This window comes from Rhododendron vialii, chromosome 9a, assembly GCF_030253575.1.
Source record: "Rhododendron vialii isolate Sample 1 chromosome 9a, ASM3025357v1".
NCBI lineage: Eukaryota > Viridiplantae > Streptophyta > Magnoliopsida > Ericales > Ericaceae > Rhododendron > Rhododendron vialii.
The window spans coordinates 24295201-24354328 of record NC_080565.1 but is presented as its reverse complement, the minus strand read 5'-3'; the positions used below and the strand labels follow the sequence as shown (position 1 = coordinate 24354328).

General features: G+C 38.7%; 3 protein-coding genes, 2 long non-coding RNA genes and 2 other non-coding genes across 13 annotated transcripts; 2 read left to right on the top strand and 5 right to left on the bottom strand.

Moving 5' to 3' along the window:
- The first annotated feature begins 1903 nt into the window (after positions 1-1903).
- Positions 1904-8862, top strand: LOC131301686 (heat stress transcription factor A-8). Of its 2 annotated transcripts, XM_058328068.1 has the most exons (3): positions 1904-2342; positions 7192-8265; positions 8682-8862. In XM_058328068.1, the coding sequence occupies exons 1-2, from the start codon at positions 2127-2129 to the stop codon at positions 8227-8229; spliced, it is 1254 nt and encodes a 417-aa protein (XP_058184051.1). In that variant the 5' UTR covers positions 1904-2126; the 3' UTR covers positions 8230-8265; positions 8682-8862. The 2 variants fall into 2 exon arrangements, with proteins under 2 accessions (XP_058184051.1, XP_058184050.1); XM_058328067.1 differs by lacking the exon at positions 8682-8862 and having other exon boundaries at positions 7192-8537.
- Positions 8863-9225: 363 nt separating this feature from the next.
- On the bottom strand, positions 9226-11783 carry LOC131300867 (vacuolar iron transporter 1). Its single transcript, XM_058326876.1, has 4 exons — positions 11431-11783; positions 11119-11204; positions 10055-10169; positions 9226-9747 (listed from the first exon to the last, which is right to left on the bottom strand). Exons 1-4 carry the CDS (start codon positions 11670-11672, stop codon positions 9450-9452), a joined length of 741 nt encoding a protein of 246 aa, XP_058182859.1. The 5' UTR covers positions 11673-11783; the 3' UTR covers positions 9226-9449.
- Positions 11784-22252: 10469 nt separating this feature from the next.
- Positions 22253-23317, top strand: LOC131301017 (uncharacterized). Of its 2 annotated transcripts, none has more exons than XR_009191141.1 (2): positions 22253-22340; positions 22849-23317. It is a non-coding gene; the product is annotated as an uncharacterized LOC131301017 (long non-coding RNA). The 2 variants fall into 2 exon arrangements; XR_009191140.1 differs by lacking the exon at positions 22253-22340 and adding an exon at positions 22455-22594.
- A 2458-nt stretch (positions 23318-25775) lies between these two features.
- Positions 25776-25859, bottom strand: LOC131302222 (small nucleolar RNA Z159/U59). The gene has a single exon (XR_009191684.1). It is a non-coding gene; the product is annotated as a small nucleolar RNA Z159/U59 (small nucleolar RNA).
- Positions 25860-26021: 162 nt separating this feature from the next.
- LOC131302221 (small nucleolar RNA Z159/U59) lies at positions 26022-26109 on the bottom strand. The gene has a single exon (XR_009191683.1). It is a non-coding gene; the product is annotated as a small nucleolar RNA Z159/U59 (small nucleolar RNA).
- Positions 26110-27605: 1496 nt separating this feature from the next.
- On the bottom strand, positions 27606-44241 carry LOC131300623 (vacuolar fusion protein CCZ1 homolog B-like). 5 transcript variants are annotated; one of them, XM_058326552.1, is made up of 11 exons: positions 43708-44241; positions 41584-41785; positions 37592-37685; positions 34807-34990; positions 34671-34709; positions 34451-34560; positions 32462-32557; positions 31757-32215; positions 31369-31524; positions 28673-28902; positions 27606-27947 (listed from the first exon to the last, which is right to left on the bottom strand). In XM_058326552.1, exons 2-11 carry the CDS (start codon positions 41763-41765, stop codon positions 27917-27919), a joined length of 1581 nt encoding a protein of 526 aa, XP_058182535.1. In that variant the 5' UTR covers positions 41766-41785; positions 43708-44241; the 3' UTR covers positions 27606-27916. The 5 variants fall into 5 exon arrangements, with proteins under 5 accessions (XP_058182535.1, XP_058182536.1, XP_058182537.1 ...); XM_058326553.1 differs by lacking the exon at positions 43708-44241 and adding an exon at positions 43595-43704; XM_058326554.1 differs by lacking the exon at positions 43708-44241 and adding an exon at positions 42389-42510.
- LOC131300625 (uncharacterized) lies at positions 35121-37580 on the bottom strand. The gene is made up of 2 exons (XR_009191018.1): positions 36824-37580; positions 35121-35961 (listed from the first exon to the last, which is right to left on the bottom strand). It is a non-coding gene; the product is annotated as an uncharacterized LOC131300625 (long non-coding RNA).
- Positions 44242-59128: the final 14887 nt, after the last annotated feature.

Sequence of the window (59128 nt, the reverse complement as noted above, 5' to 3'; positions counted from 1 at the left end):
AAAAGGAAAAATAATCCACAAAGATTGTTAGGCCAAAACATTCCTTAATCTCAAGCCAGACTCGTTTTATAGAAGAAAATAGGGAAAATGATTGTCAATGACGTGTTTTGATAATTAATACTCGCTAAGAACAAACTGAGAACATTTGTTAATACTGAAAATATTTTTGAAGGTATTAATTATCAAAACACGTCCTGAGCCGTTATTTTCCCAAGAAAATATGCAGTTCGATTGCCCCCAATCCTCGCCTATCCTTGCCCCAAAAGCGACATACCCCTCGAGCTATGGACTTAACTTGGGCCTAGGGCTTTTGCAAACTGGCTGGCCTTCAAGAGAAGTTTTGCCCCATGGGCCCATACCCTCTTCTTCTTCTTCTTTTTTTTTTTTTGCTATACTTCAGGATTTTTAATTTTTTTTTTCCTTTTACACCAGAAGTTGTTAGATGTTAGTGTTAGTGCTAGCCTGCCAGGGGAGGGTGGGACTCGAACCCCACGCCTCACTATGAAGTTCATATAGCTTATTTGAAAGGAAATTGATTTTAGTACTCTAAAAATTGATGAAAGGGCTCCAAAACTACGTCGTTTTGTGTATTAACATAGTTTAGTTTTGGAGCCACTCCATCAATTTTTAAAGTGTCAAAATCACAATCCATTTAAAAAACTTGACCGATATGTAATCTTGCCATGTAGAGTGCCTCTAATTGTAGATGCAGAAATGATGTGTAAAAAAAAACCTCTAGATACCTTTGCCATAAAAGGCGTTTCGCTATATAAGGAACATCTCAAACCATACCACATTTGAGTCTTTAAAACTGGACTCATTTCTAATTAATTGGGCTAGCTCAGTTAATTAGAACTTTTGCTTCTCGGTAGAAGCTAAGGAGTGTGAATCTCTCCACCTACATATTGGTGTTTTTCCTTTAGAGAGGCTATTCCTTTCTTTTTTTGTTTCCTTCATATGATGAGCTTATTTTATATATTGATAAAATTGATGATTATCTCGACTCTTTCAATTGATGTAATGTTCCAAATTTGTTCTTTGTAATTTATATATGATGTAAATGATATCTCCCGTTAATTAAAAAAGAAGAAGAAGCTCTTTTCCCCTAATTAAATGAAGAGAACTCGGATCCCGTCAAAACTACCAACACGAGAATAAGACTATGCCAACAATGCAACTATTTTCCCATTAAAAAACCTCTTTATTGTTTCATTAACGCTTCTAAAGTTCAAAATCAGTGTAAAATTCATCACCAATTTGACAGATATAACAGCCAGGGGCCTAATTGAATAACGCTTCAATAGTTTTAGTATCTAATTAAAGTGGAAAAATTTTAAAATGGCACCTGAACTTTGCACTAAATGTCACAGAGACACCTGAACTTAAGTTTATTTCAATTAAACACCTGTACTAACAAAATTTTCAAATTTAGACCCCTGCCGTTATACTCCGTCCCTAAAATTGCTGACATGACATCTCCAACCAGTTTAAATTGCCCCATTACACATGTTTCCAATAAGTGACGATGCACTCAAACAAAACCCATATGCAGACTTTATCGTCCCCATGTGCAATGAGACAACTTAAACGGGTTGGAGATGTCATGTCAGCAATTTTTGGGAGGGAGTATAACGACGGGGTCTAAATTTGGAGATTTTGTTAGTATAAGTGTTTAATTGAAATAAACTTAAGTTTAGGTGTCTAAATTTGAGAATTTTATTAGTAAAGATGTGTAATTGAAATAAATTTAAGTTTAGATGTCTTTATGACATTTCGTGCAAAGTTCAGGTGCCATTTTAAAATTTTCCCAACAAGTTTAACGAACAAAAATCGCCACTAAATGTTTCAATTAAGGTAAAAGTTTAGGATATTTTGAAAATTTCCCGACGGAAAGCACAGATATTCTCTCTCTCTCTCTCTCTGATATTTTCTTTCCCCCCTCTTGAAACTTACCCAACAAGTCCCCCCTGCGAGACTTTCATGTCTCCTTCGTCCGCTCTTTCCTCCCCTTCTGCCTTTTAATTTCTTCCCCTTCTCTCTCTCTCTAGGCCTAATCACGCGCACAATCTCGCTGTTCTTGAATCGAATTCCTGTTCGGGCTTAGGTTTTTGATCAACCCGAAAATCATGGTGAAAGCCACCGAGAATGGCGCTTTGGTTGCGCCCTTCCTGTTGAAATGCTACGAGATGGTCGACGATCAGTCGACGGACGCTTCGATTTCGTGGAGTTCGACCGGCGACAGCTTCGTCATATTAGACGTCACGGGCTTCGAGACCGAATTGCTGCCCAAGTACTTCAAGCACAACAATTTCTCCAGCTTCGTTAGGCAACTCAATATCTATGTGAGCTTCTTTCTCTTGCTTCTAGTACCGTTTTCTCCCCCTCGTCAATCGGGCAATGTCGTTAAATATGATCATTCACTCGTATTGTTGAAGTTAAAATCCAATGACGATCCTTTTTCAATCGAATCCATTGGTATTTGTGTGATTATTGCATTATGATAAACAACATGTGATTGTATTGTATTAACCCCAATGGATTGGTCTGGTGGTCTTGACCTGAGATTTAGGTGTTTGCTCCATCTCCATCCTAAGATCTCAGGTTTGATTCTCTTTGTCAGAACTCTTCAGTTCACCTCACCCCTCACATAAGCGTGTGAAACTGTTGGGGGAGGGGCACGCAAGCTGGCCTGGGACACCGTGCATTACCCAAAAAAACATGTGATTGTATTTCAATTGAATATATCGGTGATCATTGTATTATGGTTATCGGTGTGAATGTGAAGACGTAGCCCATGTGGGATGTGGGAATATTTTAATACGATTAGAACTTTGATTCCTTGATATTTTTGTATTACGAGGAATTTTGTCATTGTTAAGAGTACAATTTGAAAAATTCACGCTGTAGATGGTCAGATCATGAATAAAGTTTTGTGTGGGTTGGAATGGGTTCTTGTGTTGTTTGTGTAATATCGCAACAGGCTAAAAGCCGAGACTATGGTTTTTGTGATACAAGATTTCTGTTTTGAGTAAGAAGTGCTTGCTTTAGCTCTTAGGTTGAAGATTTTTGCTTCTGACTTTTTGAGCAAGGTTGTGCTCTTTACGGTGATAATTATGAGACCGTTGTTTTTGCACAGAGCAAGTTTGGTCCTTCTGTTATGTTTTATCTCTGTTTCTTCTATCTCTAGTACCCCCAGGACATTGATCTTTTCGGACTACATGCATCCTTTGTTTGTTGTTAGTAAACTTGCATGGATCCGACTATGAACTTCTGTGAACATGCTATTTAGCAATTCTCTACGGGAGGTCGTTTTGCTTGTCTCTCAGTTTCAAAAGTCGCTTGATGATAAACTTAGATGTATTAATCGGAAAAGTCACAATGTGTCCAGCAGGAAAAAAGATTTTCTATTTGAAAGTTACTCTTCTAATTTTTCACAAAGCAGTTCGGGTTTTAGGTTGTTGATTTCAAATTGATTTTGGGCTGCTACAATAGACACAGTACAGGATGTATACTTAACCTAGCAGCCTTCTATGCTAGGTCTTTATGTCGCATCTGAACTAATAACTATATTACCCTAACCCCAACCTCAACCCCACGCAACCCAGCCCATGAACAAGAGTATCAACATCTCTCTCTAAAGGAGTTGAACTCGCCACTTCACTGGATTTAAGTACAACTACACAACCATTGGGCCAACTGCCCTGTTTATCCGAAATATGGTTGCCTCGTCGCTATTCTAGCTTCCTCTATATTGCAACTAAAGAATATGGATCACGCCCCAAGGAATGCACTAGACATGAATGGGAAAAGGAACTTTGTAAATGGAAATAAAATCTGAGACTCACGGTATCCAATTTATTGTGTTAGCTTCTGTTTTGCCAATGAATTTTCCTAGCTACTGTTTGGCGATAGTTTGTCTTATTTGTAATGAGCTACAATGCTATATTGTGGTTGTACTTTAACTCTCTTTACAGACATTCAAGGGTCTTAACAGTTGATTATATTATGCTTTTGATGATAACAATTTTTGTATTTCTCATCTATATTAAGACAGATATACATACATCTTTCCTTGCAAGGGGAAAAATAATATATGATACTGAATTAGTGTAATTGAAAATCTACGAAAATTTTGGCAAAAATGGGGTACATATACAGGTATAGTGTTAGACTTCCAATGGATGATTTCTTGTACGTTTATAATATAATCTCACTACAGAAACATATAATAATAAGGGTTTGTAATGCGTGGACAATAATAGTTTTTATTTTATTTGGACATTTTACATGTTTTTATTTAGACAAATGAAGCTTGTGTGATTCTTTGTGCAGAATAAATATTCTTTTTCTAAGATTTTTGTTTATCCCAATTGTTTTATATATTTTGGATTTGTTTCATTTTAGATAAGAACAATCTTTATATCATATGCATCCTGGAAAGTCTCTTTTTGGAGACATACTCAGCTAATATATTAAGGCTCCTAGTAGTGAAAAGGCTATTGGACTTGGGAAGGACAAATAGAAGTTCAGAAGGAAAAATGGTTGCTCCTAGTAGGTGTGTAGAAGTCACGTGGATAAAATTAAGTCGCTCCTAGTTTGAGACCACTGGCCACATGAAGAAAATGAACTGTTCCCAGTATGTGGAAAGACTATCGGCTATTTGGGATAAGCCATATGTGTTTAAGGATGCTAGAAAGACATAACTATGGGTATTGTCACACGGTCACACCTTGAATCTTATGAGATCACTTATTATCATTTGTTTCTATGGATGGAAATGCTCATATCCGTATGGTTGATGCAATTGATCGTGGAAATAGAATCTTCTACTTCTCCTTTTCTTCTTAGTGCTAACCAATCTGCTGCTTAGGTGACGAGAAGATGAAATGTCGAAAACTATATTGTCTTCGCATAAAATATGGAGTGTGACATGGCATGACTAGGAAATATACATCCTCCAGCTGATCCGTCTTGCTCCAGAACGTTGGTTGAACCCTAGTCTAGTAATTATAATTGTATTTGATTCGGTTGCAACTTGCAAATAATGAACAACAGACTCTTGTTGCAATCAAAATTGTTGAATAGCTTGATTTACATTCTTGAGTCCATTTCCTAATGGCTTAAACTTGGGGAAATTGGTCACTTAACATGGTATCGGAGCTCAAGTTGAGAGACATCTTAGGTTCTAGCCTCTCCGTTTGCATTTGTTCCCCATTTGCATTTTGCATTCTCACTTTCATACGAGTTTCACACTTTTGCATGGATATATGCATCTCTATGTGTAAGACGGGATTACTCATGAGGGGAGATGTTGAATAGCTTGTCCATTTCCTAACTGCTTAAGCTTTTGGGGACTATTGGTAATGTAATAGTAAGTTAACCATCAAAAAGCCATTCCTTGTTTCGATCCTTACAATTCCCTTTTCACGTTTTATCTCCTCATATAAGCTTTCTTGTATCCACGACAGAATGAGGTCACATCACATTGTATGTTGAACAGCATACATGAACTGCAATCGTTGCTGAATACTGGAAATCACTTGATTCGTATGCTTCCCCTTGCTTTAGTCAAAGATTACTATTGCGAACAATTTTCAATGTACGCTTCAGTACGCGTATAAATTTTCCTGTATGGTGTTTGATAAGCTCGTGAACAAAACCGTCCTAGGGACTTTTTACCAACAGTTTGAAGACGTGACTGCAGGACATACTTTAGTACCTAAATGTTTTGCCATTTAGAACAGAACAATAACCAAAGATTGATGGTATAAAAATCTCCCAAAACTAATTTAAACCAAAACGGGAAGAATAACAAATTTAATTTTGGCAGAAGAACTCCATGAAAACACATGCTTAGTTCCCTAGTAAATCCTTTGTTTAGAATAAACCTTTATTCGTTATTAAAGATTGGTGCTTGGAACGGTAAAGTTTTGCTTCCTTTTTGGTCACAAGCGAGAGTTTAGGCATTGAAATATTTAGCAAAACCATGTCTGGAAGGTGCACCTGCAAGTTATTTTTTGGCCAGTCGAGATGAAATTTTACGCAATTAAATTGTTCCAGACAAAATGAAACATGGGAAGTGCGAAACCTTGTACTGCAGAAATCTTTTCTGTCCGAAGAAAAAGTATGTTCACTTGATTAGTTAACCATTTGAAGGACTTGGCACGGAAGTAGAGGAAGAGCAAATAACCGGCTGGAGGAGTTGGAATTTTAATGGAAGGAAGAGCTTCGTCTACCCTCAAAACAATTAGAGTTTCTATTTTTTTTAAACATTCTATGATAGTGGCTCCTTCTCTACTTTTCCATTCTATACAGATTTTTTGTGAATGAAAATACTCCATCTAACGTGTAAATACAAGCATGTCACCACGTCGTCTCAATTTCACTCTTTGTGGCTTTTAAGGCTTTTGTCAGTTTATTGTACTATGTTATTTTGAGGCATTTAAGGCTTTTGTCAATTTACTGGAGGTATATCGTTAAAAATCTCTCGTTCTGAGAAAGGGGAACAAATGTCTTTGGTGGAGTCAAGGTTGGCAACCATCTATAATGACACAATCACACAAATGCCAGAGGATCAATTTTCAAAAAGGGGAGTTGAGAGCCTAAAATTGCTATGTTTGAATTATTTTATATGTATGATGAATGTACACGTCATTAAAGTTGGGATTTCTTATGTATGCTGATGAAAGAGGGAGGCTCAGGCATAAGGATGTTAGAGGGAGGCTCGGGCATAAGGATGTTTGTGATCATCAAGCTCTCCTAGGAAGCGGTGGTGAGAATTTGCTGGTGATAGGGAAAATTTTGTGGAGAAGGGTGGTGGCTTGTACCTGAAATCTTTATGCATAATACATCTCCTTGAGGACAGTACATAAATTTGTATTAAGATCTTCGCCTTGATTGGGCTTTTCTCTTTTCAGGGGAGTGAATAAATCGAAATATAAGTGTCCCCTAGCCCTAGGCATGGCCTGGGCCAAAGTTTTATTGGATTTCCGAGGTTATCAAATAGTATAATGAAGCTGTTCTAGTTTCCGACTTGACAGTTGTTTCTCAACTTGAGGTTGGTCATTTGATAAATGCACAGCGAGTATAGGTGTTATGCTGGTGAAATGAGTTATTTGTAAATTCATGGCTATAGTTAGAGCAAGCTTGACCTTTTTCATTCATACTTTAATTATATTCCTAAATATACAGGGTTTCAGAAAAATAGACACTGATCATTGGGAATTCTCAAACGACCAATTTATTAAAGGGCAAAAGCATCTGTTGAAGAATATCTGTAGAAGAAAACAGCCTCAGGTTGTGGTTCAGCGAAAATCTTCTCGGCAAAAGGACAAGGTTGTTGAAGCATTTGAAGAAGACGCTAATTCGAAGTTATGGGAAGATGTGGAGAGTCTCAAAACTGACAAGAATGCCCTCACACAGGAGCTGGTTAAGCTCCGGCAGCACCAGCAGACCTCACAGACTAATTTGGTAGTTCTCAAAGAACAACTCAAAGGTATGGAAAAAAATCAACAACAGTTGCTTTCCTTCATAGTAATGGCTATGCAAAGTCCTGGGTTTTTGGTTCAGTTACTCCAGCCAAAAGAAAATAACTGGCGAATGGCAGAAACAGGCAAGACTGTACTCAAACGAGTTATAGATGATATGGAACCAGTTCCCTCTGATGGAATGATTGTGAGGTATCAGCCGCCAATGGCTCAATCTCCTGATCCTTTAAGCCTGCCAACATTAGATTCTGAAAATTTGGAACTAGGCCTTTCTTCTGATGAAGTTAGGGATCTGCTTATGAACATTGATTACACGCCAGGACCAATGGATGAAAAATTACTTTCTCCGGAAAGTAATTGGCCGATGGTTATTCCGGAGCTACCAGATCATATTATGGACGGAGAAAGTAATTGGCCGATGGTTATTCCGGAGCTACCAGATCATATTATGGACCAGATGCTTCTGTCTAGTACATTATCAGAAAACAAGGAAGATGGTGATTGCGACACCGAGGAACTTCCAAACTATGGAATGGAAATTGAATCCACATCACCTGGAAGACAGCAATTATCAGGTGAGTTTGAACATAAAGCAAAAACAGTGGAGGATCCTCAGAATTTGAAGATGGATAGAGCGGCGTTTGGAAATCAGCTGGATGAAAATCAAGATATGGAAATTCTAACTGAAATGATTGGGCTTCTAGCTTCTGAATGCAACCTCAAGCATCAGAGCAACTTTTAGCCTTGATGGGGAAGAATACTACTAAATGTACTGAAGGTTTGAAACCTCTGTTCCTGTTACCCCTTTCTCAGAATACAGTAAGTTCACTTCTCTAAACTGGAGGGTATGCGAACTAGAAAGAAATGAAGGGAGAGTATACTTATAGTTCTATTTATGGAGCGAAACAATGTTTTATGTAATTTAGAGTGTCGAAGGCCTTTAGCTCTTTTGATAGCAATTTCATAACGATACATACAGTGGTAGACTGGTAGTGTCAAGTTACAATCACATAATAAGTATCCAATGGGACTTTTCAGATACATATTCCACACTTTTAACCTGGTGTCAAGTATTCGATGCTAATTCCTTATGTCCCAAGTGATTGGGACATAAGGCTCGGTTTAGTTTTGGTTTGGTTTAGTTGGTCGATTAATTGTTCGACTATACTGATGGTTTTTGCACATCACTTTCAGATATAAGAATGCGGCTGGATCTTCTCACTCACAATCATATTTGAGGAATAGCATGGTAGTATGTTTTCGTTGAATAGCATATTGAACTGTTTCCTATCCGTGTTTTTAATCCTGTCCTTTTGTAATCTCTTTACGGCTCTTTGAGAAAACTTGAAATACAGAAAATTACAATGCTCCTTGTGTGTGTGTTTTTTTTTCTCTCCTTGTTTTCATTATGACTCTTGCCATCTCAGTTGGAGAGGTCCTGAGAATCATGGATGTTTTATGGTGGCTTAGGCAGACCTTTAATGTTGAATTTGTTTGGGTAATCGTTAAAGCTCCATTACTGATCGTCGATCGAACAGAAGTTGCCTTACTGGACTACTTATATGGGGAATCCTTTTTGTTGGTTTTTTGCCCCAGCATTTTATATCACCCTACACAGAGAGAGAGAGAGAGAGAGAGAGAGAGAGAGAGAGAGAGAGAGAGAGAGAGAGAGAGAGAGAGAGAGAGAGAGAGAGAGAGAGAGAGAGAGAGAGAGTAATTTCAATTAAAACAAATCAAATATAGAGAAGAACAAGCACTGAAGCTATTTTCAAGCATGAAGTTGTACAAGCTAGAAAAACTCTGCTGACAGAGCTGTTTTATTCTCAGTAAAACCGTTACTACACCCTTTCCAATGAACCCAATCAGTTCCTTCATCTAGCAAGAAAGTTACCCTTGACCCGGCGGTTGAACATGAAAATGACCAGAAATCTACCCAACAAAATCCTTCAACCCTTTGGAGTTCTATCCTTGGACAGCCTTAGCCATGCCAAAAGCAGCTGCTGAAGCAATTGCTCCGATCAGAGCGGTTTGCAAAGCGCTTTTAATGGGTTGATTTCCAGTGAAGTGACCCTTAGCATACCCAAATATTAGCAAGGCGATTAAAGTTACGATAACTGATGCGACCACGGCTTTTGTTGCCTTTGGAATGAACATGTACGGAATAAGGGGGACTATTCCGCCGATGATGTATGCAAAGGCAATGGTGAGCGCGCTGTGAACTGCTCTCCTTGGATCGGGTTTCTCCAGACCCAGCTCAAACCTGCATTTTGCGAAGGAAACGTCGTGGGCTTTTTAGTTCGATGGTAGCATTTTGGAAGTATTGGAACTAGAACAAATAGAGTATGGATGGAAATTTTCTGATTCAAGTACTAGATGCGCAGAAGTATAAGCTTTTTTCGGAATGATTTGATGATTTTCTTATTGAACGTAATTTTTCAACAGCGACCTAAATTTATATCGGCTTCAGTAAAAAAAACCAACAACAGATGAAACAAGTTCGGCTCATAATAGTAGCAATTAACAAATTCTAAGTGACAAATGAACAATACAAATTCATGTAAACTTACTTCATCATAAAATCAAGCCATGCCTGTGGGTTCTTCCTCAGAGCATTCACCACCGGCCTATACTCATGCGGCTCTATCCCGTATTCCGACAGTATCTCTGCTACCTCCGCCGCCTCTGCATTTTGTCATTCACCGTCATTAAGGGTAATGATTTAGTGAATTTGCAACCCTTGGATGAAATTACATGACTAACTAGTCATTAATTAAGTCATTTTTATTGATTTATTTTCCGAGCATGTGAATTTCCACGATAAAGATAAAAATTGAAGTTTACTTGTACAAATGCTGTTGCTAACCATTATTCCCACCTCAGGTAAAAAAGAGTAGAACTTCATTATATTTTTTTGCGTAATATCAATACACAATACATCGGAATATTTGTGCACCTTTTTTGCAGGTGTTAGAATAATATTAGGAAATATTAATGATACACATCAATAGAAGCAAACTTCTTATCGATTTGTGAGAAAACACTCTTTTATTACAGCAGGGGTGGACCTATTGTGGGTCCAGCCACAAAATTTTCTTTTAGCGTAGTTTATATACTCCACTTCGTTATATAGAGTAGTACTTATATTCTAAACTCGTTTAATAAAAACTTGAAGGATTGGATTTAATTTTGGAAAACCCCCTTAAGAAAATTTGTCTCCCATACTTCAGCCCCTCGGTCTTGGCTCTGCCCCTAACCTTTTGGCACATTATTCGCAGTCACAAGAAAGGTGGTCTATTATCCTTTTACAAATAAGATAAGGAGTGTGAAGTCCCTTTGGGGACATCCGATAAAATTGAAACGAAGCAAAGATGACACGCACAAATTGAAAATTGTTTCAATTTTTTTTCACTTAGCCAAAAAAAATAGCGTCAAAATCAGTTCAAAGTAAAATTTGAATGTATATTTATCTCTTTGAAAGCCTCTACTAGACTAATACCATAATTCTATCTTCAAAATTTATGGCAAAATTATAGTATATAATTTGATACCCAAAATTTGAATCATGAATCCGTAAGTTTATGAATAATAATACATATACAGATGAATGATGATGTGTGAAAAGCACACGTACCAGTATCAGGGACGGCGATGATCTCTTCCTGCTCTCTCTTCAGTTCCCTCATGTAATGATCTGCTTCGCTCTTTGCCGCCAAATACCTCCACAACAAAAACATCTCCTTGCGTTAATCTAACCATTCTAATAATACTGACGTCCGGCATTGTCATCCGCCGATAAAAAAACCATCTCCGATACTCTTTATTACTAGTATTAAAAAGTGCAAGATCCCAAAAGCTAGCATGCTTCCACGCCCAAATTTTTTTATAAAAAAAAAAAAAAAAAAAAAAACAAAAAAAAAAACCGAAAAGTCCGATTGAAAAATACCCGCCGAGACCCATGGAGATGGCGCCGGCGGCGACTTCGGCGATGCCGGCGGTGAGGACGATGGAGGAGGGGGCATTGGCGCCAGAGAGTCCGGCGGCGAGGGCGAAGGGGACGGTGAGGCCGTCGGAGACGCCGATGATGATGTCGCGGACGATCTCGCCGGCGGTGAAGTGCTTCTCGGTGTGGTGGTTCAGAAGCAACTTTTCGGATTCTGTTGTGGTACTGCTCCCGTTTTCCGCCATTACGATTAGCAACCGTTCAAAGTGTAAATACTTATTAATCTCTAAAGCGGTAGTGCCTCTCTCTTTCTTTCTCTCTCTCTCTCTCAAATGGAATGGATGGATGTATATATAAAGACGAGGAGTTGTCACGAGAGCGGTTATAAAGAGGGATGGCTGGATATGTATTAGAGTGGCGTGTGGAGTGTGGCCGCCGCGTGCCTCTCATATTCCAAACTACAATTTTCAAATAAACAAACAAAGATTCTGTCAACGGGTTTATAACCCAATGACCACTTCCTTCCACGTGGAAAGTAACGGTTTGATTTTTACAAAGAGCGTGAGTGTTTAATGCAGTGGTTAATGCCTTTTGAGATTGTCCCACTGTATGCTGCTATCTCCATTCCTGTAGGAGTAGACTTGACATTTATTGAGTAAAAAAACAAAGAAAGATTCCAAAATACTACGTATACAATTAATTGAACGAAATAAACAAAGAAAGCAGTAGCAACTTCCAATTTCTCTTGTGGCATAAACTCTTTCACTCATGTTGTCTTTATCACAAGGAGTATTTTACTGCTAGTAAAAACCGACTATGACTCAGTTGCACTTTCCCGGCCTCCCATACTATCAAATTAATTAGGTACTACTAATTACGGGATATACGGTTCGGTTTTTGCTTCTTTTTTTTTTATTTTTATTTTTATAAAATCAAACCAGACACTTTGGTTTGTTAACGGATCGGTTTGTTACTCATGCCCAACGCCGCTCAATCAAAAGATTCTTCATTTTATAAATAACTTGCATGTTTCTATTGAACTAGCAGAAAAAACAGTTGCTAAAGTTATAGCAACAATAACGAAACTTTTTGGCAAAAAAACAAACAGAAGCAAAACACTAAAACGTCTATGTGCATGGTGGTAGAACTACTCACTAGAGACAACATCAGAGCAATTTTTGGAGGAATACACAAGATAACAACAAGACGTACATTTAAAAAATTTAAATGCTCAAGTGGTCATTAATTGCTACATGAATTTTAAATATATAGATTCCTCATTTCTAACTTTAATTTCAAAAAGGCTCAAGAGTCAAGAGGTCGGAAATTTTTTCAGTGCCGAGTGGGTACCACGTGGTGCACGCTCAACGCATCCGAGCCGTTCATTGCATTTTTGGACAGCTCGGATTCGGAGAGAGAAAGTGTTGGGATAAGAGGAGAGAGAGAATTTCAATTTGAGCCGTCCAAAAGTGTATTGAACGGCCCAGCATGTGCCTAGCGGGTACCACGTGAAATATACCCACCCGGCACCAAAAAAATTCCTCCAATAGCCACTAGGCCCACCATTACTGGTCCATTAGTCCCCTCTCCCTTCGTCCTAATATCCAACTGCAAGAAAAAACCAACAAATTAAATGAAGGAACAAGAACTCATAATAGGAAATGAATCCTCCCCGGTCCAAATCATTTGGACTGGGCGAGATAGTCCACATTACGATCGTCTATTTGCTGCAATGAATAGTTGGGGTTTGTTAAAACTTTCTGGGAAAATGACGGCCAATGACGTGTTTTGATAATTACTATATCTGCTAAGGATATTTTCAGTATTAACAAATATTCTTAGCATGTCCTTGGCGGGTATTAATTATCAAAACACGTCCTAGGCCGTCATTTTCTCAAACTCTTTCAGGAAAGAGTTTTTGAACAAATCCGAACCACAGATTATACCAATAGATGATCGTGATGTGGACTGTGTCGTCCAGTCCAAACCTTTAGACTTGAGAGAATCCGGATCCCTATCCCTCATAGTAATTGTAAATTACCTATGGCGCCCCAATAATCACAAAGAAACCATAAGGCCCACGTTAAAAGAGACCTTGATTTGAACAGTTGGTCTGGATTTCTAGCTTGTTAGTAGTATTTTAACATTCAACACTTAAAAACCTGAAAATACTACTAGTACTATCACTTAAGCAACTTTCAACCTGAAACATAAGTAGATCATAATTCACACATATCACATACCCTCCATCATTAACATGAGAACTGCCTAGTGACCAGGCTCCACAATCTCCAAGTATTTATTTATCTTTGGTCAATCTCTGAGTACGATTTTAATTTTAAAGCCTTGTTGTCTCAAAATTATGAATTTAAAATTTTACTTTTAAGAAAAAAAAATAGCTGCCAAAATTGTCACATTTGAATCCTTTGACTTTGGTTTTTACATAATAAGCATCTATCGCAATTTACTAAATTGCTTGCAACAAACAATCTCTTAAGAAGACAAGAAGTGAAAAGGCAGAGATTATTTTTGGGTCCATCATCCACTCCATTCAGCCACTGCATATGCAAAAAGAAAGTGGGCATTGATTCTTTTTTGGTAAAAAGAAAGAAGAAGAAAGAAGGGAAAAATGAGTATAGGGTGGATCTAGGAGCACACGGTCAAGCATTATAGAAAGGGGACAAGTGTCGGAGCCAGAAAATGGAGACAAGAGGGGCACTATTAATCATAGGCTTGAAAATATTTCTTTCTAATCAAGCACAAAATGTATTCAACTCTAAGTTTTAGAGGCTTTAGAGATGAGTTTTCTGACAATATTGAAAATCACAAATTTTCCATGCAATCAACGCATAAATTTGAAGATATCAAACCATAAAATGAAATGCCTAGCAATTAAATTAGGAATCAAAGTTCTAAATCTCTCACAAACAAAATACAACCAATAGGTTTTGTATAAATAGAGCAATCAAACGAATTCGAAAAAAAAGAGAAGAATAAAAACTACCCAAGTAATGGAAAGTGAAAATCCCTATGATCTCACATAATGACAACAATAATTGAAGAAATCAGAATCATCATATGGAGTAAACTCTTCACAATCAAGATTCAAAGGCCCTAGTTTTCAGAACAAAACATATGCAGTACTTCTTATGGAGTAAACCCTTTCCAAAGAAAAAAGACACGTTTGTAGTTGATACGGAGTAGAATTTTAGGGGGGGACTGTGACCCCCCTAGGCCTTCATTCCCTCCGCTCTTGGGGACAAATATCTTATCTAGAGCAATGCTACAAAATGCAAACAAGTAAGAAAAAGTTCGAGAAAATAAGAGAAGAGAGAGGAAAAAGACTCGCTAACCCTCCCTCATGCTGTCTTCCCATCATTGTTTTTCACAATGCCAGTCGTCGTCGATTCTGCTTTCAAGCTGAGTGACCCCAGTCGATTTGACTTTCTAACGCTTTGGTTGTCGGTCTGTTATCCGCCATTCATTTGAGCCTTCATTGTTCGATCTCTATTATGGTTTGATCATCGCCAATCTTTCCCTTTCGTGTCACACCCCTGTTGCCTTTCCATAATGCTTGACTAATTGATCTATGTCGGTCATCGTTATTATGGGTTGAATTTGACTAGCGATCTAATCGCCTTTTTTTTCCTTCTCTTTTTCTTTTTCATGCATGCACACAAACACGCACACACTTTCCCACACAGGCACTGGTTGTTGGTTAATTGATCTGTGTCGGCCGTCGTTTCTATGGGCGCGATCCGGCCAGTGATTTATTCTCGAGATTTATGTTTGTTAGGTAGCATATTATTGGGTTCAGCATTTGTTTCGGCTGGGTTTGGCTCATCAGTTGGAATTTATTTTGCCAGGTTTCAACGTTTTTGGGTTGTATAAGGTTTGATTGGGTTCAGAGACTTTGGGTTGGGATGCGTATGGTTTGTTTCGTGGGCTATCGGCCGGCCTTGGTTAATGGTTGTGAAGAGGCGATTGGTGGTTTTAGCTTGTGGCAAAGCGTGCAGACTTCTTGGTTTTTTTTTTTTTTGTAGTTTCCGTTCCAATTAGCTAGGGGGAAAAACGACTCCTTTTAGTAGTAACGGGTTCACCGTCCTAGCAGTTTCAGTTTTTAGTTTTTTTTTTTTTTATATTCAATATTGCGTTTCTTCTCTGCATTTAGTCTACCGGTTTCTGCACTGTAGTTGTTCTTAGACCATCCAGTTGCATGATGTGTAACCATGAATGCAGTACTATATACCTGGGGTGCTAGAGTCATTTGGTTGGCACTCGGTTAAAATCTGTAATGAAACCTCATTGATAGTGGAACAGTCGATTTCTGTAAGAAAGCCTCGTCAATAGTAAAACTACCGAGACAATTTGCATTCCGATATGTAACCATTTTGATCAATTTATTGTTGGATGCCTTCATTTGACTTGAATGTGTTATTTTGTCGTTCTTATTTGTAATTAGTCTTTCCAGTTGTATTTAGTGCACACTCTAGATTGAAATATTTTTTATCAATGAAGTTCTTGCTCTCCACAAAAAAAGAGAGGTTATGTACTACCCCTCCATCCAAAATAGTTCAGTATTTCATTTAGTGCACTGTAGATTACAATCTAGCAAATTTTTTTACCCAAAGGTGTACTTTGTTGTCAACCTGAAACACCATGTTGCGAGTCTTGCGACAATCTACATACTCGGCTTCACCGACCACCAAGGAGCCTCTGTTTGTTCTTCAGAAAAAACACCCAAGGATGTCACCACACTGGGCAATTAGGCTCATGCGTCCTTGCTGGATTTCCGTACAAACACATTAGCCATTAGGCAACTTCGATAACAAAAATTAGAGGTGTAAAATGGGCCAGGTCGGCACGGGCACGGCACGGCACGTTTGAAGGCGGCACGGCCACGGAATAATCCTGGCACGGCACGGGAATGACACGGTCTTAGTGGGCACGCGGCATGGCACGGGCACGGAAGTGAGCAGGAACGACACGGGCACGGCACGACACGGTCTTAGACGGGCACGACATTGGCACGGCACAGAAGTGGGATGGGGCACGAGTCACGACATGGCATGACACGGTTCTAGCCAGACACGGTACGGGCACGGGCACGGGCACGGAAAGTTGACTTGGCACGGCACGACACGGTCTTAGACAGGCACGAAACTGGCACGGCACGGAAGTGGGATGGGGCACGAGTCACGACACGGCACGACACGGTTCTAGCAAGACACGGGGCACGGCATGGTACGGGCACGCAGGGCCGGCTCTGAGATTCTTAGGGCCTAAGTCGAACTTGTAAAATAGGGGTCCTATGTTTTCTTTTAAAAAAAAATAACCTCAAAAGGAAAACAAAATCATAAGAATGAAAAAAGGTAGTGAGCTGCTTGGGTTGAGAATCGAACCTTGCTTCTGATGTGTAGCAATACTTAGACTTACCACTTCGCCAACTACCTCCTTTGGTTGATGGAAGCACTAATTAAATATATATTACATACATAGGTATACATATTTGGGGCCCCAATTTTTAGCCAAATTTCGGGGGCTTAAGTCCGCTGCCTTGTCCGCCTTAGCTCAGGGCCGGCCCTGCGGGCACGGAAGTGAGGGGGAACGACACGGGCACGATACGGAAGTTGGCTTGGCACGGGACGGCACGACACGGTCTTAGATGGGCACGGCACGGAAGTGGGATGGGGCACGAGTCACGGCACGGCACGACACGGGCACGGGCACGCAGGGCAGATCTTGAGATTTTCGAGGCTTAAAGCGAATTTTAAAAATGAGGCTCTATATTTTTAACAAAAAAAATCAATGTATGTTAGTATGTGTCTAATATAAGGTTAAGAGATTAAACTTTTAGCTTCATAATTTAACTAAAATAAAATTTTAAAACGATTTATACCATTAGAAAAAAAATGAATCAAATGTATCGGTATCGCTCATACATTGTGTTTTTTTTTTACTAATTATATTATGAACTTTAATTGTAAGAATGTTATTTTTAATAATAAGAGAATTAATTATAATTTTGTTGAGTTCGAAGTAAATATTATGCTTTTATATAGTCAAAAGTATTTTTTTTTCCATGTGAACTAGATATTAAAAGTTAAAAATTAAATTAAAAAGAAAACTTATCCAAACATTTATAGTAGTGTGCAAAAAGATTTGAACCCTTAGAGTAACATTTAAAACAACTGAAGCATAACTAATACAAGAAAATCTGGCAAATGAGCCATGTGGGGCTCGAAACAGGGACCTCTCAGTTTAAGCAATATGGACAAACCACTAATACTTGAAGTCTGGAACTCTACTCGTGCTAGAATTCGGAATAACTTATATATAATATATTTTCGTCTTATGAAAAACAAGGCCCAGTTTTCGCCCGAATTTTGGAGGCCTAAAGCGGCTTCACCTCAGGGCGGGCCCTGCGGGCACGACACGAGTCACGAGGCATGGAAAAACCAAAAAAAATATGTTATTAAATAAACAAGAGTTTTAAGATTATAGTTTACTTTATTTGTGTGTATTTTTTGATAATCCAATAATTTATTAATCTTTTCCTTTTATTTAAGTAAAATAAGCTTTTAAAATATTTTATATGATTGAGAAATTTTGAATCAAATTCAAACATGATAATATATATTATATAATTCTATTTTTAAAAAACAGCCTCTTGTACTCTAGGTCGCCAGCCACACGATTGCAATACAAGTATGACGATCCATACCGTTCATTTCGTTGTTTTTGGTGTTTTAATCGCTCTCGCACATGTTCGGGTCTATCGGGTTTTTGAAACCCTTTTATCGGGACGTAGATTTATTGATAGGGGATTTTTTTTATGTGCGATCGAGTATATAATGATAACCAATTTACTTTATTTTTTGCACAAATGATATAAATAGTCCCACGTAACAGGTAGACGGTTCCGATTTTCAAAAAACAACTCGGGCGGCCCTAAAGTGGTGCATTATAGGACTTTTACATCTTTGGAAGCACCGAATGTGTTCTGATCACATGGTTTCCGATATCCGATTATCACCTATTTTGGGGAGGATGATAAATTTGATAAGATCTTAAATCGTAATGGTTTAGATCGAATATTTGAAAATGAGTCTGCAGCTACCGTTTAAATCTATACATCTAACTTATCTAGTTCTAAACTAATGTATTCCGCTATAGTCCAATGTACGCTAGCCACACGATTGCGACACAAGTATGACGATCCATACCGTTCATTTCGTTGTTCTTGGTGTTTTAATCACTCTCGCAAATTTTCGGGTCTATCGGGTTTTGGAAGCCCTTTCATCGGAATATAGATTCATTACTAGGAATTTTTTGTCATGTGCAATGTAGTGTATAACGATAGCCAATTTGCTTCATTTTTTGCATGAATGATATAGTCACTCTCACATAAAAGGTAGATGGTTCGGATTTTCAATAAACAGCTCAAGCGGCCCTCGAGTGATGCATTATTGGACTCTACGAGAATTTTCGATAAGTTGGTGCATATGGATTATGGTGTATCGTATGCACTCGATCTCTCACTCTCTCAGACTCCTCTCAAGTTCTCAACGTCTCTCTGTCTCTCTCAACGTCTCTCTGTCCTCTCACGATCTCACCTCTGACGACAAGCCTCAACGTTCGGATTCTGGCATGCCTTATTTCTTTGGATCCATTCACCGAGTGATTCACCTCTCTCTGTCTCGCTGCTCCTCTCTCTGTCTCGCTGCTCACGGTCACTTGACACCTCTCTCTCTCTCTCCGTTTTCGACTTTCTGGTGACACAACTCGCAATTTTGAAAGGGTGAGTCGGTGCGACGGTGACCATCAGTCTCTCAACGTCTGTCACTCCGACTCTCTCATTACCCCAGGCTCAGGTACTGAGCTCACCGACTCACTCACCAGTCAGCGTATCTCTCTGAGCACAGCTGCACAGGTACCTCTCTCACTTCCCTCTCCAGTCTCCACTTATCTACTGTAAATAGGGTTTTAACCTGGTTTTTGAAATTAGGGTTTTTGTTAATTGTTACTAATTTCTGAAATTAGGGTTATGAAATTAGGGCTCTTGTTAATTGTTACTAATTTTTGAAATTAGGGTTACGAAATTAGGGCTTTTGTTGCTAATTTCTGAAATTAGTAACAAGAAATTAGGGCTTTTCACTTTTGTTACTAACTTGAGTAATTTCGTATATTAGTATATTTTCGACAAATTTGTCGAAATTGATTTTGTACACACACACGGACACGGGACACACCTGCACTAATTTCGTATATTAGTACACACATGCACAGATGTACTGTTGATATTTTGTATATTCTAGAAATGACCAGATCTGATGATTTTGTTATAAATATGCACGCCTTGGAATTCAAAAACGCTCAGCTAAAGATGAATTCAGAGGCTATTTTGCAGATTCTGATATAGACAGTGATTAGGGGGACCTGCTGTCATTTGGTTTGAATCTATTATTCATTTTTTCTGTTGGGGTTGTGTTTGTGGCTTTTCTTTTCAACATTGTGTATGGCTTATTCATTTCAGTAAGTGGGCTGAAGTGGATATTGTGGCAACTTATGAAGGCCTTAAATGGCAACATGATGTTGCCCCCGCTTCAGTTTTTGGCTATGATGTATTTTGTTAACTAACATGCTGAGCCTAAGTTATGCTGCATGCCTTGTGGTCTGTTTAGCTTCACTTAACTGAAGTGGATGTTGCCTGCATGCGTTGTGGTGTGTGTGGACAGTGTGGGGTGTGTGTGTGTGTCTCTTTTTAGTCTGAAATGAATAAGCCACAGACACAATCCCAGTTTTTGGCAAAGCGAAGTGTGATTGTGTTGCAACTTATGAAGACCTTTAAGGCAACTTAACGTTGCCGCATCCGTTTCAGTTTCCGGCTATGATGATAAAAAAACACTAATGTCTGAGCCGTAGTCGTATTGTTATGAACTATGAAGTGGTGTTGCAACTTATGAAGGCCATAATGGCAACTTAACGTTGCATCCATTTCAATTTTCTGCTATGATGATAAAAGGAACTAATATCTGAGCAGAATTCAATTTTCTTATTCAATTGGGTTCATTTGGCTTTTATATACCTGTTTTCTGCTGCTGCTGCTGGTGGTTCTTGTTTTGTAGGACATTGTAGACTGTAGACACCAAGAACCAAACCACGTGAAGGCTGAAGCAAATTAATACCAACAAAATGTTGAAGGTGGATTTTCTTACTTATTTTTGTATCCATAGTTGTTTTATGATTCCCTCAATTAAAGTAAATGGTGCTTACTGCTTAGTCTGCTTATGTGCTGGAAATAGTGCATACAACATATGCAGTTTGATCTGTTTGAATACCAAAAGTAAATACGTGAAATAGTAAGGATTGGAGCATTTTCAATCTCTAAACTCTACTAGTTTATGTGTTAGTAGCTCGTATTTAGCTTGGTGGATACCTCTAACCTGTTTTTATGCTAACCTGAGGTGTAACGAAGCCAGGCTAAATATTGAGTTTGTTTTTAGTTAGTATAGTTAGTTTTATTTGATTGCATTTCTTAGCCGAGGTGGTGGCATAACCCCTCGCATATTCTGTTTGCTGAGTTGAGGTGGCGGCCTAGCCCCTCCAGTCTGTTAGTTTGTTAGGCTGTTAGTTGTTTATTTGATTGCATGCCTTGTGGTCTGTTTAGCTTCACTTAACTGAAGTGGATGATGCCTGCATGCGTTGTGGACAGTGTGGCAGTGTGGGGTGTGTGTGTGTGTGTGTCTCCTTTTAGTCTGAAATGAATAAGTCACAGACACAACCCTAATTTTTGGCAAAGCGAAGTGTGAGTTTTAATAGCATTAGATTATAGCACTTTTTTAGGAATGTTGTTGTAGGGATAAATTTATAGCGTTCAAAAAGAGAAAAAGAAGGAAACCCCGAGAGGTGTGGACGTGTAAGAGGAGTGGGAAAAGGAGTCGCACAAATAAGATTAGGTAAGTGAAGAAACTATTCAGTTCAAGTCTCAAATGGCACATGTGCTTAATGTAATCAACGAGTTAAATAAAAACCATGTAGTTTATTGTTTTCTAGACTGAATGTTATTGTGGACTACTTCGAATAATGACGTTCTGTCTTACTTTTTTTTGGGAACTATCTAGTATCATGTAGTTGTCTGTTCCGCGTGTCTCAAATAATTTTACTCTATCTAAGCCCCAGGTAGCCTTCAAGGAAACGAAATTATGAACCATTGACTCACCTCACCTGATACAGCTCAAACACGTGACCTCCTAAAAATGGAAGCCATAGACTTGGGTTATCAATGTTGTCATCTCGGAATTGAGATTAAAGTTATCTCACATTTTGCGACGAAGTCACAATTTCTTCAGAGTTATGGTCTTTTGAGACCTAGCTTGTAGCTCCATGAAGCTTCCTATTCCGGTCTCCACACACTATCTCGTATCTGTGTATGTTGTCCGGTTAGCTGTTTTGCCTCCATTTATGAAAGGAAACATCATTTGTTTTTCCACAGATACCTGCCATTGCACAACTCAATACTCAACAGTTTGAAATCTCCTTTTCTAGTTTGTGTCAATTAAGTTGAAAACCTCTTTCTGTTTTCTGCTATCGGCATTGTTATAGGAAATGGTTATCGTTATGGTTCTCAGAAACTATCAGTAACATGAGTTGGAACTTGGAAAGTACGCTAAAATAAAATCAACTTCTTTTAAAACTAGAAGCTGTTATAGTAGTTGATTAATGGTAACAAACATTTTGTTACGAAGATCAGTTGAGATAGTATTTCAATTGCAGGAGTTACTTGTGTAAGTTGAGTTGGGTGAGGCAGTTGGAACTCAAAGACGAGGTCTTTCCCAAGACCTTATCTCCATGCTTCCAGTTAAGAAATTCAAGTGTGGCTTCTTCTCTAGGAAGAAATCAAGAAATGAGAGGTACCATTTAAGATTCTGAACCCTGTCATTCTATCGTCCTCTTCTGTCAAGTTGCTACTTCTGAGGTCAGTTTTTATGTACTGAGAGATGTCCAACTTTCTGTCCATTATTGTTCCGTACAATTCTGGAATTATGAGACAAAATGGAAAGGATTGACATAGGATAAGGTTATCAACAAAAAGTTGACCAATGTACACAGTTCGTACTGTCATGTCTATGGTTAACTAATTATTGGGCATTCATTTTAGCTCAGTGTATAGTTATCTCCCTCTGTTCTGGGGATTTAGAATTATGATAAAGTTAACTTTCCCCAATCTAAGCTGAAAACGGAATAAGCTCATTCTTTTCTCGTTTGGACGGTGTGGTTTAATTACCTTGCCAGTGAGTGGAGGGAGGAATGCTTTATGTTTAGTTATATTACTCAGAGAGTGTCCTGTTAAATACTTTGGTAAATGCCAAACCTTTTTACTTGCAGTTTAGTTGAGTCAGCCACCCTTTCCATTTTCAGGTTCAGAAATGTGACTCTAGGATCCTTCGGGAGATTGAGTATAAAGTACAAGTTTCACTTGAGCTAGCATTAGTTTCTTTGGTTAGTTTTGCTTTTACTCTCTTTGCTACCTGGGCTGAATTCAAGTAATGGAAGAGTGTTTTGTGCGTTGCATTACTTTAAAATTGGTTTTATGTATTCTTGTTATTATGTTTATTGTGTTCCTTTGACAGTTTTATGCTTGCAGTTCTGTATTTGTCATTGGGAGCAAAGAGGTGATGAATCGCAAAGAAGCACGTTTCGAGTATGGAAAATTTGCAGATGAAGAATAGGGGATATTTGAACAAGATGGTTTGCCTTGTACATCATTACATTTTCTTAAAGTGAGATGCATTTGTGTATTTTATGAAAACCATGTAATTACTTTGACTATTTTGTGTGATTTTGGGTGGAAACTATTTCCAAATCTGATGTAATGAATCATTGTGCATGGATGGATGACTTGTTTGTTTTAATTGAAATCATGGGTTTGGATATAGTTGGTGTGTTGAATGGAATGGCAATATAATGAATGGTATTTAAAACATTCAAAAAAACTAGGCTAACATAGTGTTCCAAACATGTATGAACCAGATTGATTATCTAGAACTTGTATGTATGCGGTTTTTTTGAGTGAGAATGGTTTTTCATAGAGAGGTTTTTTTGAGTGAGAATGGTTTTCCATGGAGAGGAAACGGAGGTGGTAGGATAGAAGGTTTGCCTCCTGTTTGGTGAAATTGTATAATTTGTATGTCTGCAATTTTTTTATTTGGAGAACTTCAATTTTACATATGAAAGAAGATATCCTTCTTTTTTTCACCATATAACTGATAATTATTCCTAATTGCTTGATGAATATGAACAAAATATAATTTGAAGGAAGGAGATGAGCTATTCATAAACTAATCCAAACTCTCCGCCGATCTTGTACACAGGTGCTTCGTGTTCTCTTGTTAAACTATACCATAAGTTGCCTTCTCCTGATTATTTAAGCATTTGCCAGTGCCTGATGTTATTGGATGACCCAGAGGGTGTTTCCAACGTTTTGGAAAACCTTCTACGATCTGAAAATAAGGATGATGCTTTGCTCGCATTTCAAATAGCTTTTGATCTGGTCGAGAATGAGCACCAAGCTTTTCTACTGAATGTCAAAAATCTGTGTGTTTTTTGGGCACCGGAATGTGTGTTTTTTGGGAAGATTTTTTTTTAAGACGAAAATCAATTGCCGGTTGGTAATGTGTATACGAAAATCGATGGCACAACATGGCACGGCACGACACACGATTAAGGGCCGCACGGCATGACACGAACCGACAAAAAAGGCACGGCACGACACGAGTCACACGACCCGACAAAAAAAAGCACGGCACGACACACACAACCCGACAAAAAAAGGCACGGCATGACACGACAAAAAAAAGGCACGGCACGGCACGACACGACCCGACCAAAAAAGGTACGGTGCGATCCAGCACGATTAATTAATCGGGCACGGCACGACATGACACGATTTAAAAAAGGCACGGCCCGACAAAGCAAAATGGCCCACTATGGCACGGCACGCCATGGCACGATGAAGTAAACGGGTACGGTACGGCATGACACGAAGCACGGTTGGCACGGCAGAAAATGGCACGGCACAGCACGACAGGCACGTTTGACACCTCTAACAAAAATGCTAAGGACACATACATTTGTACACATATCTTGCACATACATTTTTATGGGGCCCACCTCGGGTCCCACCAATATGATCCGAACCGCTTATTATTTTTAAAATAATGTTTTAAAAATTTCTGTAAAAAAATCAACTTGATAGGATATTGGTGAGGGATTTATTAGAAATCGCAGTGCGAATCAGACTGTTTCACCCTATGATTTCTGAAAAAACCCTTACCAATATCCTATCGAGTTAATTTTTTACAGGAACTCTTAAAAAATTATTTTAAAAATAATAAACGGTTCAGATTATATTGGTGGGACCCGAGGTGGGCCCCATAAAAGTGTATGTGCAAGATATGTGCAAAAGTGTATTTGCATGTAGCATGACTGCTTCGATAAGCACACATTTGGTGCAACAGCAAAGTTCAAGACACCCAAGTTCGAACCATGCAAAAAATCAGCTTAATTGGATATCGTTAAGTGTCTGATCAGAGCCCATATAACTCTCGGTCCATGGGTTACAGTGGATTTGATCCAGTGTTTCGGATCCATTCTTTTCAAGATAAAAAGGTTCCAATCAGGCACTTAACAATATCCAATTAAGCTAATTTTTTGTATGGTTATTCTACTTGACGAGTTCTACAAAGTGAACGATTCCGATCATCGGAGCGAGACCGGAATGAGCCCAAAAACTGAGTCCAGCAGCACGCTGCTGTCCCCAAGGGGATAGCAGCCCCCCCCCCCCCCCCTCCTCCGTTGTTTTCTGGGCAGCGAGAGTGCTTGACTACCGATTGTCAAGCCTCATACCCAGTACATGCCTCTGATATACCCTTTTGTTCCTAATGTCCTTTAACTTGGCAACCTTATTTCTGGTCCAAACTTGAACTAGTCGAAAAAAGATTGTCCAAATGCCAAAAGGAGCAAGTAGCAGATTTTTTTTTTTTGATAAGTAAAAGGAGCAAGTAGCAGATGGGTAACCAAACATGTAAATCCAAACCAAATTATCAAGTATACAAGGGAAAGACCAACACATGTCGGACCCCCTGGACACCATTGCGACACTTGCAACTAGATGGTGGGATTGATCCTCTAGAATTAATCGAGGTGCGTGTAAGTTGACCAAATATGTGAAACAATTTTTTCAAATTTCAACAAGTATTTTCTACTGCATTTGAACAGCAACCAAGGGCCGTAGGTTCAGAAAACAAAGTGAAACTAAGATGTTACATTGAAAGATCAAAATCAAAGCCTCTTCAGTTCAGGTCTCCAATAATTTCTCCACATGAAATTTCTTGGAAGAATGAAAGTATTGTTTGATCATCATTAGAGGCATCACTCAATATCAGGCCATGGAAAATACGAAATACTAGCCCAACCAAAAAAAAAAAAAAAAGTAGGAAGGAGAGGTAGGTATAAAATCAAAATCTCGAGGAAAAGCCAAAAAAAATAGATCTCTTCATAAGAGATTTTGCCACGAATTGAATCGAAAAATAGTCTCTTCAGTTCAGGTCTCCATAAAGCATTCCGCATGAAATTTATTCTCAGAAGAACGAAAGTTTATGTTTGATCATCATCAGAGACCAATTCAACAGCGAAAAAAAATAAGAAGAATGAAAAACTCGAAAATTGTGCAGACGGTTGATTTAGAAAGATAAAGATGGCAACACAACACAGAAAAGAAGACCCAAATTATATATAGCCTTTCTATTCAGGCAACAAAGAAAGCCCAGAGAGAGAGAGACTTAACTTCTTTTTATAAGGTCTCGTCACTGGAAAACCCTAGGCGTTGTTGGTTTAGGGTTTCGAATGAGACGTTAAGGCTGAAGCCTATTACCGCATGGCTTGATTGGGATGGGCTAAGAATAGCCCATTTCGGAAGAGGCTCACGAGTCGCTATGCACATTGTTTTTTTTTTCTTTTTCCTTTCGATAAGTTAATTTATAAAATTAAATTTTCATTTCTATATACTTTCACAATTAACAAGGACAAGATTATAAACATGCGGATTAAAGAGAGAAAGTGACAGGTGGGTATTAAATCCTCTTAGGTACACGCGCGTGAAATTTTAAGGGAGGACCTAGTGAGATATGGACTCAATTTGGAAAGGATTTGCCCAGCCATAAACTAAAAAAATAGGGAGCTGGGGGGCTGCTGTCCCCGAATTCGGAGCCCACTCCGGTCTCGCTCCAATGATCGGAAGTGTTCACTTCGTAGAGCTCGTCGAGTACAACAACTGTGCAAAAAATCAGCTTAATTGGATATCATTAAGTGCCTGATCGGAACCTTTTTATCTTGAAAAGAATGGATCCGAAACACTGGATTAAATCCATTGTAACCCATGGATCGAGAGTTATATGAATTCCGATTAAGCACTTAATGATATCCAATTAAGCTGATTTCTTGCATAGTTGTTCTACTCGATAAGCTTTACGAAGTGAACGCTTCCGATTATCGGAGCGAGACCGGAGTGGACCCATAAATGGGCACAGCAGCACGCTGCTGTCCCCTTGGGGACAGCAGCCCCACCGCCCCCAAAAAAATAGGACCAGCTGGGCATTATATAGACTGCCCGAGTTCTCTAAGTGGCTGAGTTCAACACCTTACTAATTTCCCGTTAATTACCTGTTCTTTTTTTTGGATTGCACGCATAAACTTATCCATTTTGCTACAAGCACACATACGCACTCGCATAAATCAAAAAAATTATGAAACAATACAGGCAAACACTTGCATGCACATTCACATGGTGTGTGTAAGTTTTGGTGTACGTGTACTGTGTAGTTTTTTTTTTTTTGAACATATGTAATGTGTAGTATCAGTGTGCAAATATATGCCTTCATCTAACAGCCACATTAGAAATAACAATTAAATTTGTCCTTGTTCCGGCCACTGTGGAATTCCTCTAGGAAAATGATATTTGGCACTTCAAAAATTGATGCAGATACTCTAAAATCAGTGTAATTTCAAAGCAACTTTTCTTTGTTCTTTGAAGTGACTCCATCAATTTTTGGAGTGCCAATATCATTTTCCTTTGCTTTATTCAAAATCCCTTAGGTGTGAACCACACACAAATGCGGTTGTAGTAAATTGAAATCTCAATGTCTTAAGCCATGGGAAATATCACAAGGGAGTGGCTGTTTCACAGAATCCTTGCTTGCTCATGAAAAGTATTTGCACAGGGGAAATCCCAACACAAGTGGGTACATGCCTGCATTTTGTGTTTTTGCTTTCCTTATTACAACAAGATCAACAATACAAAAACAAACACAGACAAAAAGTGGAAGGTGATCGCCTCTCGATTTTCATCCTGGATTCTGTTACATCTATAAACATGCATCCCTTGTCAGTTATCTGCAGAGTACAAGTGTTGAATACAAGTAATTTTCTTCTAATCCAAAGAAAAAGAGCCATTACAATACCTGCAAAATTAAACAAAACAAGTTGAAAAATATTCTGTCAGCCTAACCGTGTTAGGGAACAAGAAATTCAAATTTTGAGAGGAAACTGCTGGTGGCAATCATGAACAGGAGTATGCAAATGGTTTATTATCAGATTTCCCTCTTATTATTACATTGAAACATAAAATCGAAAATTGGCAATATAAGTGTGGAAACAATTGTAAAATGCTTGATGACCTCAGCAAACTCTGTCAACTTACATAACGGTGAACTGACAGAACCAGAAATTTGAAATAGGAAAGGGAAACAGAAAGGAGGTTAGTGTCATTTTCAAAACCACAAAGGAGATCTCTGTGTCTACAAGGAACTTCAGGGGAGGTAATGTAACTCAAAATTTGCAGCAATATTAAATACTGCAGGACAGTCAAATGAATCAGCCAATTTCATGAGCAATTCAACAAAGAAACAGTATTGCTAATCTCTGCCCACTAGGTAGAGGATAATATGAATACACATTTCTCGGATATCAATACACCTTTTACCTATTATACTACACCCTTTGGGCGAAGGTTAGAATAATCCATAAATAAAGAAAAATCTGGATGCATGAACTTAGTGAAGATGATTGAAAACATTTAGCGATCACATCCAAGAATAGAAAATCACTTTATGCAGCCAGTGATCCATATCATCAAGCCATAAGAAGAAAGTACCACTTTTGTTGAAGTGTAAGAACAAGGGTTTACCTGTTGCTAAAGTTCTCAACAGCATCAGAGGCATAGAGAAGTGTCTCATTGGCTTTCTCTAAAACCATATAAAGTTCTTTTCCTCTTGTAACCTGCCCAATCACCCAAGCATTGTTTTTAGCCCGAATGCTTATTTCCAAATCCTTATCCCTGTCTGGACCATCCCATTTGGCTCGGCTCTTTTCCAAATCAACCTCTTCTCGGAGCTTAGTCAATGCAACTAACGATTCCTGCAACATTTAATCCTTCTTAGCATACCCTATGTCAAAATTTGCTAATTTTTCATCTCCAAGAAGAAAATAATAAATTCCACTTTGCTTCTTTTTGTTTTTTCATGCTCTACAGTAACTACATTGGCATCGTCTTTTGAGAACGTAAACTGAAAATCCATGAATAGAAATCAATGATTAAATATGAGCATAAACAAAGGCTTCCAGAGCCTATAGATCATAGAAGAGGCAACTTCAGCAACTAACTAGTTATTCATCAAATTCTCAACCAATTGCACAATTGATCTCACTACAACAGAGTGCTCAATCCTAATTTTCCGTAAATAGTGGAAGTAATTGTGGGTCGTGCTGCAAATGAGCCAAGCCAAGCCAATCTAGAATTGTGTTTAATATCAGCTCAGTCGGACAAAGGGTATGCTCAGTCTCGGTTCATGTTCTAGACGAGCCCAGACTGAAAGGCCAGCAACAGTCTGGGCTCAGTTGTTTTACAAGCTCACAACTCAGTAGCCAATCTCAGCTTAACAATAACATGAAAGACATCCAGGCAAAAGCATGAAGAGTAAGAAACCTAGAAGACAAAAAGTCCATCATTGAAGAGAGTTTGAAAAGTTTACAAACAAGAATCTCCTATTTATATTTATGTAATTTTATCTTTCTTTTTTCTACCTGTCAAAAGTGTCATTCCAGAGTACAGAACAGTCTCTGAACTATTGAACTCCAACAATCCTACATATTTGACAAAAATATAAGTAAGCACTCCCTTGATTGTCTTAGTCATTTTCAGTTGAAACAATAACCAGCCCCAGTTCGTCGTTGCTACACGACTTTACTTTGCTGGACTTTAAATTTTGCATTGAAGTTATTTTTACATCAAAGTTCCCGTAAAACAAGAAGCAAATTGAATATTTCTGAGAACTAAAACTAGTAGCTAGCTTGTTTGACCCCAGGTTTTATTTGCTCTAGCGCAAAAGGTGATTTCAACAGCGTAATTTTTACAGTGTGCCTTCAAACAGGAGGTTTGACTTTGACTGTTAGAGTTGGAATGCAGTTGCTCGACACACAAATCTGAGTTGCGTATCTTGGCCGAAATTTACAGTTCCGTTACATGACCAGAGTATGGGTCTGCTTGGGCTTAAGTAGATCATCAAACTGATCCTTACTTTGAAGCTTCTCCTCCACTAATCTGCCTAATAACTTGAACAACACAAGGCTTTTGAGCCAGACAAGCTCACTTGTAGCCGTAATTCGAACACCCTGAAGTGTCTTTGCCCACTACACAGCATGGATCCAAAACACCCACTTTTTTATTCCATGCCATGCTAACACCATTGCGCTACAATGGCTTTGGCAAGGAAGGTTAATCACTGATCAGCACAGAAGAAATTTTAAAGAGACAAGTTTCCATCCACATGTAGGTTCAGATTCCATAAGTTCCTGTGTCCGTCTCACTCGTGGATAGAAGCCTCATCAACTATTAAATAACACTATCGTTTTCTAATAACTGTTTGAGCTAGCCTCTCACTTCCTTCCAGTGTAAATGTCAAAGGACAAAAGTGGCATCCTCTATCAATAAAATGAAAACTCTTGCATTGACAAGTACCCTATCACATTTAAGTTGCATCAATCAATCATTTTAAGAGCCATAACAAACCATAAATCATGCATTTCATTTATCCAATGACAAGAAATAAGCCTGCAATGATACACTAAATGCAAGTTCGAAAGAAATTTTGAGTAAAGAGTTACTACGACAGACACCACACTTAGGAGTTCGCATGATGGGTAAGAGGCCAGAATGCTGCCTATGCAACATTCATTGGTCTCCCATAGGCTCAATTTATTGGTCACCAATGCGATTAGTCAACATAGTGGGTAGGATCTCGTTTAAAGCAGTGGGCAAATCACATTGGAGTGCTTTTGGAGTTGTTCTCTTGCACAGATATAGCCATCCCAGCAGGGTCAACAATAGACCAACTTTGAACCACAAGTGAAAGGGGGAATCAGCTGACAGTGCTTCAGCCACGGCAGAAGCCAAAAATCTTCTGAACGGCTAGTAACTGCATACTTAATGAATCAAAATAGTACTTTACACAAAATACAAGAATAAGGGATGTGGCAGTCCAATCACTTTACAACAGAGTATCTATGCAGTTCAGGCTACGTGCCTCATGGAAGCTGGAACAGTAAATAGCAAAATGCCCTACTGTCTCTTTTCGTAACAGAAAAAGAGCCAAGGGAGTGGCTTTGACATCTTTATTGCTTAGACTTGCTATTAGTAACAGAACATCTTCCCTCAACACAAATAATTACCTGTCTATTAATCTAAATTTCTATGCTGCATGAATAAAGCATTTTAGGCTAATGAAAGTTAAGAGTAAAACAAAGAAGTTTGGAGCAACATTTGCAGAAGGCGTGTTAAAACTATAAAAAACGGAAGTATTGAGTTGTCGGATGACAATTCCTGACCTTCGTTAGTGTTGTTACTTTTGTAGGTGGAGAAGCCCTAGATACATTTTTGTCACCATCCACTAGTAAATATCGGTACCCACTCACGTGATAAGCATTCTCCCCACCCCATCCTTTGGATAATTTCTCCTCAACTTTGTCAATCTTTAGTGAAGCCTGCCAAATTGGTAAGGAAACAAGTTTAGCAAACAGTTTCAAATAATTAGACGCCATTTCTCTAATCATTGATTGATACAGAAACAGAACAAAAACATAGGGGGTCAAGGCTTTAAGAGGGCAACCACTAGTTTTCAAAAGGAGAAGACTTGATAAGATCATAGGATTATCCCTAACTAGGCATTTCCTACACTTACTAACAAAAATTGGGCCTAAAGGATCGGAGACTCACATTTTCAAGAACTTGCTGCTTCACCATTGAGATAGCTTGCTCCCCATTGGGAATGGAAGTGACGGGAATAAGAAGGATCAAGGTAAGGTTTCTATGCTGAAAAACATAGAGATACATTCTCTCCCCCGTTTGCTGAAGCCAAATTGTTGGAATGGTAGGAGCTGAGCTACCAGCCTCTGTATTCCAAATACCAGAGACAAGAAAACCATCTTTCCCTTTGGTCCACTTGTCAGGCTGTAAGGGCCTTGCAACATTATAACCAGGATCTCCAGCAGAAGAGCTATTATGAGACCGATAAAATTGATCCAAAACTGCACCAGAGTTTGCTGAGATAGATCCGGTGGCAGCATGAGATGACACATTTCCTTTGCGTAAATAGGACCATGAACTGACTGCAGAGGGTAGAGCACGTGGAGACAACCTTAGGACTGCATATGTAAATAAGTTTATGGTGTCCTCCTGACAAGAAGTTGGGATGCAAATCAGCAGTTACAATAAAAACCCCTGGCATTGGACCCTATTACAACCATCCAACAGAATTTTATTTGATCCCTAGTCATCTTTTCAACTTTGAGAACAATTAAAGTTGAAGATGTAATGAAAAGCATCTAGCTCATGATGGCTGGCAAGTAAATAAATTGTATTGAAGAATCATACTTTCAAAAAAAATTACGAAAACTGCATAGAACTAATGATGAGACATACAGGGGAAAGTGTTGTGGACACCAGCAAGTCTTGAAACAAGATCAGTGAGTAGCATGGTGTATTGCTAGCAGATGATTCTATTTGTCTGACCAGTGACTGCCAAAAGAAGACTTCATAAATCAACATATGAGCAAATAAAATTCTATACAAATTCGAAACAAAGCAATTTACATTTGGCCCCCATTTTTAGTACCTGTCAGTGAGTTACAATCAGACAAAGACCATATAGAAATTAATTTGGAAGTGAGTATGCGTAGGTTAATTTGAATTCTTCAAAGCTGAATTATTTTTTTCCTCTGGGATTGAATTCATAGGATTTTTCTGCTCGCCACCAAATTTCATGGTCATTTCAAATTATTTAACTCCACCAATGAACTTTTTTTTCTTCTTTTGATATGAAACTGCACCATGAACAATTTGGATCAGTCATAAGTGTCCAGTTTATGGTGGCTGTAGTAGTTACTCTATATTACTTGACAGAATAAACAACTTTAGTTTAAAAATCATTTTATTTTCTTCACAATTTGCAGAAAATGTTTTACTTGATAGTTGATTCTTCTAGATGAAATAGCAAGATCGGAAACTAAAAACATTAACTATAGAATTTCTCTTCGTGCTCTCCGGAAAACAAATCACAAGGCAATTTAATATCTCAAACGGTAAAAGTTAGTCAAAAACATTATTATGGTACTTAGATTCTTCATATATTTATTTATACTGGGGTGTTTCCACTAACCAACAAGTAGTGGACCACAACTTTTTGGTTGTCTTTATTCAAATTTTTTTCGTGTTTGTTAATTTTGCGCCAAACTTTTATGTATTATTGGTTTGTCTCGATGAGAGAAATCGGAAAAGTAAAAAATTATGACTTTTACACAAGTATTTTTAGAAATATCCAAGAAAAAGTCCAAAAATTTGACTTTTTGAGCTTTTGCTTGGATATATCTCAAAATACTCGTGTAAAAGTCATAATTTTTTGCTTTTCCGATTCCTCCCGTCGAGAGGAACCGATATTATATGAAAGTTTGGCAACAAACTTAAAAACACGAATTTTTTTTTGAATAAAGATTGTGGTCCACAACTGGTTCGTTAGTGGAAACAACCCCTAAGTAATGGCACTTAAAATGCATACGAGGACTTATTGCTTTTAGAACTAACCAGTGATAACTTAAAAGTGACTTTGGCAGCCACAAACAAACTGGAAAGCAGAAATACTACATGCATAAAACCCCAAGGAGAAGAAAAAATGACCACCATTCAATGTCAGGAAGCCATGGTATGTCATGACTATTCCCCCTTAGGACCACACCCTGTGATTTACCCCAATAATTGGCTGGCGCATGTGGGACGGGTAATTTACTTGTCCTTGAGGATGATTCAGGTGGTCCAAAGACATGTTTACACCTCAAGATCAGAAAGCATAAGAATAACAAATGGGTATGCTTGCGTTTCTGTCATAAAGAAAGTTTTGGTTGGTAGAGGCAGCCAGCAAATATAAACATTAACACTTCACGTTTTATATCACCTCACCCCATATGAAATGAAATTAAATCAAGAAAAGCTGAGATTCTGGTGATGATCCATGAAGTGGGATGACAAGACAACCCATACATATATAACCTGCTCAGTGCCCCCGCTCAGAGGACTTTGGCACTGACCCTAATGAACTTCAATTGTAATTTGAACAGATTCTCAATTATCTTAAAAGCCATAGATGAACGCAGTTCCAACATAGTGAGATGCATTGATGACCAGTGCGATTTTCCTTACAAATCTACACCAAAGAAGAATCTCAATGAGTAGCACACCTAACAAAAATTTAGTCAAAGACAGCATACCACAGCGTGAAAATTCTTTTAAATTTAGGTGGTGTAAACGGAAAATCTACTGTTTCACAAGTATTAAACACTTGTATCCAAGGAAAATGTGGAGTGAGGAAGGAAATTTACACACTTAAAGGCACAAATAAATGAGCTCCAAAAGCCCGACCTGTACTTCTATTGCAGCTTCACGTCCTATAGTCAACATCTGTACAGTTCCACGTTCCCTTAAAGAGTCACGGAAATTTGGTAACTGAAGTTTCTTCCCAACAAGAAAATCTGCCTCAAAGAGAAGAATCATATGTAAGGCATGAGATACAGCAATTTCAGCATTGCTCCAGTAGCATAAATCCAATGGAAATCATCTGATACAGCAACTGCAGCATTACCCCAGCAGCAAAAATCCAATGGAGACCGCTTTTGAAATGCTGACAATTAGCGACTTACAGTAAAATATTATTTGACTACAGAATATAATAAAACAGATTTCCACTGAATTGTAAAGAGCGCATATCAATGCCTTACCACTTAAATAATCCATGATGAAAGTATACAGATGGGATCGAATAAGTCCCCCGGCAGGTTCTTTATCAAGCAACGCTCTTATAGGTCCATTAAACATCATGAATAGAGAATGTACTTCCTTAAGAACCCCACGCAATGCATCAATCCGCCATATGGCTTCCGACCCTTTACTTTTCTCCACAATCTAAGACAGTAAAGAGCATTAGTTAAACAATTAAGGACGCAGAACAGTATGATTTGACAACATTCCTTTATAATTTCCTCATGAACATAAAACATTAGGATCAACCCACCAAGACAGCATATATATTAAGTTCTTTTTTTTCTGAAAGGGACATATACACACATATATAATGGAATCTCAAAAGCTATATTTTCTGCAGAGAATTACGAAAGACAAATTTCCACATAGACGATAGCTATGTGTCAAAGGCGCATAGCTACAAGAGAATCTTCCAGGGACAAAAGAAACCATATATCCTCGTATGTAAGGGAAGAACCCTTAGTAGCAGGATCCTTCTAAAATAGGTGCGCTCCCTAGACTGGAGCTCGAATCGGCGCTCCCAAGATGGGAGCTTGACGGGAGCTCACTCCCCTCGAGATGGGAGTTCGCTCCTAACTAAGATGGGAGCTTATCGGGCCGTTAAGGCAGTTATTCTCTTACTTTTAAGGGAGTTATGCCATTGTGGAAATAAGAATACGAGAATCATATTAGTCAAGAAGTTTTGCAAATTGAGAATATATAACTTCCAATAATTACACTTTAAGATCGGAAATTTTTTCAATAAGTATCACTTTTCCTTTAATGGTTAAGTATTTAAAGATATTTTATATAATCTATATATGCTCCTTAGGCGCTCTCAACTGTAATGGCCCGCTCCTGCCTTGCACAATATTGTCCGCTTTGGCCGCCCAAGCTTTGTGGACTTTCCAGTAGGTCACCTATCCCAAGACTACTCCAGGGTGAGTACACTGAAATGTGAAGTTCCAATAAGTTTTGACGCCCTCAAGGCTTTAAAAGGCCTTGTACAAGGTAGGGTCATAATCTATTACTTATAGCTCACAACTTACACTTCACCAAGCGATGTGGGACTCGAGACTAGGGTCACCATGGCCTCAACTCAAGTCTTTTCCCAGGCTATGGGGTGTCACAATCTCCCCTGTAGGTGGATAAATTCAAGTAGTGTTTTAAACAGCACTGGAATGCAACGGCTTCACGTGCCTCTTGAAAGTAACCATAATTTGTCAATGAAACCCCTGTCCTGCAAAACAGACAAGGAGTGAGTGCACCTTTGCCTCTCGTGGCAAAGGCCCTCCGATGCCTTTGTTAGTATCACGTACTAGCAATCAAACCCTAATTATCAATAGGAAAGCAAATAGAATGCAGTGTATTGCGTACCTCTCACCTCTAGGTTTACCTCATATTTATAGATTTATGGATGCTTGCTGTTCAAGCATCCATGTTACCATAGGATTCCTAACTCGTATAGGAAACCCAGGATATCAAGGAGTCTCGTTTCCTTTATCAGTTTATGGAAAAGAGTCCTTTTAGGATTCTTTTCCTTTAAGAGCCGAACATCCCATATTCGTTGGGTATCTTTCTCAGATCCTATATTCTTGGGATCTTTATCCCTTTATGGGACATGACTACTCTGGAACCTTCCAGAATGTTCCCTCAAATAGTACTTCTCTCTCTGTTCGGCCATCTCATGGCCGAACAGATGGCCTGGACCAATTACCTCACGTGTTACTGGTCCTAAGGAAACAATTTGAACCATATCCTTTGCAAGGAACTCTCCTCCTGTTCGGCTCTCTCTTGCCGAACAAGTTTCTATGAACAGTGGCATCTCATGTCATTTTCCTTGTATTTGGTCCTAATAACGTCTCATGTTATTGCATCGAGAATCGTACAACCTCTCTGGACCATTGACTTCTCATATCACTGGTCCACAGTGCGTTGACCCTTTGTTGACCGTGCTCGGGCTCATTTTGCACCTGTTCGGGAATACCTCCCTACATCCCCCACTTAGGAACACACGTTCTTGTGTGGGGTCAGATTTTTCCCACATTTCCGGTTGATGCAAGCTCTGATACCATCTGTAATGGCCCACTCTTACCTTGCACAATATTGTCAGCTTTGGCCGCCCAAGCTCCGTGGACTTCCCAGTAGGTGATGCCCTCACGGCTTTAAAAGGCCTTGTACAAGGTAGGGACATAATCTATTACTTAATAGCTCACAACTTACACTTCACCAAGCGATGTGGGACTCGTGACTAGGGTCACCACGGCCTCAACCCGGGTCTTTTCCCTGGCTACGAGGCATCACACCAACCTTAGGAGCGTCTAGGTGCCTCCGCTCCCTCGCACCTGCTCCCACTCCTACCCCTGCCCCTCCTTCGTGCTACCAAGGAAGAACCTTCTCAAGGAAGCATGGAAGCACTTGATACGTGATAGCCATGTCCATGTTGTGTTAGATACATCTTTAAGCACCATGTGAGTGTTAGGCACATACCGAGCGAGTTAGGCTAACAGAGAAACAAACTGAGTGTATTGTGCTAGAACTTGAAGAATAAGATTATGCAAATATATAGACCAGCTCTAGAGAGAGAGAGAGAGAGAGAGAGAGAGAGAGAGAGAGAGTAGAAATTCAAAACAAGAAGGCAGTTCAACTCACAATATCTATGCTAATGCATATAAATGGTGAACAACATCGTACAATTGCATTTTAATTAAAATAGGAAAAGTTATTTTTCAGCCATGTGGATTAATATAACGAATACCGCACCATCACCATCCAGATATCTGGCTCTGCCTCATAAAAAACATGAGAATGCTCCTCTGCTTCTATGACCTCACAAGCTGCCTCTGGAGAGAAGATTCTGCAGAAAATTTACATTACACTTTCAAAACCAAACTACAAGCTCAATGCTAAATATAAATCATGAGATTTCACAAATGGGTTGGTGAGCTTTACAGCATTTACCAAAAGGTCCAAACCTAAGAAGCACAAACACATCTACATGCCTTTCGTATCTGTGTCGGACACGTTCCCGACACGTGAAATTATGTGTCCGAATATGTAATTATTTTTTCTAAGTCGGACACATTTTGGACATGCTTCAACACGTACCGGACATGTATCGAATGCGTTTTGGGTCGTTATGTAATTTTTAAAACTTGAAATAGAGTAACGATGTACTATTGGAGATATGAACCAAATTTAAAACCAATATCAAATAATTTAATGATCTCCGCTATTCTCATTTTTTCATTCGAATTTTCATCATTAATATGGAAAAAATATATTTTCTTTATATAATATTGAATTTATGTATATAAATATATTTATTTATTTATGTACATAATGTATCCCCCAACATATCCATGTCCTAGTTTTTTGTCATGTCGTGTCCGTGTCCCATATCCATATCCATGCTTCTTATCCATACCAAATAGGACTCGTGTAATTCATATTGAGATTTCGAATAATCTTATCAGTCACCTACTAATTAAACATCAAAAAGTCCTAATACTTGAAGTGAACAAAAATCTCTAAGATGCCAAAACTTGAATAGGGAAGTACTAGCTTATGCAACTATTGTACACTTTCTAGCAGACCAGAATAGTCTTCTTGAGAACCGTGTGGCTCATGGTCTCAATTTCCTGCTCCCAGAAATGATGCAACTTCTTCAACTAAGCAATCCTACTGCATCAGTTCAATCTAAAGAACAAATGCAGCAATACCGAGTGGGAATCAACATGAGGGATTGCACAATGTAGACCACTATTATAGGAGAGTACCGATTTCATTTCAAATGTAAATCAATTAGGTTGACAATGAGACCGGATAATATCTGAAGATTTGCAGTAAGTCAATGTCAAGGGTCCTTTGCGGATAAAATGTTGGAATAAGGTGACAAGATGGCGTGGAGGAGTCTTAGATAAAAATTTTCAGTTACATCGTCGTCGAGTGTTCAGGCTTTTCCCAGTCCCTCTCCCAAAGAAGGCATCCATGTTCTTAAAGTCAAATAGCAACTGCTTCAATAAAATAGCAATTCACTAAAAACTTATCAAATGTGGATCACGAGAATAGCGACCATCTAAATAGCAGGCAGCAGAGGATTATCTAAATAAAAGAAAGAAGGTGATTCTTACTAAATGTTGCAAGAATAACATAGATACAAAACTGTATCCAGTATTTTGTGCCAGAGGTTTTTAGGAAAACCTGTTTATAAATTTGAAACCCTATTAATCATGGCAATAGCAACTACATTGATTTCTGATTTGTGAATTAAAGCTAGTCCATGAAGGAGGAAGCCCATAGAGATTGGATTTCTTCTGCATATCCAAGACCGTGACATTATAAGAGACCAAGAGAGCTGCAATTAGTCCTAATTTTTGCGGATGATCTGTTTCTTCTATGTGGGGCTGATGTTCAGTCCTTCAAATTAGTCCATGATTTGTTGAGGGATTTCCATTTATATTCTGGGCTCCAGCCTAACCTTATGAAAAGCACTGTTTTCTTTGCTGGGGTATCTACTGATCTGAAGAATCATTTGCAAAGCATTCTCTCTATCTCTGAGGGTACTTTACCTGTCAAGTACCTTGGTGTTCCTCTTATTACTTCTAGACTTCTTGCGTCTGATTGCCAGGTTTTAGTCACAAAGATTTTGGACAGAGTTTTGTCTTGGTCCAATAAGCTCCTTTCTTATGGTGGTCGAGCTGAACTTGTTTCCTCTGTTTTATTCAGTATCCAATGCTATTGGAGTTCTATCTTTGTCCTTCCTAAAAAAGTTCTCAACGATGTGGAGAGAATTCTTAGGTCTTTCTTTTGGACAGGACCTGATATGAAATCTTCTGGAGCTAAAGTCAGTTGGGACTCTGTTTGCCTTCCAAAACCTGAAGGAGGCCTTGGATTTAGGAGATTAAAGGATTGGAATGTTGTGGCCATGACTAAATACATATGGGCTCTTGCAAAAAAAGCTGTTACTCTTTGGATCAAGTGGGTCCATATGTTTGTGAATAAAACTAAATGCATGTGGACTATGAAGGTTCCAATCTCTTCTTCTTGGACAATCAAGAAGATTTTTAAACTTAGGGTCATGGTCCAGCCTTGGATTAAATGTATTGTGGGTAATGGCTCTAACACATTTCTTTGGTGGGATAATTGGCACCCAGTTGGCCCTTTATTTCAAAGATTTGGTGAAAGATTAGGTGACATTTTACTTACAGCCTCCTCTGCTAAAGTATCCTCTGTTATTGCTGGGAACAATTGGAATTGGCCGAATGGTAGATCTGCTATTGTCAGGGCTATTGAGAGGGATACTCCCAGTTCCTTTTTGCCTAATGTGTTGTGTGAAGATTCAGTTTGTTGGTGCTTGTCTCCCACTGGGGTTTTTTCTATCAAAACAGCTTGGAATGCCTTCCGCCTTACTGCCCCTGAAATTGAATGGCATAATAGTGTTTGGTTCAAGCATCATGTTCCTCGGTGGGATATAAATTCAGTGGCTGCGTGTCTTGGGGAGGTTGGCCACTAGGGATCGTTTGCATAGCTGAGGAGTTATTGATTGTGCTACTTGTGTGCTTTGTAATAATGCTGATGAATCCCATGCGCACTTGTTCTTTAGTTGTCCTTTTTCCAATTCTGAGTGGCAGCATTTTGTGGCAAAAAATGGCATCTACAGGCCCTGCCTCCTTCTGCATCAAGAGATCCAATGGATCAATGTTCATAGGGGTGGTACTCATTTGCGAAGCCTTCTGGTCAAGCTATCTTGTGCCGCAGTTGTGTACCATTTATGGAGGGAGAGAAACATGCGCATTTTCCAAGCCATACGGTCTAATCCAAACCAGATCATACATGCTGTGGATTCGGATATTCGTGGATATGTAAGCTCTTGGAGGGACATTAGGCGGTCTGATGACAATAGATTGCTGTGTAGGTATTGGAACATTTCAAGCAGGGTCTTCTCTTAATTCCCGGTTGTTTGTTTTGTTTTCTTGTTTCTGTTGAGATAGGGGGTTGGCCTTGTGCCATGTTGTCTCTTCCTGGGGAATGCCCCTTTGTTTTGTTGTTTTGGGGTACGCCCTGTATTGTGTAATGTGGGTTTTCTATCAAAATTTTACCTTACCCAAAAAAAGAGAGAGCTGCAATTCATACCATATACCAGGCAAGCATCTTGACAAGTACCTAGAAGTGATGATACTAAGTTACATATTAAGAGGACAAGATTTGATGAAGCTCCATTAGTATGCTAGCTCGTGTACACTAGAGCCTCATCTTTCTCTTGAAAACTTCTTTTGGGGCGTGGTAAAGCAAGTAGAGCCGGATGAAATTACCACTTAGACCTATCAGGAATCTTGAAAACAAAATTTTAACTGCTAGAACAAGATCTTCATATTTACATTTCAGATTCCCCTTCCAAGGATCTTTCCTTTGCCAATCCTACGGCAAAGACGGAATTCTTTTCTGAAGTTTCCATCCACATACAACTTGAAATTATACCTTTTCTGATGCAATGAAACTCTTTCATGGCGCATATTGCCCCTAAAGATTCACAGAAAACGTCCTAAAGTACACAAGGAATTTAAGAGCTGTGTTTACCAAAAAGAAACAATAGAAACTAAAACTAGCCGGACAGTTTCCTGCATGAAAAAAATGACATTTAGGCATATCATTTAAAGCGTCCTTTTGCTGTCATCATTACCATAAAGAAAGTCATTGGCAAGTTTCGTAGCTTCCAAAGAAATATGTCTATGAGCAATAATGTAGCTGCTCACCTTGTAAAAGTAATAAGTCCTTCACTGAGCCCTATCACAGAAAGTTGTGCCGAGAAGGGCAAATCAGTGGGAAAGAAAAACAAAATCTTGTCCAACTCCTGTCCTTCATGTTGACCTCTTTTCAAATCAAAAATGCAAAACTTTATTGCTTCATTCACAGTTGTAAGAGATGACAAACCCATTGCACTTTTCAATCACCCACCTTGATAGGAAAACAAAATAGGAAACAATAAGACAAACAGATAAAGGTAAATGCCTCATCAGCGAGATGATATTTAGAAGTACACAGGAATAGATCTTATTACATTCCAATACTAGGAGAGAAACCCAAAGTGAAAGTTCTTATGTGACAAAGTGAAAGACAAAAAGCATCTGAGTGAATGGTGAAAAAAGCTGGCGGTTCTAAGTAGCCCGTGCTATGACAGGCAGAGGATATTTGTGATTGGAGGCTTCTAAGGGAGGAAACTGTGGTCTGCAGCCTGCTCTGTCATAAATTCCTCGGTGACCAGTGGGGCATCGCAGAGTCCTCTTGAAGGTGGCATTGGATGAAAGGCGATACTCACTAGAATCCAATCATGTATAAACTATTGAATAGAAGTCAGTTCACGCTCAATTGTTCAAGACTAAAAGCGATAAGTTGATTCAGTGAACTGTCTTTGCTTCAATGTAACTTCATAAGTATGGAATCTTCATGAGGAATTACAGGGTTAATAGGAGCTTCTTCCAGAAGATGGATAAGCCAGTTGGTCCACACAATCTTTCGGTTACAACAAATCTGGATGAGGTCGAAGATAGACAAATTTACCTCACTTTGCTTATCTAGAGGCGTTTCCCATATCTCAAACCCATGATATAGCATGGGAGCTAATTAGCTAAACAATGATATGCTTGGTGATCGTAGTACTTGAATGTAAGAGGCACGCCAAAGATCCAATGGGGCCTAGGCGTAAGGTCTGACATGCGGTGTTCATTGAAGCGAGGCGCATGTTGCTAGAGAGAAAATGCATATATAACATAAGACAAATAACACAAGTTTCAACATAGAGCAAACTGAAATGCACAAATTAGAATCAGTAGACAAGTAATTCTAAGAAGCACTAACACTCCAAAAGCCGTAAGAGCATGTCCTAAATGTTGGAATATCCAACAAAATGAAAGCCAAAAAGAGTACCTCTAAGGTTTGCAGGAACTGGATATTGTCCAGAACAAGAAAATACCAAGCCCTCACCAGACCAGAACAAGAAAACTGCCAACAGTCAGAAGGAAGGGAAAGAAATATTACGTGAAGACAAAGTGGCCGAGGAGGCGCTCTTTCCAAAGGGAGGATATACTTGTAAGGGTCAGGATTCTTTTGCTTAGAGCAAAGTATGGAGAAAGTATGCAGATAACTTTGTTTTTCCCAAACCGCAAGTACGTTGACAGTTGATCTCGCATTCCTAATGGATAGCTGGTTTCCCGTCACTCAAAGCAGCGCCACAGAACAGGCAGTCGGCACAAATTACACTTCATTGCCAATGCAATCACCTAGTTATAATTTCTAAGAGACTGACCACCTAATCCTTCTGAACAAAAAGACTAAGACGAAGACTAAGAAAAACAAAAAAGAAGGGTGCTTAGAAAAATTTAGATACAGCGGTTATGTGTAATGCTCCTCTCACATGGGGGTGGGACCTAACCTACATAGGACCCCCATGTGAGACAAAATTAACCGTCGCATTCAATTTTTTTCATTCTACAAGGGGTATTCCATAAAAAGTCTTTCCATGATAATCTCCAGCTAACAATGAATGACAAATTAAATCTGAAATTACTATATAAAGCAGGTTGATAAAACAATGCAAACATTAGAAGAGAGGGAAAACCGCAGATTGTATACGTAAATTGTATACGTAAATAAAGCATTCGACGTGCAATTTAACTGCAACTATAACTTGAACTAAACAAAGATGACAAGAAAGATCAAGTACGATAAATGGGCTAAAATCACGGTAGCATAATAGACAGAACTCACCATAGTTTAAAATCACAAAGTAAAAGCGTAGAGTTTGTTCGTTATAAACCCAAATTTCTCAGCTTATCTAATATGAACTACCGTAGAGAGAGAGAGAGAGAGAGAGAGAGTACCGTAGAGATGATGAGTAGGATTTGTGTGATGTATGGCGTAGTGGCGATGGGGAAAAACAGTTGCGGGGAGGAATTCTTGAAGAGGCCCTAGCTGGGTATGACCCTTGATCCCCAAACACAAATCTAAGATGAAATAAGTGAAATCTAAGGATGTGGTAAACGGTAATTAGCTCAGGAATCTCTGGGCGTTTGAATTGTTGTTGCCGGACTCCTCGCCTATTAAAGAAAACACAAATTCGGGATGGCGATGGCCGATGAGTTAAAAAAGAAATACAAAAGCAATCCAAGATAAATTCCGCATAGCGTTAATTTGACTTGGGAAATCCGACGGAACTCTGTCGTTCTCCTCTGCGGGTTCGTTTTGGATATTGAGGTAATTTTTTTTGGAATAATAAGTGAATAGAAAATGAGAAATGATTGTAAAAAATTATTGAAGACCATGCACGTGAAGAAAAAAATAAGTTTGGGTCTAGAAATCCAAAACGACCATGGTTGCGCGGATCGGGTTCGTTTTCTTCCATTGCTTGTGCTCTTAGCAGCCTTATTGAGATGGAAAGGTGTATAGGGAAAGCCCACGTACATTGTGCACAGACGGATCTGTGGGATCCACTTCAGAGTCTCTTAGGCCATCTACAGTGGTATAATAAAAAATAGATAATCAAAAGTTGACACATCAGCTTTTGATTATTCATTTAAGATGTTGCTAAGCTTAACAATATTGATGTCCATAATGGTCACTTTTAGTTCATAACCAAAATAAGGGGTCCACTACAATTTCATTCTCTCGCTCTTTCCTCCTATGTTCTTCCTATTGTTCTCTATCAAAATAAGGGAAAATTTCAAAAAAGCCCCTGAACTTTCTGACAACTTGCAAAAAAATACCTGAACTTTCACTATTAACAAAAAAACACCTAAACTTAGCATTCCGTTAGCAATTAAACCTCTGCCGTCCAATTCCGTCAATTTTTAACGGATGGAGCTAACGGAAGGCGTTAACTTTTTATTTTTTTTTACTTTTTACATTCAAAAATTACTTTTAACTCTTTCTTTTTTTTATTGGTAAATAAATATGCAATAAAGTTTTTTTTTCTTACTATTTATCAAAAATTACTTTAACTCTATTTTTTACTATTTACAAAAATAACTTTAACCACCTTCTTTTTTGTTACTTTCAAATTTTACCTTTCCCCTTCTCTCTCTCTCTCTCTCTCTCTCTCTCTCTCTCTCTCTCTCTCTCTCTCTCCCTCTTTTTTTTTAGAACTTTAACCCCACTCCACCAATCAACTGCCAAAGCTCTAGCTCTAATTTTAGAAATTCGAAATTACTCTTTTTTTTAGCATTCTTGTTTTTTATATTTTTTACTTTCAAAATTACTTTTAACTCTTTATTTTTAGTAGTAAATAAATATGAAATAAAGTTTTTTTTCTTACTATTTATCAAAAATTACTTTAACTCTAATCTTTACTATTTATAATAATAACTTTAACCCATTTTTACTATTTATTGCATATTTATTTATGACTAAAAAAAAGAATGAGTTAAAAGTAATTTTTTGAAGTAAAAGTAGTAAAAAAAAGAAAAGGTTACAAAGAGGAGGTTAAAAGAACTTTTGAATTTCTGAAATTGTGGCTAAGGCTTTGGCGGTTGGTTGTGGGGTTAATTGGTGGTGTGGAGTCGATTCTAATAAGAAAAAAAGGGAGAGAGAGGGGGGGGGGGGGGGGGGGGGGGGGGGGGGAAAGGAAAAATTTGAAAACAAAAAATAGGGTTAAAGTAATTTTTGATAAATAATAAGAAAAAAAAGAACTTAATTGCATATTTATTTACCAATAAAAAAAGAAAGAGTTAAAAGTAATTTTTGAATGTAAAAAGTAAAAAAATAAAAAGTTAACGCCTTCCGTTAGCTCCATCCGTTAAAAATTGACGGAATTGGATGGCAGGGGTTTAATTGCTAACGGAATGCTATGTTTAGGTGTTTTTTTGTTAATAGTGAAAGTCCAGGTGTTTTTTTGCAAGTTGTCAGAAAGTTCAGGGGCTTTTTTGAAATTTTCCCTCAAAACAATATGGAAACTTTTTTTTTTTCCTATTCTGTAACCTATCTAACCAAACCAATATCACAAATTAATCCACCACTTTCTTAAATCTTCCAAAAGAATTCAGTATGTGTTCTTAAATTTGGAGAAGAATGTAAGCTTCTGCATATACTCAACCACAGGGAAGAAATGCGGATCAAAAAAAAAAAAAAAAAACCCCACACGGGAGGAACGAAAAAGGAATAAAATATAGACGGAAAAAAAGAGTAAAATGCCTTAATCTGCAACAATGGGTTGAATTGTAGATAAATGAGAGATATGAGTTTCACTTTTGGAGAGAAAGAAAGAGAAAAGATACTTTGTGGGTGAAGTGAAGAAGATATAGAGCAGGTGAAGAAGAGAACAAGAAAATACCAATTGAAACACGCATGTATATAAATTTTGAAACTAATTAACTTATGTGGTGTGGGGTTCACAAATTTTGATTATTGAAAAATGTTGTTAGTTTTGGTTATCCAAAGCCCAAAATTTGATTATTTTTAAGGATGTTGCTAAGTTTGATTATACTACTGTGAGCCATTTTTTGCACAAATATTGTTAACTTTAAAAACAAATAGCTTTTGATTATACCTCTGTAGATGGCCTTACAAATGATCTAAACTATTTATTAATTTTATAATTATTTTTTAAGTCGTCCAGTAAAAAATCATTCAAAATTCAAGATCTTGAATTCTTAAAAAGAGTGACAATTTGATGAAACTTTTATAGGTTTCCGATTTAGTTGGTTTTTTATGGGATCACTCAAAAAATTATTTCCAAGTTACTAATAATGCTGCGTTTAGATGAATTTTTGAGAAATTTTTGAATTTTTTTTATGAAAGTAATAATTGGAAGTAGGAGTAATGAGTTGAGAGAGATAGAGAGGGAAATGAAAATAATGATTGAGGATAGAGATAATGAGTGAAGAATAATGATTGGAAATAGAGATAATTAATATTTTTTGAGTTGAATTTTTTTTCCAAATCTTGATCCAAACAAGACAAAATGACTTGAATAGTTTGTGGGGACCGATGTGAACCCGCGGACTTGCACAACCTATTTGTGCACAACTACATTGACTTTCTGGGCGTATATATATTCGGTTAAATATATATATTTTTTGGTGTGGTAATGGCCACTATTTATGGATTATGAATTTAGAGAATCAAACCAACCCATAAAATTCATAAAACCAAACCAATCCAATCCAATCCAAACCATTCAAAGGTAGTTTGGTTTTAGTTTTGAACCACGGTTCGCTTAAAATTGAGATATCATCACTATAAATTATTTTAAGTACTTAAAAATGCAAAGATAAATTAAAATAAAAGTTATATTGAAATTAGTATATTAAAATCATCAAAACTCACTAACATCAACCAACTAAATAAGAATAGAATACATTAGAAAATAAATTACTGAGAAAAAAGAGTAGGAAATCACTTTACTAAGCCCAAACCGTGTATGTACTATGTATGTTTAGCGTAATGAAATTGTAGGAACAGGAAGTTTAGGAAATTAATATTGGAAGTGAAAGAAAAGCAAGGGTGGTGGAATAGAGTACTTCCTCCGTCCCAATTTGTTTGTCTAATTGTCGAAATTCATGTATTTCAAAAAAATACTTATATCTTACATTTTATAATATTTTTTTTAAGATTTTGAAGATTTTGTATAATAAAACTAATTAAGATCTACCAAACAAGATCTATATTGCATATTAAAAATATTACGAATTGAAAATTATAAACAAATAATATTTTTTTAAGATTTTGAAGATTTTGTATAATAAAACTAATTAAGATCTACCAAACAAGATCTATATTGCATATTAAAAAAAAATTACGAATTGAAAATTATAAAAATTATAAACAAATAATATTTTTTTAAGATTTTGAAGATTTTGTATAATAAAACTAATTGAGATCTATCAAACAAGATTTATATTGGATATTAAAAATATTACGAATTGAAAATTATAAACATTTTTTTTAGAGGTCAAACTCTCTCAAAAAGTCAAAAAGGGGACAAACAAATCGGAACGGAGGGAGTATTAGATAAGGAAATTAACTTTATTAAGTATATCTAAACAAATTATATACGTTATTTTTTTTAAATTGAGACCTAACCACATCATTAAAAAACCAAACCAAACTATTCGGTTTGGATTAGTTTGGACTAGATTAACGGTTTCATGGTTATTTTGCTCACCCCTACTACAAACACAGAAAAAAGAAACGAATTTAACAACTTTCTTTGTTTGGTTTCCATATTTGAGAAACCTCTTTTTCTCTTTACACGTTTCTTAATAACTTTTTCTATCTATCTATCTCTCTCCACTCATTACCACAAAGTCTGTTTCTAGTTTTTGTTTATAAAAGTTACAAACACAATCATGTTTATTTTGAGAAAAAAATGAAAATTACAGAACAAATCAATACCAAAAGACACCCTTAGACGTGTTTCCGGTAAGCACACAACTTCTAGTAGCTGTTTATAGTTATGTTATTTCCACTCAACTAAAAATTATAGAAAATGTGTTGGGTGTTTATGAGAGAAAATATGTTAGATATTTTAGTTCAGTGAAGACAGGAAACAACTTAACTTTTGATAAAAGAATTTAGTTTAATACAAACAATTTTACAAAAGTCAATAAATATATTGTAAAATTTTTAGTGGAAAAAGGGCGTAAATAATCCCATGTTTTGTTTTCTTATGAGTTTCTGTTTTCCATCCCACTAATAGTTAGAATAAAAAACAATTCATGAATGATGATGACTTGACTAATGAGCTTGTAGCCCAATGCTATTTTTTGATCCTTTTTGTGGGAGATCGATCATGATTTGAGCCCCGTCACAGGCTTTTGTGGTTCATGGCTATGAAAAGCCTTTGACTCATGTAGACTAACTTGCTAATTATCTCCTAACTCCCGCTGATGTATATAATTATCGCTGCGCTTGAAAAAGAAGAAGAAAACAATAGAACGATGATTTGAATGAAAACTGAGATAAATTATGAAAAACCCTCAACTCCACTGTGTTCGGTGACCATTTCACTTTAGTTTTTTAATCATTACCCTATTTTTTTCTCCAATCATTGCCCTATTTTTTTAATTATTACTTTATCATATCTCTCTATCTCTCTCCAATCATTACGCTATCTCTCTCTCCACCCACTACCAAAACTAAACTAAACTAAAATGTCAATCAAATAAAGCCAATTAGTATATTAATATAGTTTCATTTTGCCCCTAACATTTAAAACTCAAGAATTTTACCTCCGCATCCACCATACGGAGCAAATGTCCAAAGTACCTGTAGAGACTCGGGTAATTTTTAATTATTGAAATATTTATTAAATGTCTAATTGAGAAAATATGAATTATTTTGTGGTTAATTAGATTGAAGATAGAAGTGATGGAATGGAAACTTGAGGGAGTGTGGGTGTGATTTAAACTTATGGGAGTATAAATAGAGTGGGTATGTATGTAAGAGATAATTGTATCTCCATATCTCTCTCTCTCATCCGTTCTCTCCCACTCTCCACCGATCTTTTCTCTCTCTCTCTCTCTCTCTCTCTCTCTCTCTCTTCTCCTCTCACTCAAAACTCCTCCAAAACCTTAAGAACTTCAAGAATCAACCTCCCTCCGGCCTTCCAATCACTTGCTCGAGTTCAAAATTTCGTGGGTCAAGCTTGGAGGGAAGTTCTTGTTGATTTCGGAGTTTGTGGAGGCTAGGGCTTGGCCAAATCGTTTGAATCTCGGCCATTGTTGCGAGGTAGGGGTTTCTTTGTCTCTTTTATGTCTATATGTGTTGATTTGGTGTAAAAAGTTGAGTATTGACCGTAGTTTTTAACCCTGTCGAAATCTGTCAAAAATTTGGAAATCGCCTGCTGTAAGGCATTGGTATCGGTACCAACTTTTTGAGGTATCGATACCATAGTACCGATACCAACTTTTGAGGTATTGGTACCTTGGTTCCTGATTGCCCTCTGGATTGGTTTGGTACCGATACCTACTTTTTGTGGTATTGGTACCTTGTGCTCAAAATATTGTTTGAACTTGTTGATCCTCCATCGATTGTTTTGAACCCCGGATACTTCTGGCATCTCTTTGACACCTCCTAACCTATCTCAAGTATGTTCGGTCGACCTTCTTTGATTAATCGATGTTACCCTTGCTCTGTTGGCCTTTCGTTAATGAAGAACGGATAGGAAACTATTCGATTAAAACTACGTTAAAATGCATCATATTGATTGGTTGATTATTCATGAATATTTGTGGCATAATTGTAGCACCGTGACATATGGTAAAATGTTTCATGTAAGAACATGATTATGGGAAGGTCTTAGCTTGCATTTTAAGTATAAAATGGTGGGTGTATGAGTAGGAAGTGGGGATAGGGAGTCCTGTAACGCAAAGAATGGTAATACAGAGACTCAAGTGGGTCTCGTAACGCAATGAGTGGTAATACAGTGATCTAAGTTGTTCGGGTTCACTGTAACGCAAAGGATGGCAATACGGTAACCTTTGAAATGTTATACTATAACGCAAGGGGTGGAAATACAGATAGTGGAGATTTATGATAGCGAGTCGTGTCGAAATTACTAGAGTTGCATGAGTATTATAAACTATGAGGTACATTCTGGTAATGACATGTCTTGGAACTATCGTATTGAATGTTGGCATACCATTGAGTTGGCTATTATTCATTCATAGAGCCATGATTCCTTGTCTTATTTCCTTTGCACTTATCACCACATTTGCACATAAAATTGGTAAAGATTTTCCTATTGGGCAAGTATAGCTCAACCTAATATTTCTTTTCAGGATAAAATGCCAAACAATATACTGCGTGCATTCGTGTGCTTGGACATGAAGACCTTTCTGGAAGCTAACCACCTTAGTTACTTGAACATCTTTGTAATTGACTTTCTTTTGATAAAGATGGGTTTGTAACTATTCATTCAAGATTTCCTTTGACAAAACCGTTTGTAACTTATCAACTTGTTCATACTCGTACTTAAGTTTATTTGGGGCCGGAGTACCAAAGTTGTAAATCTTTAAACTTGGGGACTTGTTCGTAAAGTTAAGTGAATGAGAAATCTTTTGGGTACTATTTATGCTATGTGAAGATCTTTTATCGAAATGAATTATTTATTTATGTATAAAATCGAGAGCGTGACAAATTGGTATCAGAGCAACTAGGTTTGAATACTTTGAGACCGTGGGGAGACTTTTAATCTCATGGGTTCAAAATGTCATGCCTTTTGCATATCACATGTGTGCTTACGTGCATTGACATTACTTGGCTTACGTGGCATTGTATTTCAATGTGGTAGAGTGGTGTAGAGTTTTGACCCGTGTTGGGATAGTTGGAGACTTAGACCTCATGAAATAATGTTGTTATTAATGAACCTTTCTTCCTTATAACTTGTAGTAAAATGCCTCCGAGAACGCGTGCTAGAGTAGGTGAGGCCGAAACTAGGGGTGGCTGTGGCCGAAGGGTGCTGGTTGAGGATGAGGTTAGTCATCATGGGGAAAATTCGAATGGGAATCCGGGGGATGAGGCCGGACATGGTCAACGAGAGGAAATACCGATCGTTCAAAATCCTTTCGCTAGGGATTTTGTTGCGGCTCTTGCGGCTGCAAACTTACTAAACCATGCTCCAAGGGAAAGTGCGGACAGCCGTACGTTGTCAGCAATGAAGGAATTCAGTAATCCACCTACGTTTGACGGGTCGAGCAGTGACCCTCTTGTAGCTGACCATTGGTTAGCTCAAATTCGAAAACTTTTCAGGGCACTCAAGATTACGGAGGACGACTTGCGGGTGAATATAATGGCCATTCAGTTAACGGGGGAGGCGAATGAGTGATGGGAGTTGGTCTTAGAATCGAGGAAGGATGTGAGGCGAACGGCAAGGACTGCGGCTCAAACAAATGAGCCAGATGTGGAGAACTTGACTTGGGCCGAATTTGTAGTGCTCTTTGAGGAGTAGTATTTTCCGGAGACGAGTAGTGATCAATTGAGGGACGAGTTTGAGAAGCTCGAGCAAGGAGATATGACATTGTTAGAGTATGTATTGAAATTCCAATCTTTGTCCCGTTTCGCGCCGGAGTTGGAAGCTACCGAGGAAAGAAAATGTAGGAAGAGACAACTGGTGGGGGTTATGAGTTCTTCTTCGGGGAGTTTCGGTAGTCAAGGGAGGAAGAGACAACGAGATCAAATGTCGACTTCGCAGGGTCTGTCAAACTTTAGGCCTCCACCTTCTTCTTCGTTTGGGACTCGGGGAGTGTCTAATAGGCCCCCGATCGTAAGTCACGACTGTGGCCAAGCGGGGCATATTCGTGCCCAGTGTCCTCAGCTTTTGGGGACATGCTTTACTTACGGAAGACTGGCCATTTTGCTAGAAATTGTTCGCGTGGGGACGGGGCTCGTAACAAATTGAGTTCAATGCAGTAGCCAAGGGGTGGACAGGGTTCTGGTTGGCAATCGTTTCGGGGTAATCAGAGGCAGCAACAGCCTCATTTCCATTAGACTATGTCAGCTCAGGGATCTCAGGTTGAGAGGGAAGCGAGTTCGTCTACGCCTACTCAGGGTTCCGGTCATCGGGGTGGACACGTTCAGAATTAGACCATTCGGGGAAGGGCTTTAGCTATCACTTCTGTCATTCCACCTCCACCACCTCCTGTTATTTCTCAGACCCCGGAGACTTCAATTGTGAGGGGTACATTTCTCTTGTTTAACTCCTTTGCTAAAGTGTTATTTGATTCTAGAGCATCGCATTCATTCATTGCTGCATCTTTTGCTTGTGCTTTGGAATTGGAAATCGAAAGTTTCAATCTTCCATTGTTCGTTGAGACACCCATAAGGGGTAGATCACCGTTAGATCGTATTTGCTGGGATTGTGAGCTTATTATCCGAGATCGTCGTTTTACCTTTGATTTCATTGTGTTGAGTATGTCAGGGTTCAATCTTATTTTGGGAATGGATTGGCTGTCGACGTTTCATGCTACCATAGATTGCTACAAGCGTCGAGTCCGCATTTCTCCACCTGGTGGTGCTTTGTTTTGAACTCTTTGGGGAGCGTCGGGAATCGATAGAGCCGTATTTATGTGGGTCTTGGGAGTAAGCGTCGGTGTATACCTTATTATCGAGTTTGGCCTTAAATGAGGATGAATCCGCGTGTGGGGAGCTACCTCTCATCGTTTGTGATTTTTCGGACGTGTTTCCGAAGGAGTTACCCGGTTTACCACCCGAGAGAGAAATCGAATTTTCTATTGATTTACTTCCTGGTACCGCTCATATTTTCGTACTTCCTTATCATTTCGCACCCACCGAATTGAGAGAATTGAAGGTTCAGTTGCAAGAATTGGAGAATTTAGGGTTTATCCGTCCAAGTACGTCACCTTGGGGAGCACCGGCATTGTTTGCTCAAAAGAAAGATGGGTCGCTTCGCCTATGTATCGATTATCGTAAGTTGATCCATGTCACTATTATTAAGAATAAGTACCCAATGCCTAGAATCGACGATTTGTTTAATCAACTTTGCGGCACAACTTGTTTCTCTAAGATCGATTTGAGATCCGGTTACCATCACTTAAGGGTTTGGAGGGAAGACATTTCTAAAACCGCTTTTCATACTTGTTACGGTCATTACGAATTTGTCATGCCCTTTGGATTGACGAATGCACCGGCGACCTTCATGGATTTGATGAATCATATCTTTCGTGCCTATTTTGATCGTTTCATGGTTGCATTCGTGGATGATATCCTTATCTACTCGCCTTCGGAGGAGGAGTACTAATCTCACCTTTCAATCGTCCATGAACTCTTGAGAAAGCACCGTTTGTATGCCAAGCTTAGTAAGTGTGAATTTTGGTTGTCCGTCAAATTTTTGGGTCACGTTGTATCGAGGGATGGGGTGTCCGTTGATCCGGGAAAGATAGAGTCCGTAATGAATTGGCAACGACCGAAGAATGTATTCAAGATTCGTAGTTTCTTGGGCTTGGCAGGGTATTATCGTCGTTTTGTGTTTGACTTCTCTCGCCTAGCGGCTCTGATGACTAGATTGACTCGTAAAGGGACTCGATTCGTTTGGAGTGACGCGTGTGAGAAGGCCTTTGAGGAATTGAATAGGAGATTGACTACCGCGCCGGTTTTGATTATACTTGAACAGGGAGTCGGTTACTCTGTGTATTGTGACGCTTTGAAAGAGGGGCTAGGGTACGTTTTGATGCAATTGGAACGAGTGGTGGCATATGGATCACGACAATTGAAAACTCACGAGCGGAACTACCTTACCCATGACTTAGAACTTGCAGCCGTCGTCTTTGCGTTGAAAAGTTGGCGTCATTACCTTTACGGTGAGAGGTTCGAAGTCTTTTCCTATTACAAGAGTCTAAAATATTTGTTCTCTCAAAAGGAGCTTAGTTTGCGACAACACCATTGGATGGAACACTTAGAAGACTATGATTTTGAGTTGCAATATCACCTGGGCAAGGCGAACGTGGTAGCGGACGCATTGAGTAGAAAATCGACACACCTAATGAGTTTAGCTATCCATAGTGGAAAATAATGAATGACTTAGGCTCATATGCCTTGCTTTTTGAGGAGGTTCGAAATGGAGTTACCTTGTGTAACTTGACCATTCAATTGACCTTGTCGACTTGAGTAATTGAGGCCCAACAACAAGATGAAGAAGCGGGGGAATTTTGCACCAAGTTTCTTAGCGGAAATGCTTGACAGGGGTGGATGATCCATCCCGATCAAAGTTTGCGATACCAAGGAAAATTGTTAGTACCCATTTCTTGTCGGGAGGAAATTTTGAAGGAATTTCACCATTCACCATTGATAAGCACCCAATTTTGTAGATATTTAGTGTGACTAGTCCCGGTTTATGTTGTTTATTTCTTGTTTTCCTTAGTTTTTATATATAATTTTGCACGTAAGGTGTTTTCTCAAGCGTTACAGGTAAACCGGCATGTTTTGTCGCCTTTTAATGACCACTTGAGCCCATAAATTTTTCCAAGTGCTAAAGCCAACGCGGGACAAGGCTGGCGATGTTTTGAAGGCATTTGGAGAATTTTTGGGTCATTGGGGAATTGTTGTGAGCCAAGTCAAGGCCACAGCCTGGGATGTTGGTGTAAAGTAGGCGGTATCGATACAGGCAAAATAGCTGTATTGACACCATAAGGAAACAAGAAGTTCGGAGGAAGGCAATTTCAATGTTGTATCGATACTAGAAAAATGGTTGTATCGATACGGTTGCTTTTCTGTAGATCTTTTCTGCTTTTTGGACTTACTACTTATGGAATGTTTTCCATTTTTGGTATGTTTCCAGATATTTAGCGTGGAGGCAGGGGCCACTTTGTATAAATAGGACTACCCTCTCTCTTCTCAAGAATTCAATACAACTTTATGTCTTTATAATTTTTAGCTTTTCTCCATTAAAGCTCTCAAGCTTTTGAGCTATTTCCTTGAAGAACACTAGTAAGTTTTTGTCGATCTTTGTTTTTTCATTTGTTAAAGTTGTAGCTACGGACTAGATTCTTCCTAATATAAAGTTTGTTTTCGTTTTCATCGGTTAAAAGTAATATCTCATTTTTATGCTTTGGTCTATGCTTTAGCTATGTGTGAGTAGTTACTTGGTTAAGTCTCGGGGTAATCTTTTCCGAGAACTTAGGTGGTTATTTAGTTCTCAAACCTTTGGGTTTAAAAGCTTGATTTTCGGAATAGGGCTTAACTTGCATTTTTGGTCTAAACAAGGGATGTTAACTCCTTGGTAAGGTGCTTAGTCAAGCAATCTTGGCAAGTGACTCACCGAGGGCTCGTGGCCTCCTATGTGTTCGATTAATTTTTCAAACGAGTTGGTTCACCTCCGTTTAATCACATCTTTCAATATACGTTATCGTTAAAGTTAAATCTTTCGGGTGTGAGCACGCAGTCGTGTATCTCGTTTGAGTTATAATTGAGAACCGGTAACGGCCTTTGTCAAGAGAAAGACGATTCCTAGACTTGCCTCTTTTAGTTCATAAAGCACATTTCTAGTCTTTTCCTTAGTTTCCACTTTCAAAGCAAAACCAAGTTGGCCGTCTTAAACGCCGCAATCCACCATATAAAACATACAATCCAAACTAGTTGTATTTGATTCTCTGTGGGTAAGATCTCGGACTTTCGGATATTATGCTACCGACAATCTAGCCCTACGCTTGGGGTTTTCTCAACCTTATATTTGAAAACGAGGTTGGAAATTAAGCATTTTTGGCGCCGTTGCCAGGGATTCTTATTATTGCTTATTTGAAGGATCGACGAACCACTGTAAGTACTCCATTTATTTTTTCTTTTGTGTAAATTGAACTCGACTTAGCGGATACCTCTAACTGAGCCACCAATTCGACTTGAGGTTTAATGAAGCTAACTCGAGCATTAATTGCCTTTTCACGGTTTTTAGTATATAGCTGTGGAGGTGGCATAACCCCATGAGACTGTTGTGAGAACGAGGTGGCGGCATAGCCCCTCTAGTCTGTTTAACTAACTTGTGCAGGCGTATGCTCAACGTCTATCGTAGCCCTTTATCAAATCGGTTACATAGGTTTGCTTCTCCTCCACGGGTTCGTAGCATCATTCAGGCATATTCTCCATCGCATGAGTTATCACCACCGTTAAGATCAATGGTAGATCAATCGATGGCCCATACTTTGCGTGACTACTTAACTCCGGAAAGAGGTCCACATGTGTCACCGATAGCCGTTCCAAATTGCACTGCCGCCAATGCATTTACTTTTAAGCCAGAATATTACCGAGTTATACCAGAGTTTCGGGGGCGTGAACTTGAGGATCCTTATACTCACATTCGGGAATTTGAGACCATTGTTAGCACCTTTGTGACAGGGCCAGGACAGCTAGACCAAGCTCGCCTGAAGTTATTCCCTTTCTCGCTCAAAGACAAGGCCAAACAGTGGTTCCATTCCTTGAAGCCCCAATCTCTGCTCACGTGGGGGGAAGTTCAGGATGTGTTCACCACAAAGTTCTTCCCGGTTAGCTAAACCAAGCTTCTCATGGACCAAATTCAGAATTTTAAGCAAAAAGATGGGGAGGTCTTTTACAAGTATTGGGAATGGTATAAATATTTACTTGCAGCTGTCCCACACCATAATTTTTCCATGTACTTGGTGATTAATTATTTCTATTTGGGTTGTGATTGGAAGTCCAAGCAGCTTCTCAATACTATGGGGAATGATGATTTTATGGGAAAGGATCCCGATGCCACTTGGGAGTTTTTAGATGCTTTGGCGGAGAGGGCTCAAACTTGGCAATACATTGATCCAGGTGAACAAGCAATGAGAAATCAAAGTCTGGGAGGCTTCGAAAAGTTTTCGGTGAGCGAGCATAATGGCCTCGAGACGAGGTTGGATGAGTTATTGACAAAGTTGGATAAAATAAAGTTGGACGTGGTCCAAGTGAAAGTGGTGAAGGAGGTTCGACAAGTGGAAGAAGTGTGTGTCATTTGTGAGACCGTGGGTCACTCTACCGATAATTGCCATACTATTCCCGCCCTTCGACACCATTTTAGTCAACTTCCTCCGGAAGAAGTGTGTGCATTGAATCAACGTTAGGATCCATATTCCATTACTTACAATCCGGGGTTGCAATCTAACTCGGCTTTCCGTTGGATTAATCAGAATGAAGCAGGATCTTCATCGACTTTGCAAACTCCTCCTCCCCCTCAAAATCAAACTTGGTGGCAACCGTAGTTTCAAGGCCCGTCGAGATTTATTCCATCGGGCTTGTTTCAAGGGCAGAATTAGTTTCAGCAACAACAAGCACCACCTCCGCGGCGATCTTTGGAGGATACCATGAACGCGTTCTGTCAGATGCAAACAACCACCAACGAGCAGACAGCTTAAGCTATGAATGATATAAGGAATCAAATGGGTAAGTTGACGATGGCTATTGGTGTGTTACAACAAGAGAGAGGGAAGCTTCCTACTCAACCTTTGGCAAATCCACAAGGTCAACATTTAATTGGTAGCTTTTCGGTGCCTTTCCTCGAGCAAGCTAAGGCCATTATTTCATTGAGAAGTCGGAAGACCGTAGACAATGATCAAGTGGAGCTGCCGGTTACGCCACTCGGAAGAGGAGAAAACGAAGGCAAAAGAGAATGATGTCCCGCAAGCCTTCACTGTTCCCGCACCTTACCCCAACCGGCTAAGGGCGCCGGCCAAACCAAATTTGAATGCCGAGATCTACGACGTGCTCAAGCAAGTGACGGTCAACCTCCCTTTGATCGAAGCCATCAAACAAATTCCGTCGTATGCCAAATTCTTAAAGGACTTGTGTACTCATAAACGTAAGCTCCAAGTGCAAAAGAAGGTGTTCTTGATCAAGCAGGTGAGCTCGCTCTTTAAGTCAACCCTTCCTCCCAAGTATAATGATCCGGGGTGTCCTACGATATCCATCACCATCGGGGGCAAGATTGTGGAGAAAGCTCTCTTTGACTTAAGGGCAAGCATGAATCTCCTACCGTTCTCAGTATATGAACAACTTGGTTTGGGGGAAATGAAGCCTACTTGAGTGACTTTACAATTGGCTGATCGGAGTATTCGAGTTCCAAAGAGGATGATGGAAGATGTACTTGTCCTCCCAAGTATAATGATCCGGGGTGTCCTACGATATCCATCACCATCGGGGGCAAGGTTGTGGAGAAAGCTCTCCTTGACTTAGGGGCAAGCGTGAATCTCCTATCGTTCTCAGTATATGAACAACTTGGTTTGGGGGAAATGAAGCCTACTTAGGTGACTTTACAATTGGTTGATCGGAGTATCCGAGTTTCAAAGGGGATGGTGGAAGATGTTCTTGTTCAAGTTGACCAATTTGTATACCCAGTTGACTTCGTGGTTCTAGATACGTGCCCAGTGCCGGCAGCTCAATCATCCGTTCCCATGATTCTTGGGCGACCATTTTTAGCAACATCCGATGCCGTGATTCATTGCCGGGATGGGAGGCTTAATATGAGCTTTGGTAACATGAAGATACAAGTCATCAACATGTTTCATATCGGGAGCCAAATGGGGGATGACGATGACGTATGCGGAGTTAACATGACTGATTCACCCGTTCAAGACCATGTTGAAGAGTTTATTTGCAAGGATGAGTTGGAATTAGCACTTACGTTCGCTGAAGCCGATTTTCTTAATGCTCCCGAGGTTGCGTACTTGTGTTCCTTACTCGATGAGGAAGAAGTGTGTAGTGTCAACCCGTGGATTCCAAAATTTAAGGAGCTACCCCCGATTGAGAAGCGAGCCGTTTTGTCTTGTTTGGAACCCCCGATGCTCGAACTAAAGCCACTACCAG

What these genes read in the sequence shown, in the direction of transcription:
- LOC131300867 (XM_058326876.1), bottom strand. Translation starts at nt 11,672, where the DNA reads ATGGCGGAAAACGGGAGCAGTACCACAACAGAATCCGAAAAGTTGCTT. An exon ending in ATCTCCATGGGTCTCGGCGG is followed by an intron (nt 11,205 to 11,430) that starts GTATTTTTCAAT and finishes TTTGTTGTGGAG; the next exon opens with GTATTTGGCGGCAAAGAGCG. An exon ending in TGGCTTGATTTTATGATGAA is followed by an intron (nt 9,748 to 10,054) that starts GTAAGTTTACAT and finishes CGCAAAATGCAG; the next exon opens with GTTTGAGCTGGGTCTGGAGA.
- LOC131300623 (XM_058326552.1), bottom strand. Translation starts at nt 41,765, where the DNA reads ATGGGTTTGTCATCTCTTACAACTGTGAATGAAGCAATAAAGTTTTGC. An exon ending in GGACTTATTACTTTTACAAG is followed by an intron (nt 37,686 to 41,583) that starts GTGAGCAGCTAC and finishes AATTTTCTGCAG; the next exon opens with AATCTTCTCTCCAGAGGCAG. An exon ending in AGCAGCAAGTTCTTGAAAAT is followed by an intron (nt 31,525 to 31,756) that starts GTGAGTCTCCGA and finishes CCAATTTGGCAG; the next exon opens with GCTTCACTAAAGATTGACAA.
- LOC131301686 (XM_058328068.1), top strand. Translation starts at nt 2,127, where the DNA reads ATGGTGAAAGCCACCGAGAATGGCGCTTTGGTTGCGCCCTTCCTGTTG. An exon ending in TTAGGCAACTCAATATCTAT is followed by an intron (nt 2,343 to 7,191) that starts GTGAGCTTCTTT and finishes CTAAATATACAG; the next exon opens with GGTTTCAGAAAAATAGACAC.